The 66,667-nt window shown below is 33.6% G+C and overlaps 4 protein-coding genes and 1 long non-coding RNA gene across 7 annotated transcripts; 2 read left to right on the top strand and 3 right to left on the bottom strand.

Annotated features, from left to right (window-relative positions):
• The first annotated feature begins 26,072 nt into the window (after positions 1–26,072).
• On the top strand, positions 26,073–29,452 carry LOC122295516 (protein PHLOEM PROTEIN 2-LIKE A8-like). The gene is made up of 4 exons (XM_043104554.1): positions 26,073–27,358; positions 27,755–27,854; positions 28,652–28,797; positions 28,885–29,452. The coding sequence occupies exons 1-4, from the start codon at positions 26,823–26,825 to the stop codon at positions 29,336–29,338; spliced, it is 1,236 nt and encodes a 411-aa protein (XP_042960488.1). The 5' UTR covers positions 26,073–26,822; the 3' UTR covers positions 29,339–29,452.
• Positions 29,453–31,122: 1,670 nt separating this feature from the next.
• LOC122296482 (methyl-CpG-binding domain-containing protein 2-like) lies at positions 31,123–36,995 on the bottom strand. 3 transcript variants are annotated; one of them, XM_043106239.1, is made up of 5 exons: positions 36,804–36,995; positions 35,559–36,145; positions 33,387–33,440; positions 33,119–33,273; positions 31,123–31,643 (listed from the first exon to the last, which is right to left on the bottom strand). In XM_043106239.1, exons 1-5 carry the CDS (start codon positions 36,978–36,980, stop codon positions 31,489–31,491), a joined length of 1,128 nt encoding a protein of 375 aa, XP_042962173.1. In that variant the 5' UTR covers positions 36,981–36,995; the 3' UTR covers positions 31,123–31,488. The 3 variants fall into 3 exon arrangements, with proteins under 3 accessions (XP_042962173.1, XP_042962175.1, XP_042962174.1); XM_043106241.1 differs by having other exon boundaries at positions 35,559–36,164; positions 36,804–36,944; XM_043106240.1 differs by having other exon boundaries at positions 35,559–36,164; positions 36,674–36,805.
• Positions 31,840–32,921, bottom strand: LOC122296483. The gene is made up of 2 exons (XR_006238568.1): positions 32,479–32,921; positions 31,840–32,418 (listed from the first exon to the last, which is right to left on the bottom strand). It is a non-coding gene; the product is annotated as an uncharacterized LOC122296483 (long non-coding RNA).
• Positions 36,996–44,674: 7,679 nt separating the features above from the next.
• LOC122297802 (mitochondrial import receptor subunit TOM7-1) lies at positions 44,675–45,114 on the bottom strand. The gene has a single exon (XM_043107993.1). The coding sequence runs from the start codon at positions 45,027–45,029 to the stop codon at positions 44,805–44,807; it is 225 nt and encodes a 74-aa protein (XP_042963927.1). The 5' UTR covers positions 45,030–45,114; the 3' UTR covers positions 44,675–44,804.
• A 14,678-nt stretch (positions 45,115–59,792) lies between these two features.
• Positions 59,793–61,841, top strand: LOC122296926 (replication protein A 70 kDa DNA-binding subunit B-like). Its single transcript, XM_043106722.1, has 9 exons — positions 59,793–59,939; positions 60,090–60,360; positions 60,445–60,541; positions 60,640–60,752; positions 60,845–60,923; positions 61,123–61,267; positions 61,367–61,524; positions 61,628–61,748; positions 61,821–61,841. The coding sequence occupies exons 1-9, from the start codon at positions 59,793–59,795 to the stop codon at positions 61,839–61,841; spliced, it is 1,152 nt and encodes a 383-aa protein (XP_042962656.1).
• Positions 61,842–66,667: the final 4,826 nt, after the last annotated feature.

The raw sequence follows: 66,667 nt of genomic DNA, 5'->3' as shown, positions 1-66,667 counted from the left end.
GGTGTTCCAATTTCCTTAGCATTTTTCATCCCAAACTTCTTCAGTAATTCCTTAATATATTTTTATTGATTGATGAATGTCCCACTTTTTGGTTGCTTAATTTGCAATCCGAGAAAGAATGTAAGTTCTCCCATCATGCTCATCTCAAATTCCTCCTGCATAGGCTTAGCAAAAACTTTACACATATTTTTATTAGTAGCACCGAATATTATATCATCAACATAAATCTGAATCAAAAGAATATCATCATTTTCATATTTAATGAAAAGAGTTGTGTCGATTTTTCCTCTTGAAAAACCTTTTTCAATCAAGAAACCACTGAGTCTCTCGTACCAAGCTCTAGGAGCTTGTTTAAGTCCATATAGTGCTTTTGTGAGTTTGAAAACATGATTTGGGGAAATATGATTTTCGAAACCTGGAGGTTGCTCAACATATACCTCTTCATTTATAAAACCATTTAAGAAAGCACTTTTAACATCCATTTGAAAAAGTTTGAAATCTTTATAACAAGCATATGCAAGTAACATTCGAATAGCTTCTAATCTTGCGACAGGTGTATATGTCTCATCATAATTGATTCATTCTTCTTGATTAAAACCTTGGGCTACAAGTCGAGCCTTATTTCTAGTAATGACTCCGGACTCATCTTTCTTGTTTCTAAAAACCCATTTTGTTCTAATAATAGTATGATTTTTGGGTCTAGGAGCAAGTGTCCAAATATCATTTCTTTCAAATTGATTCAACTCTTCTTGCATAACTAGAATCCAAGATTCATCAAGAAGTGCGTCATCAATATTTTTGAGTTCAATTTGAGATAGAAAAGCAGTATGATTGCAAATATTTCTAAGAGATGATCGAGTACTTACACCTTGTGAAGGTTCTCCCAAAATTTGTTCCACTGGATGATCTTTCACAAATTGCCACTGTTTGGTTGCATCTTGTATTAAATTTTGATGATCTTTCCTGATGGCTCCATGTTGAACTTCCTCTGTTGTTTTCTCTTTGTTGAGATTGAGACTTTCCGTGTTATTTATACCTCCTGTTTCTTCATGAATAGATTTCTTGGAGAGTGAAAAATTAGATTAATCAAATACTACATGCATAGATTCTTGTACAGTCAAAGTCTTTTTATTGAATCCTCTATAAGCTTTACTATTAGTAGAATACCCGAAAAAGATACCTTTATCAGATTTTGCATCAAACTTGCCTAAATTATCCCTATCATTCAAAATAAAACATTTGCATCCAAATACATGAAAATAACCAATGTTGGACTTTTTCTCATTCCAAAGCTCATAGAGGGTTTTATCTAACTTAGACCTTAGCATAACTCTATTTATAACATAACATGCAGTACTTACCGCTTCGGCCCAAAAATAGCTACGCAAGTTGTTCTCATTGAGCATTGTTCTTGCCATCTCTTGAAGAGATCTATTTTTCCTCTCTACTACCCCATTTTGTTGAGGAGTTCGAGGAGCAGAAAAATTATGCACAAAACCGTTTTTATCATAAAATATTTCAATATTTTTATTAACAAACTCTTTTCCCCTATCACTTCGGATACTTGAAATAGTATAGCAATTTTCATTTTGAATTCTCTTGCATAACTTGGTAAAAGCATTATGTGCCTTATCTTTATGAGAAAGAAAGATGACCCAAGTATATCTAGAGAATTCATCAACAATAACAAATGCATAATATTTTCCTCCTAAACTTGCAACCCTATTTGGTCCAAAAAGATCCATGTGTATCAGTTGCAATGGTCTAGTAGTGGAAATATGTTTCTTAGTTTTAAAAGAAATTTTTGTTTGTTTACCAAATTGACATGCATCACAAATTTTGTCTTTAAGAAAATTTGTTTTTGGTAAACCTCTCACAAGATTATTTTTTGAAAATTTGGAAATAAGTTCCATATTGGCATGACCTAATCTTCTATGTCATAGCCAACTAGTTTCATTTTGAACTGAAAAGCAAATAGCATCTTGTGAGGTAATTTCTTCAAAATCGATTGTATAAACATTATTGTTTCTAAAAGCAATAAAACAAATATTACAATCATGATCATTCAAAATAATGCATTTATCCATTTTGAAAATAACTGTAAATCCTTTATCACATAATTGACTTATGCTCAAAATATTATGTTTTAAACTTTCAACAAGTAGAACATCTTCAATTATGAGAGAAGATTCATTACCAATTTTACCTATTCCCACGATCTTCCCTTTCGAGTTGTCTCCAAATGTCACGTGTTCTTCTTTTTTAGATCTAAGATCAAAGAACTTAGTCTTGTCTCCCGTCATGTGTATCTTAGACTTGTCTCCCGTCATGTGTCTTGAACATCCACTATCTAAAAACCACTTATTTTTGCTTGTAGATGATTTCATGCATACCTCAATGTCATCTTTAGCTATAAGACAAAGATTTACTGATTCTTCATTACTTGCTTCACTATCTGAGCTATTTGAATCATCATCCCATGTAGCTTTCATTGCTTTCTTGCCCTTGTTTTGATCTTTATTTAGCAGAGGACAATCTGGCTTGATCAGGTTTATTGCATTTATAACAAATTAAAGTGTCATTTTTACCTGAATTTTTCTTGGAAAAATTTTTGAAGGATTTCCTCGGAGGAGTTCTATTTTTCTTCAATAACCTCTGAATTCTTCTTGTTATCATCGCAACTTCTTCATCTTTATCGTCATTTTCCTCATCTTCATCACTTTCATTTTCATGAGGAACAGTTTTAAGTGCTAAGTTCTTCTTTCGCTTTCATTCTTCTTCTCTTCTTTTCAATGTGTACTCATGGGTGATAAGTGACCCGATGAGTTCATTGATTTCGACCTTCTTGAGGTCTCTAATTTCAAAAATCGCTGTAACTTTTGATTCCCAACGTTTTGGTAAAGAGTTGAGAATTTTTCTTACTATCTCCACTTTGGAATAAACTTTACCAAGAGCTGTCAAGCTGTTTATGATGTTAGTAAAACGAGTGTGTATACTAGAAATAGATTCATCATCATTCATCTTAAACATTTCATATTCATGAGTAAGAATATAAATTTTTGATTCCTTGACTTGCGAAGTTCCTTCATAAGTTACTTCCAAGTTATCCCAAATTTCCTTTGCCGTAGCGCAATTCATTATTCTATTAAACTCATTTCCATTAAGAGCATTATATAATAAATTCACAGCAGTTAAATTTAAAGTATAAAGTCTATCGTTTTCACGATCAAACTCTTCTTCTTCCTTTTCGACCTTTACTCCATTAACCACTTTTGTTGGAATATAAGGTCCATTTACAATACATTTCTAGATTTCTCTACCTTGAGCTTGAAGAAATATTCTCATTCTAACTTTTCAGAATGAGTAATTATCTCCACAAAAGAGTGGAGGCCGACTGCTAGATTGACCTTCACCAAATGAAGCTGCAATGTTAGCCATAAGATCTTAACTCAAAAGATAGTTAATCTTATAATAGAGCTCTTATCTCTGATACCAATTGTTGCCCAGATGACTAACACAAGAGGGGGGGTGAATTGAGTTGTATTAAAAAAATAACAATTATAAATCAAATATATAATATAAAATATAAACAAAATATGAAATAACAATAAATATAAAGAGTAAGGGTAAGAGAGAAACAAACTCAGTATGTTAACGAGGTTCGGCCCCACTGCCTACGTCCTCACCTCAAGCTACCCCTTGAGGATTCCCAAATTCACTATTCAACCTCCTTCAGGTGGAGATAGAAACCTATTACACCTTTGAACAACACCGCTACAAAAGATCCGTGTAGAGCACCCTTTACACTTGCAATCACCTTACATGTGGTGATTCAACTATTTCCCGTGTAGAATACTTTCTACACGCACAAGGGTTATACACACCCTTTTTTTTTATACAAAAGCTGATAGTGGATAGGTTATCAGAAAACACTCCTCAATGAGTGAAATAAGAACAATATAGCGCAAACTATATCTCTCAAAATGAACAAGGATTAAGGTTCAATGCTTAAAGAAGAGAGAATGAAAGCTTTGAATGAATGTTGTATGCTCTTGGTGTTGTGAATGTGAAGCTCTCAAATGATCTATTTATAGGCATATGAGACTTCATATTCAAATTTAAAAAGATTTACATGTCAAAGACAACATCATTCACTTTTTCAAAAAATTCAAATAAAAGGTTCTTCTTTTTCAATTGTCAAAGACAACATCATTCACTTTTTCAAAAAAATCAAACCTAATCTTTTACTTTTGGCATATGACAAAATGAGCACACTTTCCTTTTCAAAAAATTCAAACCTAATCTTTTACTTTTTGTATATGACAAAATGAGCACACTTTACTTTTCAAAATTTTCAAACAAAATCATCTACTTTTTGTATAAGTCTAAAAAAGTATCAATCACTTTTGAAAAAATTCAAATAAAACGTGCACATGTGAAAGATGACAATCAATCATCTTTAATATTTTCAAAGTTCAACCATTTAATCAAGGCATGCATATGCAAAAGATGACAATCAATCATCTTTCAAAAATTTTAAATTTAATTTTCAAAAAAATTCATGCACATGTGGAAAATGTATTTTAATACTTTATGATAAAATATTAATTTGAGCATTAATCCTAATTTCGAATTTTAAGAGATTTACAACATTACTCTATGACTTTAATGTGAACTTGTTTCCTTCTTGCTCATGCTTGGTTCTTTGATGTGCTTGATTTCATTGTATGAACAACTTGAACTTGAAACTCCTTTATTATTTGAATTCATTTGTTATCATCAAAATCCATGTGTAGATTTATAATCACATAAAACTTGAAACCTTGGGTTCAACAGGCTCTATTAACTCACGTGCTCGGGTCATCACCATTGAACTTCGAAAGTCCATCTTTGGTTAGAAGACTTTCCCCCTATGTGCTCCTCTCCTCTCATCACAATTCCATTCTTTTCCTTCACTTTTCCCTATTGATTCCTCATTAGGGCTTGAGAAATCTTGAGTAGATGAATCGGAATCATCCACCATCTTTCGGCTGGCTTCTTCTAAATCCAACGGAACCCTCGAGACTATAGGCTCTTCTCCTATGGTGTATTCTCTCTCCATTCCTACTTTGATCTACCAATTGGTGGAGCACCTCCTCAATCCTTTCAAACCTTTCATTGGTGGCTGTTTGTTGTGCCTTTGAAGTGGCTTCAATGTTCTCGATCCGCTCACTATGAGTTGGTTGTCGGTTGTCCATGGCTTCCTCTTCTTGGGTTGGATCTCTAAATGAAAGCACCAATTGATGGAAGCGTCACTCTCACTCACTTGTAATTAGCGTGTTGTGTGATTAGATCTAGGGTTTGTTGCTGTAACGCCCGTCCTTGTGGCGGGTCATTTTCAAAATGATTTTGATAAAAATCGAAGGGAATTACGATTTCTTTTAAATTTCTTTTCCTTTCATGTCAGGATATAAAAGACTCTATGTTATAAATAAAATTTATTTTCTTAATTAAAAGATTACGGCGAAAAATATTAAATTTTTATAATTAAAGTTTCTCGTACAAAATATCCTGCCTAGGCCTTCGTACTCTTTCCCTTGGCCTGTGTCCGTCCTATCCTGTCATGCTCATTTTGTTCTTAGGAGGGCACACATAAAAATTAAAATGAGTCAATGACTCGTAAGGATCACTTCATACAGTTAAAATGTAATAACATAGGTTTTCAGTCATGCAGTTATCATTCCATACATATCATACACAGCATGCATAGACATTCTTTTTGTTTTAAAACATTGCGAGGTGGGGTTTTTCTTTAAAAACGTTTTCTTCTTTGAAACAGTTTCCCACGCATCGCTACCTTTGTTTCTTAAAGAATCTGTTCATGCATACTTCTTTTCTTACATATGTTCATGCAAACATACATTCATACATACATACATGCATTCTTTCTTTCTTATCACTTTCATTAGCCGTGTAACACACTGTTACATCCCGTGTGTTGGGGTTAGCGGTCTTTTAGACCTGATTCCGCTCTTAACCACGGGTTGGGAATCCATTCCGGCAGGGTGCAGTATTGGGTGCACTACTAGTACTACTTACCCAGCATTGCAATATGCTTAGTCCAGTCCATTCAATTGGTACCATTTCCATTCCATTCATGTGGCCGTTATGTATCTTCATACATTATCCATTCAGTCCATTCATTCCTTTTCAGTCATTTCTTTTCCTTTACAGTCAATTCAGTCCTTTATAATTCTTACAGTCCTTTCTTACAGTTCTTACTGTTCTTTAGTTCATCAGTTCATAAAGTCATTTTAAAAGAAAATGGTTTTCTTTCTTTTATTTTAAGTCATTTTAAAATAAGTCTCTTTAAAATAAAATAATTTTCTTTCCTTTCATAAAAGTTGTTTTAGAAAGAGTCATTTTTTATAAAAGTTTTTGTTGCCCAGATGACTAACACAAGAGGGGGGTGAATTGAGTTATATTTGAAAAAATAACAATTATAAATCAAATATAAAATATAAACAAAATACGAAACAGTAATAAATATAAAGAGTAAGGGTAAGAGAGAAGCAAACTCAATATGTTAAAGAGGTTCGGCCCCACTGCCTACGTCCTCGCCTTAAGCTACCCCTTGAGGATCCCCAAACTCACTATTCAACCTCCTTCAGGTGGAGATAGAAACCTATTACACCTTTGAACAATACCGCTACAAAGGATTCGTGTAGAACACCCTCTACACTTGCAATTACCTTACGCGTGGTGATTCAACTATTCCCAGTGTAGAACACTTTCTACACGCACAATGGTTATACACACCCTTTTTCTGATACAAGAGCTGATAGTAGGTAAGTTATCAGAAAACACTCCTCAATGAGTGAAATAAGAATAATACAGCGCAAACTATATCTCTCAAAATAAATAAGGACTAAGGCTCAATGCTTAGAGAAGAGAGAATGAAAACTTTGAATGAATGTTGTATGCTTTGGATGTTGTGTATGTAAAGCTCTCAAATGATCTATTTATAGGCATATGAGACTTCATATTCAAATTAAAAAAGATTCACATGTCAAAGACAATATCATTCATTTTTCAAAAACTTCAAACCTAATCTTTTACTTTTTACACATGACAAAAGGAGCACACTTCACTTTTCAAAAAATTCAAACCTAATCTTTTACTTTTTGCATATGAAAAAAGGAGCACACTTTACTTTTCAAATATTTCAAACAAAATCATCTACCTTTTGTATAAGTTTAAAAATGCATCAATCACTTTTGAAAATATTCAAATAAAACATGCACATGTGAAAGATGACAATCGATCATCTTTAATATTTTCAAACTTCAACCCTTTAATCAAGGCATGCACATATAAAAGATGACAATCAATCATCTTTCAAAATTTTCAAATTTAATTTTCAAAAATATTCATGCACATGTGGAAAATGTATTTTAATACTTTATGATAAAATATTAATTTTGAGCATTAATGCTAATTTCAAATTTTGAAGAGATTTACAACATTACTCTATAATTTTAATGTGAACTTGTTCCCTTCTTGCTCATGCTTATTTCCTTGATGTGCTTGACTTCATTGTGTAGACAACTTGAGTTTGAGACTTCTTTATTCTTTGAATTCATTTATTATCATTAAAATTCATGTGTAGATATATAATTACACAAAACTTGAAACCTTGGGTTTAACAATTTTTCTTTTCATTTTAAAAGCGTCTGTTCTTGCATCTTTTAAAGTTTCAGTTCATTTTCTTTTCGTGAACATAAATATAATACATACTACGTATAACATCTATTTACATGCATACACGTACATACTTTGGGTGCGTGAAAAGGGGCTGCCAAGAAGGGCCGATACATACTTATACTTGAAAACTTAAACTCCGTTTTCTTTTTCGTAAAGTGTGTCTATTTTTGTAGAGAAAATTTTCATTTTCCTTTTAGAAAAAAAAGCTTTTGTTTTTTTCTTCGTTTATATAAGAAAAACTCTAGAAGAGTATGAACACAATATTTACTTGGACTTCATGCCATACTCAATCCATGCAGTCCATTCGTGTGCGTGTCAGTTGGCAACCAACTTGCATACACATAACCTTACGTCATCATTTATCTAATGCATAAGGAACTATTCTAAAAATAGAACTACACCTCACTTGGAACACTTTCTGTCCATCCTTGGGCTCTTACGTACCATTTACTATGCTAAAACCTTTAGAGTCTTATTCCTTAAAGTGAAGCTCTGTGATTCACCTTAGGGTTAAGACACTAAGACCTCCGTCTCATTTTTCTATTTCCATATTCTGACGCATGATTCCGATCGACAGAGTCATGCATCCCAACCTTAGACTACTTACCCATTACTACTTTCACGTATCCTAACCCATACTAAATCCTTATTTCTAACTAGTCAGGCTACATAAATTCAAGTCAACTCTGGGGCTAAAACATTATGTATCCATGCTTAAGACAGATTACCCATTACATATGGTAAACCTGCCTGGTGTCTCGCCATAGGCACCTATATCTTATCCTCTTTTATCACCTAAGAACAACTTATAATTTCAATGAACTCCCGCTTGTATAAACAAGCTCCATACTTAAATAACAACTTGCTCAGACCAAGTTGACAGGACTCTTCCTACTTCCCAGTTCTGTACAAGTTTATCCCAACACTTGATAGGAGAGGACTGCATCCATAAATGCACATTTGTTTCGTCACGTAACTCAAGACTAATCCTGAGTCACGACGTCCATCATGCTTCTGCTGCGCTCTCTAATACTCTTCTACTACTTCCATATACTCTCAGCCATAAGTCAACCACAAGGTGACACCCGTCACCTCGGACTACAAGCCACATTATCACTATTTCGAGACACTGTACACAGTTTCCAACACTTAACAAGATGACTGCATCCACAAATGCACCTTTGTCACGTCACGTAGCTTGAGACAATTTTTCAAGTTATGGCACGATCCCCATCATGCTTCTGTTGCACTCTTTGATACTCTTCCACCACTTTCATATACTCTCAGCCACAAGTCAACCACAAGGTGACATTCGTCACCTCGGACTACAGGCCATATCACCATTGCTTCGGGACACTGTTACACAGTTCCCGACGCTATACCATACACTCCACACTTCTCCGCTACGCCATCCAACCCTCGTGACAAGCCATCTGGTGTATTATGACATAGCACAGAGTACACTCACGAGAACTCTCTTCCATCCACACTACGACACACATCACTTTGATACAGGCCTCACAGTGCATCGCTACACAACATGGAGTACGCACCACTCGTACTCCTTTCGCTTCATCACTTATTATCACGACGCATAGCGCACGGTGTGTCTCTACACGACATAGAGCACACGCCACGTGTACTCTCTTCTTTCTATGCCACACAACACTACAACACACGTCACACGGTGTGTTGTTGCACTACACAGAGTGCCCCCTTCACACTTCACGCTGCATCACATTTAGGGCATCCATATCACGCCCATACTCATAGCATAGTCCACAATACTAGACAATCAAGCCCAACACTTCACAACTATACTTCATTTCATAACTACGCAGCGAACTCCACAAATACTAACTACATAGTCTATAGTCCAACCCATCAACTACTATAAACGTAAATAACTAGAGATAAAGGGTTATACCATCGACAAGATAACCAGTGCGTCGCTCGCTGCTCGTCATGATCAAGGCATCGAAAGATTTGTACATGGTGGTAAGACCGCGTACGGTGGCTGTCCACCACGTAAAGTGGCAGTTTGGGCTTGAGAATAGCTAAGCGTGGTCTTGGAAAGACTCAAGGTGGCCTCGTGGTGGTCAAAGGTGGCAGAACACAGCGGCATCACACTATGAATAGTGCATCTAAAAATGAGGGAGGTTGCTTGAGGTGGAGGAAGACTATGAAACTTCATGAGAAGCTAGGGAGAGGTAGAGGAAGATGTGGTGGCGAGATGGTGGTCGGGTGGTGGCTCATGGCGACGGATCATCCAATAATAGTGCAACCCATGTCTTGGAGAGTGAGGGAGAGTGAGAGTTGTACAAAGCTCCGTTGGGCATGGAATTTATTGGGAAAGGTCGTGGTGATGATAGAAACAAGATGGTGGTGGTGATATGCCATGGGTAGCCGTGTACAGCGGTGCAACCGAACCTATGGTTGTGGAGACCTATCGAAGAAAAATAGAGAGGTAGAGAAAAAGGAGGACATGGGGAGGAAGCCCATGATGTGGTGAAGCCATTGGTGGTGATCGATGCTAGGAGGAGGAATAGACTCTAAGGCCCATTCGGTTGGAGAGAGAAAGAGAGAAGGAGAGTTGCCGGTGTAGCTCACCACAAATGCGGTAGAGTTAGCTGGTGGGAGAGGAACAGGCCGATGGTGGAGGTGAGGCACGGCAGCTGGAGGTCGCGCCGGTTGGAGGAGATGAAGCTCACGTGTGGTGGAGAAGAGAGAGCACGTCAGCTTCTCATGCACACTCGGGAGAAGAGAGGAGAGCGAAAGAAAATAGAAGAAAAAGAGAAAAAGTGAGGAAGAAATGAGAGGGCTTGGGCATTTAATCCAAGTCTTTCGTTTTGGAATCCTCAAAACAATCTAACGATGGGTTTAAATATTGATTTGAAAATATGTAAGTATTTCATTTAACTAAAGTTTAAAATAAAACACTGAGAGGAATTAAGATAGAATATTATTTTTAAACTAAAGTTTATAAACTAAAATTTATAAAATAATATTTCTTCATCATTATTTAAAATGATGAAGTATCGTTAATTATTCAAAGAGAATAAAGTTATTTAAATTAATTTTAGAGTTTTCAACGTAAAGTTAAATCTCTTAATATTTTAAAATAACTAAAATATTTAATTTGAGTAATTATCCACAATTATAATATTTTTAGAGTTCATTAAAATATTATAATTATGTTACTTTAAAAACAGTCCTATTTAATAATATTGAAAATATTTCATATAAATATTTCAGAATATTTAAAATATCTGTAAACTTTAAAATATCTATCTTACTTTAAAATCCGCTGGATAACTTTGAGAACATACCATCGAGATACAGGACGTAGGATAAGGCTTAGCATGTAGACTGAAGCTCGACATGTAGAATGAGGCTCAGCACGTAGATCAAAGCTCGGCACGTAAAACGAGGCTCATAAATAAAGAAGAATAAGGCTCATAAATAAAGAAGAAGAAAGAAAGAGCGGATATCACAGTTGTATGTTGGTTGGCTAGATCTAAGGTTACCTCAATACAACACAAAGATCAAAATTGATTTGTTGGTAAAGATCAAGACTAGATTAGGCTAGCACTAAACTCTTAAAGGTTTTGAAAAGAAAATTCTCATTTATTGAAAAAAAAAAACATAACAATAATAATTAAATAACAATGCAACCAAAAATATAAATAGGGAACCTAGGGTTGGCTCCTCCTTGCCCTCATTTGCTTCCCTTAACCTAAACCTAAATCTAGATTTAGATCTCAATCATAGATCCAACTTCTAAGTTAAAAAAATCTAATGCCTAAAATAAAAGAAATAAATTAGGAAATAAACATAAACACATTAGAACTAGATAAATCTCCTAATTAAACGTAAATAAACTAAGTGAAAAATAAATAAACTTCTTAAAATAAAGGAGATAGCCGTCCACCCCTATAGATGGCACCCACACCTCTAGATTTAAGGGATTTGTCACCCAACCCCTAAAATCAAGGAATTGGCCGCCACCACTTGAACCTCCTCTAGTTGCACCTGTCTTGGACGCCCATCACCTCACCACCCGAGCCATGCATGCAACCCAATGCAACCCTCCTAGCCTCGACACGCCTAGTCTTATTGCGAATGGCTCATCTTGTATCTTCATCACAATACCAATCTCATCTTGTTCTATCGCTTCAAAACTTAAGTTGTAAGTTGTGTTTAGTTGTTTTATTTAACTCATCTTAACTTTTAATTCATTTTAAATTAATTATTGATACGATATACTATTTTTTTAATTTTTTATAAAAAATCTAAAATTATCTCAATTTATTTCATATATATCAATTAAAAAATTTAAATTTATCTTAACTTAAAAATTTTAAACTCATTACAATAGAACTTATGAAATATTATTATTTATAATTTATTTAATTTATCTCCATTGTTGCCCAGATGACTAACATAAGATGGGGGATGAATTGAGTTATATTAAAAAATAACAATTATAAATCAAATATATAATATAAAATATAAACAAAATATGAAATAACAATAAATATAAAGAGTAAGGGTAAGAGAGAAGCAAACTCAGTATGTTAACGAGGTTTGGTCCCACTGCCTACGTCCTCGCCTCAACCTACCCCTTGAGGATTCCCAAATTCACTATTCAACCTCCTTCAGGTGGAGATAGAAATCTATTACACCTTTGAACAACACCATTACAAAGGATCCGTGTAGAACACCCTCTACACTTGCAATCACCTTACACGTGGTGATTCAACTATTCCCCGTGTAGAATACTTTCTACACGCACAAGGGTTAAGGGTTATACACACCATTTTTCTAATACAAAAGCTGATAGTGGGTAGGTTATCAGAAAACACTCCTCAATGAGTGAAATAAGAACAATACAGCGCAACCTATATCTCTCAAAATGAACAAGGATTAAGGCTCAATGTTTAGAGAAGAGAGAATGAAAGTTTTGAATGAATGTTGTATGCTCTGAATGTTGTGAATGTGAAGCTTTCAAATGATCTATTTATAAGGATATGAGACTTCATATTCAAATTTAAAAAGATTCACATGTTAAAGACAACATCATTCACTTTTTAAAAAAAAATCAAATCAAATCTTTTACTTTTTGCATATGACAAAAGGAGCACACTTTCCTTTTCAAAAAAATCAAATCTAATCTTTTACTTTTTGCATATGACAAAAGGAGCACACTTTTTTTTTTCAAAAAATTCAAACCTAATCTTTTACTTTTTGTATATGACAAAAGGAGCACACTTTACTTTTCAAAAAATTCAAACAAAATCATCTACCTTTTGTATAAGTCCTAAAAAGCATCATTACTTTTGAAAAAATTCAAATAAAACATGCACATGTGAAAGATGACAATTAATCATCTTTAATATTTTCAAAGTTCAACCCTTTAATCAAGGCATGTACATGTAAAAGATGACAATCAATTATCTTTAATATTTTCAAAATTCAACCCTTTAATCAAGGCATGCACATGTAAAAGATGATAATCAATCATCTTTCAAAATTTTCAAATTTAATTTTCAAAAAAATTCATGCACATGTGGAAAATGTATTTTAATGCTTTATGATAAAATATTAATTTTGAGCATTAATCCTAATTTCAAATTTTAAGAGATTTACAATATTACTCTATGACTTTAATGTGAACTTATTTCCTTCTTGCTCATGCTTGGTTCTTTGATGTGCTTGACTCCACTGTATGGACAACTTGAGATTGAAATTCCTTTATTCTTTTAATTCATTTATTATCATTAAAATCTATGTATAGATTTATAATCACATAAAATTTAAAATTTTGGATTCAACATCTATATTCAAATATAAACAGCAACGGTATTGTGGATACTTTATATGGAAGGAGATTTGAGTGCGAGTTGATAAGCTTTACCTTTTGGACGTGCCTATAATAAAATCCACCGAAGGTGGGTGGCACGGAGTAGGTTAGAGTTTTTATTTTAATTTTTTTTTCATATATTATTTTATATTTTTAAATATATTTTAAAAAACCTTATATTATTTAAAAATATTATTTTAATTATTAAATAAAAAATATCGATGAGCTTGATGACTTTCTGTCTGTGGATAATTATTATCTGACCTTTTTAGCTTGATGGATGTGGGTGTGTTTGACAATTGGTATGACTTTTGACTGTGATGGAACTTAAGATTTTGAAAAGTCATTGAAACCATTAAGAGGATTGAAATTGGTTTCTCTCTATTTATCTTTAAAATTATATTTTTTTACATATAAAGAAATTTTTTTATATTAAATTATGTATGTTTAAATTAAATAATAAAATATTATTATTTTTATTTTTATCTTAAAATTATTATTTTTAGATATTTTATAATTAGTACAATATGTTAAAAAATATTAATTCCTTATATCTAAATATTACCAATTTTATATATTAAAATAATCACTTTTATCAATAAATGTTAATATATACTAAAAAAACATAGTATCATCAACTTAATATAAATTTAATATATCAAAATCATTTTAATACAAATTTCATAAAATTGATTTTATTGGATATGAGAGAAAAAAATAGAAAAATAATGTTTGAAGAGTGAATTGTGTTTCTTCAAATTTGAAGAAATACTATTTATGGTCATGCAAAATTTTGAAAATGCATAATCTAATGTAGATCAATTTAGAAAGATGTTATGTAAATATGAAGATAAATATAAATATGTATAAACCATTGTCAATGCTCTAAGAAGACATCACCGAAAGATAAATGAAAAACAATGTGCTATCCAGTAGTAGTTATAGTTGAGTGTTCCCTAAGTTAAATTTTATTTTTTAATTTTAATATATTTACCTATTTTTAAAATATAAAAAATATCAATATATTAACAATTACTTCTTTAGTTAACAAATAAAAAATAAAAAAACATTTAATATGTAAGCGATCAATATAAAGAAACAAAATAGAGAAAAAAAATAACATTATTCAGTGAAAATACTATCTTATGGATAATGGCTAAAGTCTCCAATATTGATCTGCCAATTTTGTTTTTTTTTTTTTATTTTTAGTTAACGATTAAAGAAGTATTTTAAAATGATGTTATAATTTTTTTTTAAATATTGAAAGGTATAAAAAAGATGTAAAATAAATAAATAAAAGAGAGAGAGAGTAAAAGACCCTTCCCTTATTCTCACTGTCTTAGCTTTCTATGTACCCCTACAGTACTACGTATGAAAAATACTAATCGATAATCTCGTGAATCTCTTCACTTTATCATTACTTTCGAGTATGAAAAATAATATTTATAGTTTTAAGAAATGTAAGTTTTCTATTTTTATTTATATTTTTTAGAAATACATCTCTTATAGATGAGAGATCCCGAGGGAAATTTCGACAATTTTTTTATTTTTTTAATTTAATGATTTAAATTTTTTTAATGAAGTTATGAATTTTTTTATAAAAAAAAAATTATTTAAAAATTGTATAAAAAGAAAAAATCACCGGCGGGATCCCATCGGCATCCCCATGTGTGGCCTACGCCACTCTTTTATATATATATATATATAGGGAATGAGATAGAGGGAATTATTCCAAAAGGTTCATGCACGTAATAGGAGTACGCAGCTTTCCACTTTATTACTTTATTTCCACTTTATTGCTTTTGACCAGCTCTTTAGCTTTCTTTATATTCTTTTGCAAGTAGGTCAAGTGGGGCCAATATGTTAGTAGATTTTAGTAGGGGTGTACAGAAAACCGATAAATCACCCCAGACCGACTGGAACCGACCTCAAGACACTAGAACCTGCCAAGAACCGATCGGCGGTCGAGGAAATTTATCATAAATCGACATCGGTCGGTTCGGCGTGCGGTTCAGGACTAAATAAACCATTAAACCGACCGACCGTTCAGTTATTTTTTTTTCCTTTTTATACATATAAAACGACGCCGTTTCACTTAAATAATTGAAACAGCGTCGTTTTCTAACGTCTTAACTTATTAAGTTTAAATATAAACGGCGTTTGGCGCCGTTTGGTATTAGGGTAAAATACCCCCCCTTCGACTTTCCATTTTCGTCTGGCCTTCCGAGTTTCTGAAAACAGAAACCCCCCATCCTCCATACTGCCGCCGATCGCTTCTCGGCTTCTCTCGTTCTCCCTGCGTCTGGCCCTCTCCCACTCACTGCTCAGCTCCCTGCGTCTGGCCCTCTCTCGGTTTCCCAGCCTCTGCTCGACGGCGCGACGCCCCTTCCTCTATCGGTGTAAGTAATGGCTGTAATGCTATTTAGTATTTACCAAGTTTTTTTTTTTTTTTTTTATAGGATCTTGCTATTTACATTTTACTAAGTTGGATTTGGGTTATATATGAGTTAGCTCTAATTTAATTTAGATTAATGTTTATTTTTAGTGTTATATAGTCCTGAATATGATATCTATTTAAGTGTTATATAGTCTTGAATATTAATGCTTTTTAGTGTTATTTTTAGTGTTATGATATCTGTTTATATAGCTCCCATGTGCAAATGATCAGGTTCGTGAAGATCCTACGTTACTTGCATTAACAATATGGACCTCCTTAAAAGCCAACAAGAACTCATCATGTTTTGATTGCTGCTTAATTTGGGTTATATATGAGTTATCGTCCAGTTTAAATTTTAATGATAGTGTTATATAGTTTATTAAAGTAAAAGCACAAGAAGCCACAGATTTATAGAATCCAACAGGTTTAAACTACACCTTGGAATTTAGAAAAGTAATCCCCAATGATAAGTTTTTCCCACATGCTCTTCCCTTTTAGAGTTGCCTGATTGTAAGATCGGTCCTACCTCTGTACTATCCCTAGGCCATGAAAAATACCTATAGGGAGAACTGGCCATCGTTAATTTATGTATTCTTTTTCCATCATGAATCAAGAGTGAAGCTAGACACACACTAGAGCTCCATTTAATTCTAATTCAATAATAAAGCAAACCACAAGGCCATGATCTTCTGGTTTTCTCTGATTATTTAGTGGGTCCACCATGAATAAGTTACCCAAAAAATGGAGGGACCCAGCATGAATAACGTGTACTTTTCATGTTATTATTAGTTATTGTTATTTTTATCACCGTATATGTTACTTTATCAACTATGTTTCTTAATGAATTTTGAAATTAATGTTTCATATGTTAAATAGATTCCTCATCAACTCTAATTGATCTTGATAATGATGAACAAATCGTTAATTTGGAAAAGACCTAAACACCAAAACCTTCAAGTGCTTCTAGTAGTACTTGTCCACTTCCTAAGAAACGGAAGGGGAATGACCCGTCAATTGTTTGGGATCATTTTACGAAAGTTGAGGGTTGTTCCATAGATAATATGAAAGCTAAGTGTAACTATTGTGACAAGATTTATGCTTGCCACTCAAAGAGAAATGAGACTTCAACTATGCAAAACTACTTATCTGCATATCCAAGAAATCCTCATAAACGCGGGCCTCTAGATAGATATCAACAAACATTGACGGGTGAGGAAGTTGGAGAGATTGATAGTAGCGTGGTAAGAAATCTTGTAACCCACAAATATAGTGAAGATGCAGTAAGGTTGGCCATTGCGGAAATGATAATTATTGATGAATTGCCATTTAGAATTGTTGAAGGACAATGATTTAAGAAGTTGGTTTGGTTACTTGAACCAAAATTTAAAGTGTCATGCCGTGTTACAGTTGCAAGAGACTGTATGAAATTGTTTACATCTGAAAAGGCCAAGCTTAGAAAGTTGTTTAAAGATGGGGAGATGAGAATTTCATTGACTACTGATACATAGACATCGATATAAAATTTGAATTATATGTGCCTAACTGCCCATTTCATTGATAATGATTGGAAGTTGAAGAAAAAAATCATAAATTTTTGTTTAATCCCTAATCATCGAGGGGATACAATTGAAAAATATATTGAATCATGCCTCCTTGATTGGGGTATTGATAAGATATTTACTGTCACTGTTGATAATGCTAGCTCAAATGATACTACAATTTCTTGAAGCATTTTTTGATGGGGAATGTGTTGGATGGGAAGTATATGCACTTGAGATGTTGTGCTCATATTTTAAATCTTGTTGTGAATGAGGGTTTGAATGAGTGTAATGACTCTATCACAATGGTTAGAAATGCAGTTAGATATGTGCGCTCTTCCCCTGCTAGATTAGACAAGTTTAATAAGTGTGCAGAAAAAGAAAAAATTGATTGCAAAAAATTGTTGTGTCTTGATGTGCAAACCCGATGGAATTCAACTTATATGATGTTGGATGCGGCTGAGAAATTTGAAAAGGCTTTTAGGCAGATGGAGAGTCAGGATTACAATTTTCTATCTTACTTTAATGAGGGACACATAGGGCCTCCTAGAGCTGATGAGTGGGAGACAGTGTGGGTTTTTGTGAATTTTTTGAATATATTCTATGATGCCACTTGTCGCTTTTCTGGATCTCTTCATGTCACTGCAAATACAAGTTTTGTGGAGATTTGCATGCTCCAAAAAGAATTGGTTAGGCTGAGTTAGAGTTCTAATAGTTGTTTGATGAACATGGCCATAAGCATGAGAATGAAATATGATAAGTATTGGGGTTCATTGGGTAAGCTGAACTTGTTGTTGTTGTTGGTTGCCGTTGTGCTTGATCCTCGAAATAAGTTAGGCCTTCTCACCCACAACTTGAGAAAAATTTATGATGAAACTCGAGGATTACATTTGGTGTCTAGTATGAGACAGTTACTATTCAACTTATACGATGAGTATAATGCTATATTTGGTTCTACTTCGAGTAGCCAAGAACATGTGCCCGTTTCGACATCTATACCCTCAATAGAAAGTGAAGAAGAGTCACAATTGTATATGGATTGGTATGAGCCAGATAACAAGATTGAATCAGTTGCTGCTAAAATAGAGGTGGACCGATATTTATCAGATGGTTCTGAGGCACTTAGTTTATCTTTTGATTTGTTGATTTGGTGGAGACAGAATGAGATTAATTATCCTCTACTTGCAAGGATTGCACGAGATTTGTTAGTCATGCATGTTTCCACTGTTGCTTCAAAGTCAGCATTTAGTATAAGAGGGCGTGTACTTGATCAGTTTCGGAGTTCATTGGCTCTGAAAACAGTTGAGACACTTATTTGTACTCAGAATTGGTTACGACATCCATTGGTGCCAATTGATCTTTGAGAGGCCATGGATAATGTGGAGAGCTTTGTAGAAGAATCTGGTAATGTATTCATTCAATATTAATTTATTTTTATAAGTTAATTTCATTTATTTATTGATTATCCAAATTTATTAATATTTGATGTTTAATCTTAATATTTTTTTCATATTTATATAGAAATGAGAGCATAATCAGGCATCACAACTATTGAAGATTGAAGACTTTTCGAATATGGAATGAAAAATTAAAGATCCAAGATTTTAATGTTTAATTTCTGTTAGTTGCTTGTTTATTGCTTAAAACAATTTGTGTTGGTTTGTATTTGTATTAAACATCTACTCATTTAGTGGATACTTTTATTGATTACTTAGTAGTTAGTTATTAACTAACTTATTAGATTTTAAAGTATTATTTAGTAATTACTACTTACTAGTTACTATTATTAGGTTCTAAAACAATATTAGTTTTATTGTTTTAAACTAGTAATGAATTTTAAAAATACAAGAAGAAAAATTTAAAATATTGTGAATATTGACTAATAAATTCACTAGATTGAGTAGAAAAAGTCCAAAAACTTTGAAGTGAGAAAAAAAAAAACCTTCTGAAAAGGGGCCCAAAACATTGGCCCAAACCGCTGAACCGACCGTGAACCGACCGGAATCGGTTCCGGCCCCTTGAACAGTCGGTTCTCAGTCGGCAAAATTAGGAAAAAATGCTGGTCGGTCGGCGGTCGGTTCGGCGCAGTATCGAACCGAGAATGTCGGTTTTCAGGCCTAGATTTTAGATGTGTCTATTGTATTTAGGCAAGATAGTTTGTCAGTTATTTTATTCAGTTGTATTTAAGTACCACCAAGTTTACATTAATGAAGTATCGACAAACCTTTAGTTCATTATTTTTGTTGGACGACTTGGCCCTCGAAGTGCCGATATTTTATTCTTTATTGTGAGACTTGACAGCCCAGAACGTAAGTCTAATTTAGAAAAAATGACAGCACATAGTTTATCTAAGAGTTCATCAATTAGGAGAATAAGGTATTTATCTTTGACAGTAATCTGATTGAGTGCTCAATAATCCACGCCCATTTGCTAACTACCATCTGCCTTTCGAACTAGGAGGACTGGTAAGGAATAAGGACTTTAACTGGGGTGGATAATCCCACTACTTAGCATTTCAGTTATGAGCTTCGCAATTTCACCCTTTTGGTAATGAGGGTAATGGTAAGGCTGAGTACTTATTGGTGCAGCACCTTCGATTAGAGGGATCTTGTGGTTTTGGCTACGGTGTGGGAGTAACCCTTTTGGATACTGGAAGACCATAAAAAATTTACTGAGGTGCCGAAGGGCCTCTTGAGAGTTTTGGAAGTAGATGCCTCCATTAGATGTACCACCAATTATTTAGTGGGAGGATTCTGGCTTGCATAGAAGTTCTCAATCTCCTCCAGAGTGAGTGTGGACTAAGCCCAATTAAGTTGATCGGTTGACCATTCCAATTGAATTGCATAGTTAGCTTAGAAGTGTCTAAATGGTATAGGGGTTTGGTAACAGTGGGAAGTAATTTCCCAAGTTTGGGCTTGGTCTTGTTTTATGGGTTTGGAAGGTTCGGGAAGGGTAGCCACGTCTCCATACTTCTTCCTTATAGATTCGAGCTAGGCCAAAAGCTGTGGGTAGATCAATTGGCCAAAACATGGTAATCATGGTTTGGATTTCATCTCGGAGACTACTTAGAAATGTGCTGACTTGAAAATCTTAAGGTTGGGGATACGGTTGGATAGCATTTCAAATTGGGTTTGATATTCTTCCATAGTGGATGACTGTCGAAGTTTGGTGAATTAGGCTACTGAGTCATCAAAAGGGGTGGGAGCAAACCTGACTTGGAGAGCATGAACGAAATCAGCCCAAGAGTGAATTGGGTGAGCTTCGATCAGCCATTGGTACCAAGTTAGTGCTTTTCCTTCCATATGGAAGGAGGCCAACTGTATTTTCTGTGGGTCTGGGGCATTATAAAAAGCAAAAAATTGCTGGGTACGAAAAATCCAACCAGTGGGATCGGATCCATCAAATTTTGAAAAATCCAAACGCATGTTCGTGTGTCCAGGGAGTCCTTGTTGGGGACCTCGGTCTAGTCTTCAAACATTAGCGGTCCAAGGGTCTCGCATTGCCTCAAGATGGCTGAATGTTCTTCGTCGTCTTGCTTGATATCGGTTAGGATATGGCAATGAAGGGTTCCTCGGTTAATGAAGGTATGGTGTTTGGTAATGGATTTGATTATAATAATGAGTTCGAGTGATCTAAGTGATGATTTGGTGTGTTTGATGCAATGTGGAAAGGCTTGATGGCGCCACTTGGATGATGCTTAGGGTTGGTATGATGAAGTGTAGCTAGGGTTTTGGGTGGTAGCTAAAGGGGATTACGAAATTAGGAAGTGATGTATTGGGGTTGGAATCTAAGATGTGTTGCTTAGGTTTGGAAGGTGTTTGGAAGAGTCTAGGATTGCTCATTGACTTTAGGGATTGGCTAAGGTAAGATGAAGAATGTATGATTTGAATATGGTAAGAAGATGAAATTGGATGGTGTTTGAATGAGTCTAGTGTTGTTCCTAGAAGTTAGGGATTTGGAGATTGAAGATAGGGTTTGTATGATGGGTAAGGTGGCTAGGATTTGATCCTAAATGATAAGGTCGATGAGAATTGTTTAGAACTTGGAGTTTGACTAAGACAATGGATGTATTTCGAATTTGAATGGATTGAAAGATGGAAGATGAGTTCCTAAAAGGTAGAAAATGATTTAGGGATTAGGGTAGTTCAACTAAGGCAAGAATGGAGTGAGGGATTTAAAGTTTGAGTGATTCTAGAGATTGAGTGAGTTTAGGGATTGGATTTCTTAAAATGTTAGGATTGAAATTTGAGTTTGAATTTGAGAAAGTGGTTGGCCAAAGATGGAGATGAGGGATAGGATGAGATTTGGAAGACGAGATGAGTATTCCTAAAATGTAGGAATTACCTTGTAGGAATCTAGGTGGTGTCGGCTAGGGTTTGTGAGAGTGGAAGGAGGGCGTTTTGGGAAATGTTGGCCGAATATGGACTATGGGAAATAAGGTGGTAGGCGTGTGGTGTTTGGAAAATGGATTAAAGCTAGAGAAATGATAAACACGATGGAAGGATAGGAAGAACATGCATGAACAATATTAACACAAAGGATAACAACTCAACAAGGGACGATGAAAACTTTCTTTTTAGCATTTGTAAATATTTTGAGAAATCAAGAATAAGAATAGTAAGGCTTAGGATATATTTGATATGCGAGAAAATGCAAGAAAGAATATGAATAACTAGAAAATATAAGAACATAAAAGTATTTTTGGATTTTTGAATAGAGAATGAAAATGTGCAAAAGATTGATAAATGGATGATGTGAAGATTGAATGGAAAATAAACAAGAACAAAGATAAGTAATTAAATGAACAAAGGAAAATACTCATAAGATTGATAAATAATTCACTACTAATTCACGAATTGCACAGTGATGAAAAAGATAATTGAATCACCACCTATTCACGAATTGTAAGGTGATGATCCTCTCATTAGGATTCACGAATTACACCCAAAAGAGCCCAAATACAAAAGCACAAAAAGTATTCGCAAGAACACACCAAACCGTTCCATAAAAGAAAATATGTCAGAATGATTAAAGCTGCAAATGAAATGCCTAAGGGTCCTGTTTATAGAGCATACAACTTGAAAACCCCCAAAAGGCCTTTAGTAAAGTAAATTAATTAAATAAATAAAGAAATAAACTAAGAGCAATAACATAGTGATGGACTGGCCATGGTGGCCCGTGGCATGCCATGACCCATGGATGGGCCATGGTGGCTCATGGTGTGCACGACATGGTGCTATGTATGGCTTGATGGTTGGCACGGCCTTGCTGCTGTGTATGGCATGGTGCCACACATAGGTCTGCTGGATGACATGGCCGCATGGCATGGCATGATGCCATGCGTTGGTCTGGTGGTGGGCATGGCATGGCACTGTGCGTGGCCTGCTAATGGTGGCATGGCATGTGCCAAGCCTAAGCCTGATGGTGGGCACAGGATGGTGCCGTGCTATTGTTGTGGGGCCCAGTCAAGTGGCTTGGGCTGTGGTCCTGCATGACCCGGGCTGGTGGCCTGGGTAGTGGGCATGCATGGCCCAAGCTGATGGTCTAGGCGCTGGGGCTGTAAGGCACGGGATGGAGCCTTGCGCTGGATGACATGCTTGGTGGGCATGCCACTAGCCTTGCCTGCAAGGCATGGGCTGGAGTTGTGCGTTGAATGGTGTGAGCGTGCCATGGCAAATGCTAGCAATGATGTCAAATGCGTGCCATGGCAGGGGCCTTGGGTTGTCTGTTGGTCTATAATGCATGTGCCATGACGGGGGCCATGGCATGCCTGTGGAGCTAGGTGTGCTGATGGGCTGTTGGACATGCTGATGGTGCTGGACATGCTGATAGTGTTGAACATACTAATGGCCCATGGGGCTGTTAGGGCATGTCAGCAATAGTGTCAAGGCAAGGCGATAGGGCTATCAGGGCATGCCAATAGGAGTGTCAATGGGCTATCAGGGCTGAGCCATGACTTAGTCAAATGGAAAGATGTGAGCCATTTTCCAATTGAGCTGTGTCATTCCCGTAATCTCCCTAAGGTCTGCACTAGACCTCTAGAGAAGTCCTCCAAAGTTAGGCTCGATCCCATATGTGGCCCAATCTTGGATGTCCATGCATGTCTAGGACCTTATCCTAGGGTGATTTTTATTGGGGTCTCGATAGTCATCCCATTGTGTCAAAAAGGGGATTTTGATGGAAAAGGTCAGGGTCTGTACGGTGTTGGGAATTACTGCCTTGGGGGTTAGTGTTATAGGTGCGGGGTGAGGAGTGGGTCAAGGTGTGGGACAAAGTATTGTAGCTTGAGGCTAAAGTTTCAACCTGTTGAATCAAGTCTTTCAATAGATTTTGTTGTTTGGTTTGGGTGCCAGTCAACTGTGATTGTGTCTCTCTCAAGTGTGCATTCTCAACTTTTAATTGAACAATAGCTTCTGAAAGTTAGGTGAGTCGAGTTCCTTCTGCCATGAACTCGACCTGGCTCTGACACCATTGTCAAGTGTCTCACAATAAAGAATAAAATGTAGGCACTTCGAGGAGCCAAGTCCTCCAGCAAAAGTAATGAATTAATGAAAATACTAGTCTTACCACTAGTTTTTACCGCTAGATTCTACTGCTATGATTTTTTTCTTTTTTTTTTATTATTTTTTATTTAATGATTAAGTAAGTATTTTTTAATAATATTATGAATTTTTTTATTTTTTTAAAATATTAAAATGTATTAAAAAATATAAAAAAATTTCAAACTATTAGCAGGAGTCCCATTAGTGTGTGTAGCACCGTCCAATGAACTAAAGGTTTGTCGGTATTTCATTAATGTGAATTTGGTGGTGCTTAAATACAACTAAATAAAGAGAAATGATTTGTGCAGTCGGCAAATACAGTTGGCATGCAGTCGCCTTGAAAAAAATGAATTAATATGGGACCTATATGAAAAAAAAAAATTATTTTTATAACTTTTTTTTATTCATTCTGTACAACCATGAAAAAAAAAATATTTTTATATATTTTTTTTATTTATTCCGTACAGCCGACTGTATTTACCGATTGCGTCTAGCAAAGCCCCTAAATAAAATAACTGACAATCGTGCCTAAATACAATACACGTCTAAAACCCATTAACATACTGGTCCCACTTAGCCTACTAAGAGCACTAATAGTGGACTCAACAAAGTTAAAATATAGCTAAAGAATAGTCAAAATATGGAAAAAAGTCCTACAATAGACGCAACAAAGCTATAGTAAATTTGGCCTTCAACCAAATGACTAGCCAAATTTGTTGAGCCAACTTCACTAGCTAAATATTATTTTTAGAGTAAAATAATGGTAGATTCTTCTTTCACTTTAATTCTTTTGGATTTATTTGCTTTTTTGATGTGATTTCTGCAGATTGGATTCTTAAGTTTTGATTGATTTTTTTCCTATATTTTTTATGCGATTTCTGTATCTTGGATTCTCAAGCTTCCTTCACATTTTTGATGCGATCGTTACTGCATTTAAACCATCAAGAGGGCATAGAGTACATCAAATTAATAAATAAACACATAAAAAAAGTTATAACATTTGCAATTTATTAAATATTTTCTGTTGTCTAAAAAATTAATATTTTAATAAAATAGTGAAAGATTTATTGAGCTTATTATTTAATATTATAAAAAGTGACTAGTTAAAATTTATAAAAGTAAATTATTTAGCTAAATTTTAGTTAAAGATTATTGAACCTACTGCTAATACTCTAAAGTACAAATATATAAAAAAAGTTAAAGAAACGATCAAAAGCAATAAAGTAGAGATAAAGTAACAAAGGGGAAATAAAGTGGAAATTACTGCTGCAGAGTGTAGACTCATATTACGTGAATGAACCTTCTAGAATAATTTCTATTGGGATGAGATACGGAAGGAGGTATGAGCACTCATTCTTCATCTTATTTTTAAAAATATATTATTAAAATATATATTTTTTACTTTATATATTAATTTTTATAATATATCATATATTTATTTATTTATTTTTTTATATTATTTAAATATTATACTTTTTAATATATTTTATTTATTTAAAATAAAGTAAAAAGTAGAAAATAAATAAAATAAATAAAAAGTAAAAAATAAAAAGAGAAATGAATTAAAAATTTATAAAATGTGAATAATATTTTATAAATGTGAAAGAATTATTGTTGCAAAATATATATTAAAAATAAAGTACATAATCCAATAAAGCCTCTTGTGAGTACATTCTTTTATATTTTAAAAAAGAGAAATACCTTTTACAGTTAGAAAATATAGTTAGCGTAAAGTAAATTAATACGATACCTACATGAAAAAAAAATTATTTTTATAACTTTTTTTTATTCATGTAGATTTTCTTGAATATAAAATAATTTTTTTATAATTTTTTTTATTCATTTCGTATAGCTGACTGCATGTTAACTATATTTCCCCAACTGCATCTAGCAAAGTCCTTTAAAGAAATATCTATTTTAGAATAGCCAGTGCTCTAACGTGACAATCGGCCGGAACGTTTCTCTCTCTTTTATTCTTCCGTCGTCCGCTTGTACTTTATTTTTGTACAGCCCTGAAAGCAATACTAAATTCTTCAAACGAATCCAGCCATGAGAGATGACATATACGTATCTCCCTGCTCGCCATGCTCTGTGATATCCAAATTCCACAAGACTCAACCTTGATAACAGGCATTTGACCTCCGAATTTAACATTAAAACATCACCCATTTGGAGGATGATTCTGAACTTTTCATGGGTATTGTTGGCGTTGAATTCCTTGAAGCTCTCGACGCAATCACCGCACTGGAGAGGGAAAGCTGGAGCGCTTTCTTGTGAGAATCAAGGAGCTGCTGCTTGTGAGTGCCATTATTAGTTTGCTTCTTTCTCTTAGTCTCTTTTTCTTCTTCTTCATGGGACTGGGCGACGAGGAACTGCCTCTAAATCTCTGTCTGGTGGGCTCTGGGAAGGGAAAGGAAGAAGAGGGTCTGCGGCGGAAGAGAGAGAAAAAAACTGACTTGATACGGTCCCACTTTAATTTATGGGATACCTTTGTAACCCCATTTTCTCCAAAGAAAAGTTATCAACGATTTATTTTAAAAAAATTAAGAATGAGAAAGAAGTCCTTCTGGCAACCGTAACCGTCATAGTTTCCCTACTTTCTTTGACCGACTCTCTATAATCAATGTACCTAACCGGTGTAGGAATGGCCGATGCTCCTTTCTTTTTCCAACTTCTCTATAATTGGACATCTCTGGTAAATGGTAATTACACTTACAGAGAGGATGACTTCTTCCATGGCCCTTCCTGAAACTTCTTCCTCTTTCTTAGACTCTTCTTCTTCCATCCGTCCATGGAGTCATGATGTATTTTTAAACTTTAGAGGTGAAGACGTTCGCCAAACGTTTGTTTCTCATCTATACCATGGTTTGGATAAAAGGAAAATCAACACTTACATAGACAACGATCTTGAAAGAGGAGAGGAAATCTCGGCAGCACTTTTCAAAGCTATTGAAGAATCAAGGATTTCTATCGTTGTACTCTCTAAAAATTACGCAGAATCAAGATGGTGTTTGAACGAGCTATTGAAAATCCTCGATTGTAAACAAGCGGTGAAACAAATTGTTCTACCAATTTTTTACGGCGTAGATCCATCAGAAGTACGACATCAAAGAGGAAATTTTGGAAAATCATTTGATAAACTTGGAGATCAGCTCAAGGATAACGTAAAGATGTTGAAGTGGAAGGCAGCTTTAGAAGAAGTAGCCAACTTGTCCGGGTTCGAATTGCGGAACAGGTACTTACTATGAGCTGTGCCTATATATATATGTATATATGTTTATATATGATGTTAAAAGAGAACTTTATGGGCAAAATCTAGACAAATCCAGGATCTGAGAGGGTGCAAATTGGTGAAGATATGGTGCCATACAAAACAATTTGATATTTTATCATTCTTTTTCACACTGAGTTTTATGCAAGCCATAAATAAATTTGAAATCTGTTTTGGATTTGTCATCAATTAATTACCTCATTAATTTCACACAAAGTATATTGGTGAAACAGAAGAACATGGAAAAAAAAAACAAATCTAAATCTTCTCTCTGTTTTCTTTTATTAACTAAATCATATAATTCATGCATGCTTATACTTTGAGAGGTCGTTTAGACTTTTCTTCTCTTTGTATTGATAGGAACGAGGCAGAATTTATCCATGAAATCATTCAATGGGTGGACTCAAGAATAGCATACCATACACCTCTAAGTGCTGCCAAGTATCCAATGGGAAAAGAGGTTCGTGTACAAGACATTTATCGGCATTCAAATATTAGAAAGAATGATAATCTATGCAAAGTTATCTTTACCCTGTCATGTTTACCTAGTTATGTTTACTTGCTATAGGCTAGGAATTAGGGGCTGTTTTTCTATATTGTTTTTGCTCCAAGATATGCCCTTTTCAGAGGAGGTCCTAAAGATGGATTGGTACATGTTGGAAAACTTGTTTCAAGTTCAGATAGATTAATTTCCTAGTGTTTTTTAAAGTGGCTATACTTTCTGGTCTGAAATTTTTGTTATCAGATTTGAACGTCAGAGGTGCTTTAAGCTTGTAACTACAGTCCCAATAATTTTTAAAGGTAATTTTTAATGCTATCTTTGCTCTTGAAGTTCAAAACATATTTTTCACATAGTAATTTGTCATATATTCTGTTAAATAGCAAGCACCTTTGACCTTTTCTTTGGTTGTGATTTACTCCTTTGAAATCATCGCTTGTTCCCAAAAGTTTAAATCAATGGGAAGATATAGATTTAATTATTTATACTTGTTTTAATACTCTCCCTCGCGTGTGAGCCTGATCTCCCTTTGTAAGGGGGCCAACTATGTGGAATATTTAATTATTTGAATAAGTGTATAGCCGGGATTTGAATTCAGAAAATCTGCTCTAATACTACATGAAATTACCAGTTATTCCAAAAGTTTAAACTAATGGAAAGAGGTAGGTCTACTACTATGTGAAATCAGTACTGCTTTTCTTAACATCTCTAGACTTTTCTTTTTGTTTTGTAATCCGTCTGTGTCTATGATTGAACAGATCAGTGTCCAAATAGATGAATTGAGTGGAAAGAAATCTTTGATGCTGCCAGCGAGGGAGTTAACTATTCAATGGGGATCTGGAGAAACTCCAGAATACTGGGAATGGATTCCCTCAACTGAGTCACCGGTTCTACCCAAGTCTAGGTCTCTCTTCATCTCTCTGTTTGCTGGAGTACTGCATGCTTGTTTACCCTATTTGTTATTTATAACAATGGTGTGTAAAATGTGCAGATTCTCTGAAGTAGCTCGTCTTAGAAAGGTTTATTGGCTTGACATAAAAGGCAGAATTGAGAAAAAAATCCTTTCCCCAAAAACAAAGTATGGGGCATACTTTATCTACTCCATGGTGGATGGTTTCTATGGGTTTCACAACCCTGTGAAAGTGTCCATTAGATTGGAAAACGAAGTGGAAGGAGGTGATGCTATCAATGCTTATTTGAATCCAAGGCTGTGGTCGGGTACACACGAACAACGATCTAATGAGGAATTATTACAAATTAAACGACAGGATGGTCGACTTCCAATCAGGAGAGAGGATATGTGGATGGAGATTGAGATGGGAGAATTCTTCACTGGCAGCCACGTTGATAATCGTGGCGAGGTCGAGATGTGCTTGAAGGAGGTTCAAGTCCTTCACGAGAAGTCTGGCCTTGTGGTCCATGGCATTGAGCTTCGGCCAAAATAAGAAATTAGTTAATTAGTAAAGAGATTGGTGCCTAGCTATTTTCCTTCTGAGCAAACGACATTTGGTGTGAGACCTGGATTTGTGTGCATTATATTATGAGCAACGTTTTGATGAGACTTTGGACTATATATAAATAAATATATATATTTATATATATGCATGCATGCTTTGCGAATAAAAACAAGGGTGGAATTAGTACTTCATCTACTGTACGTAGGAGCAAGAAAAGCACGCGCAGCAGTTTTTGAAATTTCGTTTGTTTGGAGTGAACATAGCTAGGCAAGAGGTGGAATTCATGGTACCTACCACGTCAGCTGGCTTGGATCAAATCTAAGAAGATTTGCAAATCCAACTTCCAATATTAAGAGCTGAAATATAAAAAATAGAAAAATATTTTAGCCACAAAGAGATTATACATATATAAACTTGGACCACAAAGTTATGCGTCTTGATGTGGTCCGTTAGATTGTAAAGTTAATTTTATCATAAAGTAAATCTAATGGATCACATGAAGATTTGTGAATTTACTTTTATGTAATTTTTCGAGTCTATAACATTTTAAAAAAGATATCCATAAAATATAGCCGATTGGTGCATCTAATGTATACATGCATGCACATATTGAACTTTGTTATAACTTTTGAGAAGGAAAGGGAGAGGAGAAACAGAAATGGATATCACCAAAACACTGCCAGAAGAATGCATCGCCAACATAATTTCCAGCACATCCCCTCTCGATGCACGTAGGTTGTTGCTGGTCTCTCAAGCCTTCGAAAGCACTGCAACTTGAAAATCTCGTGTGGGAGAGTTTTTACCATCGGATTATGAGCACATCATTTTGTTATCATCATTGTTGTTAATGACGTGTTCCGTACACTGGGTACTAGGTTCAATCACCTGCAACACAAAGAAGATGAGAGGGGTTCAGGATAGAAGGGACACCTCCAATGCATAAATCAGTTTATCGTTCTTTAGAAAGAGTTCTAATAAGCAAGGGCATGGAGGGTAATTACTACCTAGTACTCAGTATTTATACCGCTTGCTAAGGGCCTTCGTTACCCTACGTTAGAGGTGCATGTCTTCTGTGTGGGCCTCCACGCTGTCGTCATTGTTGTGGTGTGGCCTTCCCGAGTCACATCCTTGTGGCAGGTCGGTGAGTGCGGCCACATTCTACACACTAATCCTGTTTGGTCGAGTTTGCTCTTTATAACTCTATTTTTGAAGGTTTACCAATATCCTTTCATATGTCCAAAGAGGACCAACGATGAGTTTTGAATCAGGCTATAGGAAGACCATATGTCAGTTTCCTTTGGCCTTCAATGCATCATTCAATGCATCAATCTACTTGAGAACAATTGTAACACCCCCTTCAACGTGTTTTCATAAAAATAACCAAGTAAGAGAATTGCATAATTTAATTTATTTAATAAAAATATATATATATATATATATATTTTGTAAGATACTATTTTTTCTTTCAGAAAGCCTGCAAATATCTTGACCTGTGTTCTGAATCTCTAATACCAAACTGTAACGAGTGTTACCAGCTAACTCCCAAGAGAATGAAAGTAATTCCACGAACCCTAATCATCTCAGGACGGAAGGCACAGACATCTTCTAACAGAAACAAATGCAAGACCCTTTCTTTTTTTTGGGCTAAGAACATATAGAAGTATATTCAAAACAGAATATAGAAACTCACTAAAATCACCAAGACAGTTCTCTTTTTATGTGCGCCAGCAGACAAGCAAATGCCATACAAATTGGGAAATCATGCACGTATGTAAAGAGGAAAATCAGTTGACCTTGCATTCAATATCATGTAGTAAACTACAAGGATTTTCTTTTGTGTTTCTGATATAGTCCAGACACTAAGCTTACAACAACATAGCATAATCCCCAACCTGACCTTTTCTATTTCATCTTTCTCACAAAAATCCCCCCCTCTTTGGAAACCAAGAATCCACCAATACAAGGCAACATGAGACAAGATACAAAGTGACCAATCCCCTGAAAAAGTAAAAAAAGAAAAAGAAAAAGAAATAAACAACAAAAGCTATCTGGATCAACCCTTGGGATTGCAAGTACTATTTCAAGATTGACCAAGCCCATTCAACCTTTGACCACTGTGCTGATTATATTTTGGCTTCCTACTGTACATCTCCTTTTCGGGGAGCTCTAGCTTGCTTCTTTGCAGGTCGACCAACAGGATCTAAAAGAGGGGCCTCAAAGTAAGGAGGCAGCCCTGGTCGAGTAAGTTGCAAGTCTGGACAGTCATCTGGACCTGTCAAAGCCAGGGGACTCGCTGCAGCAGAAACAAAAAACAAAAAACGGTTATAGTTCTTAGTTTGGAATGTGTTTTCTTTTTCTATGCAACAAGATGTCATCACTAAGGTAGGAGCAAAGATGAAAGGTTCCATTCAAAGAAATCTCTTATGGCTAATTATTCCTCTGATGGATTTCCCTTCAGATTCAGCCGTCAGTACTCTAGACTAAATCCATGGGAAAAAAGATGATTTAACGGGCAGCAAAACCATGTTCATTTGGGATTTACAAGTTAGTTCGAGCATCAGACTTGCAGCCATCACTTGATGAGTCTGAAGTAACCAACAAGTCAGCAACTGATATATAATAGGAGGCACCCAGAGCATAGATATGGTTTTCCATAGTGGATAAAGGAATCGATGGACAAAAACAGAAATGTAATGAAAACCTAAATGGACAGATGATAAAACGAAACAGTCATATGTTGAAAGCAAACTCAAAAATACCCCATGTGAAAGAACATAAAAATGTAAAATATGCCAAAAATAAAAAACCCAAGAACATGTCTTGGAAAAATTAGAGAACTCCCTTGCAAAAATTCTATTAAAGTCTCTCCTCCCATCAAAGCAAACAAGCTATAACTCAAATGACATCTCCTTTCTTGTAAAAACAAGGTAGAGGATTATGTCAGTTCAAGTCCATCAGACGTGTGTGTAACTTACTAATGAGAAATAAGTGCCCTATCCAAACCTACGGACTTCTTGCTTAACATCCCCCTCATCGAAGAAGTTTCCAACTTTTGCAGCCAGGCACCCCTGAAACGAGTCTATCTAATAGAGGAAAACTAGCCTTTAGGTATTGTACTTTTGACATACCATTATCAGGAGAACCTCATGATAGAGAAGAGAATAACTCCTCAAGGATAAATCAGAGTTTCATTGTAACTTATAGCAAGTGTAATTTTCACAAAGATAGGGCTTTGCTTGGATTACTTAGGTTTCTAAAATTTCTCAAAAACATTTTTGAACTTCAATCCAAACATCTTTCAATCTCAAAAAAATTTCCTATTTCAACTTTTTATCCAATCATTCGCCTAGATTTCAGTGGAAAGTCATAAACATAAGAACCAAAACAAAAACACCCTAAAACATTATATTCAAACAACTTTTCAACTCCACCCATTCACTTTGAAAATCTCAATACAAAACATATTTAAAAAAAAAAAAAAATCAAATTTTCTAGTCTACCTTCACAAAACTCAATGAAAGACACATCTAAAAAATTTAAAAATAAAAACAAAAAAAATCTAAAACATTCTACACACCCTTTGTTTCTAGACTAGCATTCTGAAAAAAGCCCCAAAATATAAATGCAAGACTGCTCCACCAGATTTTATGGCAATAAGCCAGAACTTAAACCAGGTGGGACTTCCTCTTCTTGAGCTAAGAACATAGTTAACTATAAAAGGCGGCTCTTCATTTTGTTTTTGAGATGCAGGCAGCTTCTTCTGCATACCTTCACCAGGTTCAAGAGGTCCAGTGACGTGTGAAGCTGGCAGACGAGGAGGGCGCTTTCTCACATAATCATCCCGCAAAGGCTTTGGAATTTGAAATGAAAATTGTGAGAGAGATACACCATCACTCGTACACTCTGGATGTTCCTGCAAGTACCTGCAAAATCAAAAGCCTCAAGAGGGCTGCAAAGGAAGTATGGAAAAACATTGTAAAGTTAAAATTACACAGTGATGCAACAGGGAAATAGTCGAGTAGTGGCAACAACATACTTTTGGATCTCCACCATTGAGCGTAGTCTCTTACCTGATGGTGCTTGATAATATCTGTAATAATTGGACAGAACGTATTAGAATGAAGTTGATGATTGACAGTCCAAATGGTCTTCTTATAAACTTAGAAACCCCAAAATAAACATTAAAAATAAAAAATTGATACAGCAAAGTAGGAAAAAACTAGGTCTGAGGATAAGCCTGAAATATCAAACGTGAGACAACACTAACAGGTCATCCAATTTTCAGCTAGATGGGAACCAGAAACCCCATGTGAACACTCACAAATGAGAGTGGAAGGATATTATAAAAAAAATGATACACCACAAGCAGTAAGCAATCAGAAGACTTCATGTGGTATACACTAAATGACTAATACCAATTTGTGAAAGCATCAAAAGAATATTGTAAAACCATTCCCAGTGTATTTCAGCTCCAACATTCAAATACCACATTTATCCTCATCTATGGAGCACATAACCACATACCTAGTAGCAGCTACAGACTATATGTATTCAAGGATCAACTAGCAAACAGAAATGTAAGGGAGATTTTCTATACTACAGCTACTTCAAAGGTAATGATTAGTTTATATATGTGTGTGTTTGAATGTGGGAGTTGGGGATGCACGAGGGTTGCACAAGAGAAGAGATCAAGAAAAGGAGACCTCTTTAGCTGACAGAAGGAGCTTATGAAGTTTGGGCTGAAATAAAAAGGGGAGGGATATCAAATTATAAACCCTAGAACCATACAGTGCGATATGAGAAGCACCCTTCAGGGCTAGTTCGCTTACTAAACAGGAAGCGAGAGATGGGTACTATATATTCTCTGGATCAATACAATATTTAGTCTATTGCAGAATATTTATTACTAGCAAACAGTAATATTCATTTCCCGTGGAAGAGTATTTGGAGCTCTTGTGTGCCTTCTAAAGTAGCTTTTTTCGTATGGACCACCTCTCTTGGGAATATTTTGACCATGGACAATTTGAGGAAGCGGGGTCTTGTTGGTAAGAATTGGTGTTATTTATGCAAGAAGAATGGAGAATCAGTGGATCACTTATTACTGCAATGTGAGGTGACGAGTGTTGTGGGATGAGGCCATTAGAAGAATTGGTGTGGCTTGGGTTATGCCTTTGAGGGATTTAATAGCACTTGTTGGAAGGAAATTCAAGGCTGTCCCCAAGTGGCTGCAGTTTGGAGGATGATTCCTTTGTGCATTATGTGGTGAATTTGGATAGAAAGGAATGCTCGGTACTTTGAAGATAGGGAGTGTACAATGGAGGAACTTCGGAACTTTTTTGTAAAAACCTTATTGCTCTGGTTTCAGCCACTGTGCTTAACGGTACTAGTGTTCATGATTTTCTGTTCTTAATTTCTGGTTCCTAGAATGTATTTAGGTGTTCTTTTGTATACTTCCTGCGTACACGGGCTTTGCCTACTTCATTCGTATCAATAAAATTTTCATCTTACTTATAAAAAAAAAAAATAACTCCAGAAACATCCAAACTTCTTCAAGCCTTGATAGAAACCCAATTGGAATACTAAAGAGTTTGAAGGTAATGTCAGCAAGCTCAGAAATAAATAAATAAATAAATAAAGCAAGCACAAAATGAATCCTATTCAAGTAGTTAAAATAGAACAAGGCAGTCTGGAGAGTTGGGCCACTATTACATTAGTTTCTGAAAACTCGGTGCATAATTCAAATTATAGTAAATTAGAGTTTTTTGGATCTTATCCAAATAATAAAATTCCAGACAGAACTGACTAGTAAATAAGAGCTGGAAATAGAGCATAATATTAAATTAATTACCTACATATAAGAGTTTTTTACAATAGAAGTAATCAAATGCAAAGGAAAATGTACACATATCGCTAAGGGTGGTAGCTCAAGTCGAGGGAAGACTAAAGGGAGGGCATTATGAAGACGTTCTCATAGAGGGAGTTTCAGGTGGAGTATTAGTCTTAAGGGAAACAAAGGCTTGGGGTTGGGGAGGTGTGTTCTATTCCAATTCGGGCTTGGTGTATTTTGGGTAGTTTTTCACGGGCTTTTTAGGTCATTATGAGCTCTCTAGTATGGGCTAGGTTTTCTCTTGTATACGTCCAGTATACTTGGTTACTCCTATTGATATATATAATATTTTTACTAAAAAAAAAACAGGGGAACACGTACACATCTGCAAACTTGGTGCTTCCTTCACCTCTGATCCGGAGCAGCCGTTGCCACCCAGGAGGGGGCAGCGCAATATTGGGCTTATCAATCGCCCAGAGTCTACTTCCATCTTGAGAAATGTCTGCTGGATCATCACATGATACATCAGGCCGCCACTCACGAGCTGTTTCACAGTAAAAAGGCTGTTCCAAAATATGTTCTCGTATTGCTTCATACTTTTCCTTTGTTGGGATGAGCCTCCATTTAAAACAGCGGGCACACTGGACAGTGAAAGCCCCTACAGATGGCACAACTCTGGAAGATGAATTTGGAGAAGAGTATCTTAGTAATGATGGAGGCCGGGACTGAATTGGGTCAGGAGCAGGTACAATTCCTGCACTGTAAGCCAATGGGTCGTATAGCACCAACTGCTTTGTGGCATTCCCATTAGACTGGTCATCTCCATCCTCCGAAGAAGAGGATGAAGCAGAAGAGACACCTATGGGTTCCTGACTATTGCTGTCTCGTTTAGCTAGGAAACTTGTACCACTAAAATCATCTTCTTCCTTTCCAACATTAAGGGATAACTTTTCAGGGGTTGAGCACATCTGAAAAGATCCCAAAAACCTGTCATAGAAAGCACCACTGAGCAAAGCAGATGCAAAGAGATCTTCCGTGGAAACGAACCAAGCTAGAGATACATTTCAAATTACGACCCCTAATTTGATTTTGTTTATCCATTTCCAGCCACCAATCAAAAGACGCCATATATTAATTAAGAGAAAAGAAACAAATTCCTAAGAACCATAGGAAAAAAAGAAACCTAAAAAATGAAGAAAAATAAACGGGGAGCAAAATTGAACGAGAAATCGTATTATATACAGCACATGAGAAATAAACATATGCAATGGTTTGATCTCTCCCTCCGCTTTTTCATCAAATGGAATTTCCCTTCACTAACAACCGAATATTCAGACCACAAAACAGAGCCTACCAAAAGGCCGTGGAAGAAACAAAAAATAAGAAAAAAGAGAGAGCTTGCAGATCAAAATGCCCGAAAATATAACTACAAGAATCATTAACGGTCAATTTGGCTGCCGATAAAAACGAGATAAAGAAGAAAAAATTGAACAGACCGAACAAATTCCCGATCTGCCTCTCCACAACACAAGCGCAAATGCATAACAAAAACAAATGCACGAGAAAAACAAACGAAAAGAGAGAGAGAGAGAGAGAGAGAGAGAGAGAGAGAGAGAGAGGTATTACAGAGATCAGGATCAGAGAGTCAGAACGGTAGAAGAGAAGGAAATAGGCAGATCGTACGGTGAGTGTTGCGACTTGCGTAAGAGTCCGGTGATAAAAATTCTCTTGCAGGGCTTTTCCTCTGCCTCGATGAGAGCGAGAGAGAGACGAATGGGAGACCTTGGCAGGTAATGATATCATTATTATTATTATCCAATGTATCCTTTGAGCTCTGGTTTTGGTAATATTGAGTTATTTATTATAAGGTAAAATTTGGATATATTAACTTTTTAAAAAATTATTTATTATTATTTTTATCATCATTTTCTTAACATATTTTAATATTAAATTAAATAATAAATTTACAAGTAAAATATTATAAATAGTCTCTAATCACTTAATACAACATCATAAAATGATGAAAGCATGATTGTAAGTGGAATGATAAGTAACATTACTATTTTATATATTAGCTAAAAAATATTTTAGTCATAAAGAGATCCCTTATAGGAAGTTCTCTCACTTCTCTCAAAGTTTATGAAAATGAAAAGTTAAAAATCAAATAAAAAATATGCACAAAAAAGAAGATAAAATAAAGAAAATGAAAATAAAAATATTTTATTATTATAGAAAGTAAGATAGTTAATCCAATATAGAGTTCAAACTTTAAATGATTACCAAAAGAAAAGGGCCATGTTAGCTAAATCTTGCCTAAAAGTTTACTTAAACCAATTCTAATATTTTTAATATTTGAGTTCTGTTATATACAGTCACTTTTACGTATTTTTTATATATTTTACTGATGTAATTGGTTAAAATAGTTATTTTATATTAAAAAAATGATGTAACCAATCATATTAATAAAGTGCATAAAAATTACATAAAAATAATTATTTTTATATTTATACATGCTAGTTAAAGAACATGTGCATGATATAGGATAAAATAAGACAGGCTAACATCCACTAAAACATAATTATTTTATGATAAAATAGTTCAGACATTTCATTGGATGGAAGCTTTCAAAACAAAGTAGTTAACCTCTTTAAGTAGAAGGAGAAAAAAAGTAACAGAAAAAATGTAATAGAAATGCCACCATCTTTTTTACCTTATGTCTTTCTATAACCTTCATGAATAATATTATGTAGAATATAATTCTCAGCCCATTTATTACGAAGCTGATACTAACTTGTATCATTATCTGCAATTTTATGTAGGATATTACATACTTTGTCAGATTGTTTCAATTAAATTTGTTAAGGGTAAAACTCACAATCATGAACCAAACCTTATTTTTGCTCATGAGAGGCATTTGATTAAACATTTTATCAGGGCCTTCAAGAGAGCAAAAGTGACCATAAACAGTAAAGTGCTCGCCACCCGGACGAGCACTACGGGAGGCAAAGTGCTTGCACCACGAGCAAGCACCCTGGAGAGCAAAATTGCTTGCCACCCAAGTGAGCACCGTGGAGCAAAAGTTATCATCACCTCGGTGAGCATCCTGGATGAAGTACAATGCTTCTCACCTCATTGAGCACCATGAAGTAGAATGAAGCTTGCCAACTTAATTGATGGAGATGTAAACTGCTCACCCACTAGGCGAGTACCATGAGAGCAAAAGGGCTTGCTACTCTATGGGAAGGCAAAGTGTCTATCATCTCGCAAGTACCATGAATGAGCATGAAGCTTGCCATCTTAGCATTGTGGAAAGAGCTAGGCGATTATTGTGGAAAACAGAAGTGCTTGACACCAAGATAAGTGTTGTTGGAGCAAAAATGCTAGTCACCTTGGCAAGTACCCTGGATGAAGCAAAATGCTCATCAATAGAGTATCGTGAATGAGCATAAAGCTTGTTATCTCGACTCATGGAGAGGGAAAGGTGAGCACCGTAGATATTAAAAGTGCTCTCCAACTAGGCGAGCAATGCATGAGCAAAAATGCTTGCCACCTTTGCGAGCATTGAGTAAAAGGAAAATTCTCGCACCCCAGGCGAGCACCATGAATAGTAAAGTGTTTGCCACACAGGTGAGCATTATATGCAAAGTGCTTACACTCTTGGCAAGCACCGTGAAAAGAGCCTGAAGCTCACCATCTAGGCAAGCATCGTGGAAATAAAAAGTGCTCGTCACTTCGATGATCACCATGAAAGGAAAAATGCCCCTTACCTCAGCAAGATGGTCCATCCATTAGTTGATTTGAACCTATGTTGACTCTGTGATCCATCCCTTGGTCGATCTGGGTGCATGATGGTGTCATGGTCCATCTATGAGTAGACTTAGACCCACGACATTGATATCAATAGGCAAACCTGTCATGGTTTTGATTGTTCTAACCCATGGCATGATGATGTCGTCGTCCATCTATAGAAAAATGTCACTCATTCTATCTAAATTCTATCATGTTTATTCTTTCTTTCTTTTTTTTGTAGACTTCATTCATTCATAAAAGCGAAATTATAGATGTGATATGATACAATTACAAGTCAACTACTCACAATTAGGAATCTCCCAATACACAAATTCTTTTGTGACTAGTATGGTGTTAATTTCTATATGGTCTTAATCCCCACCCTCTAGAGGAGGAGAGGGCTTCTAAACCTCACTCTCAAGAGGAGGAGAGGACTTTCATCCTATAGACAAACTGTCTAAGAAATTAGTTCTTTTTTTATTTTTATCTAAACAAAAACAAATAACAAAAATCATTAAGATATAGATTGTGGTGGCACATGAGGGACACGCGCTACCCTAAAAGTGTAATAGTTGGTAGGGTCTGAAGAAACCAAGAGCCCTAGTCCCAGAAATGTCTCGCGTGGTGATAACATGAGCTTCCCCATGTTGCAGTGCATGGAACTCACGTACACTTTGACTCACGTGTGACTCACGTGCCGCTCCGTTTGACAAAACTTTTTATCCGTTTGAAGAATCAGAGCTTGGGAATCTAGAGAACAGCAGATTGGTGTTTTGCTATACTTTAGACGGAAAACATAACAAAAAATTGGAAAAAGAATTACGCATTGTCTTGTCTAAACAGATGGGAGGAGGGAGGGAGGAGCTGACCACCCTTCATTTGCCTGTTTTGGCTGGAGGCAAGACTCTAGAGAAAAAAGGTTGAAAGAGCTTTTGGCTGTGTTAGGGTTTTTTCTTTCCCAAAATATTTTGTTCAAGGCTACAAAATATATTTATTATTTGATATGGTTGAAGTAGTTGCTCTTTAAAATATTTTATATCTGTCGTATTCTATATTTATATCAAGTTGCCAAATATCTCTCATCCTGTTATTTGACAAAAGTTGAGACGAATAATGGTATTATTAAAAGTTATATTTTCAAGCTCGCGTACTATATATATTCTTCATGACATAATTTTATTTATAAGAAAAATTAATTATAAACTTATAATTCAAATTTCAAATCAAATCCAACTCCATCACTCGAGGGTGTGTCTGCTATCTCGAATTGCAGACAAAAACACTCTAAATATGGTATATTTGTTACTTTTTTAATTTTTAAAAAAGAAATTAAAAAGGAGTATTGATAGAAGCACAACTTAAAAACCAGAGAGAGAGAGAGACAACTCTTTTATAATTCTTTTTTAAATAGATGAAATTTATATAAACAAATAATATCTTTATGACTCTATTTTATAAAAATATCCTCAATCTAAAATAGGGTTGTGCAAAAATTATAATTTTTTTTTATCAATTTTCATTAAAAATAGAATTACAATCTCACCATTCTAGTTTGTGTAATATTATATACCATATTTTTATCGTATTTTTATTTTGTTATATAAGATGTGACACATTTATCATTATTGATAATGAAATAAAAATAAAATAATAATATTAAAAAAATATATTATAATAATATTTTATCCAACTTTCAATTTTTATTTCAACTCATCTTATCTGCGAAAACAAATTAAGCCTTAAAGGCTAGTTTGGACACCAAGGTCTTCTTAGTTATTTTTATATATATTTTTTTCTCAAATATAACTTAAACATAAAATATTTTTTTAATTTTAAATTTTTCATCTAATTAATTACTTAATTACTTAATTATTATAATTTTTCCAAACTTTAAAATAAAATATAAAAAATAATATAACTTTTTTCAAATTTTAAAATAAAAAATAATATTAAAAAATAATATTTAAATAATTTTTTAACTTTATAATATTTTTATTTAAAATTTTCTCTCTTCTTTTTTAAAATCAAATCAAATATTTAATTTTAAATTATTTTACTATTATTTATATATATTTTGAAATATTTTTTAGTTCTAAACGATCGCGAGAGCTAGTGGTATGACAAGTAAAAAGCTGAAATGAACATAAATGAAGTGGGCAGCAGCTACAAAGTTAGGTGGTGCCATAAAATAAAATAAAGGCTTAAATTCAAAGGGAAGAAACGAGATAGATGAAAGGGAAGAAACTTTACATAGGGTGGTCTCTCTTGCCTTTCAACTTCTACACAAACACCTTTTTCAACTTTTATTTTTTACGAGTTTTGCTACTTATATAAATAAATTCGTATATCAATATTGATGTCTTAATATTTAAAATTTAAATTAATATTATTTTTAATAAAATTTATTTTCTAATTAATTACATTAGATTAATACATGTATTAATATGCAGAATTACTTATAAATAGATGTCTAAATGATCTCAATAGCTAGTGGTATGACAAGTAAAAAGCTGAAATGAACATAAATGAAGTGGGCAGCAGCTACAAAGTTAGGCGGTGCCATAAAATAAAGAGCAATGCTATATACAGTCGTGAAATTGCAAACGACGTGTAATCGCTTTGAAAAAAAGTGGAGTCCACGATTAAAAAGTTAATTTTTTTTCATGTGGGTCCCATATTAATTCATTTTTTTCAAAACGACTGCACGCCGCTTGCACAACCACGACTACAAATATCATTTCTCTAAAATAAAATAAAGGCTCAAGTTCAAAGGGAAGAGACAAGATAGATAAAAGGGAAGAAACTTTACATAGGGTGACTGTCTCTCCTGCCTTTCAACTTCTACACAACCAAACGACACCTTTTTCAACTTTTATTTTTCACTGAATTTTATTACGTATAAACAAATTTACGTATCAATATTGATGTCTTAATATTTAAAATTCAAATTAGTACTATTTTTAATGAGATTTACTTTCTAATTAATCACATTAAATAAATACACGTATTGATATGCAAAATCACTTACAATTAAAGTTTTTTCATTTTTCACTATTACATCGAGAGTAAAGTGAAGCCATAATAAACTATAAAATTATAAATATAGTGAATTTCATCTCTAAAAGGTTTGTGGAGGTAGCATTTTAGTGCAAATTATATAAATCTCAGTATTTCTTTTTATTTACATGTTTTGCGCTTTAATACTGTTTGAACCATGGGTGAATACTCAAGTATCGTATCTCCATCTAAATACCACCGCTGGGCATTTGACCGTATTGTTGATATCCAGCCTTGACGAAAAAATACACACCAACAGGATGTGTTATTTATAAATAGAAAATGATTTAAAATGTTATATTTTACACGAATGAATTTAATTCACAATGTATAATAGTTTTACTATCTAAATCGTTGTGGAAAGTTGCCAACGAACAAAGTTCAACTATAAACAACTTAAAATTGAGGATCTTTGTCATTATGAAAATCTAAAAGACAGAGGTACAGCTGTAATGGGTATGCTTCCAATAACATTATTGGATGCTTCCCAATACACAATTCCATGCACACATCGACTGAGGGATCGATACATTTTGACAGCTTCCCAGAAATCAAAGTTATTCAACATACGTTAAGAGTTATTACAGTTCAAGTAATTGCTTTGCTAGTTAATGATGTAGATTTACCTTGCTGTACCCCAAAAATTACATTTTCAATTGTACTTCAAACAAGCATTAGATTTTATTTCAAGTTTCCAAACCAGTGGTTCGATGTGATTTTTCTTAAAGTGCCACATTAATGTACAATGCAATGCGACATTTTTATTTTTTATTTTTTATAAATAAGCTATGTCACTCTATCAATAAATCTTTTTATTCAAAGTAGGATTTTGATTCTTGAGTTATGTATCCAAAGGCTTGGTGGAAGATTTAACATGTTAATCCCATAGCAAATGTCAAATGAATTGACTCACTACTAAGTGGATAGCAATAGCAAAAATTCTTCATGGGATTCATTCTACATGCAAGGCTACATCTTTGCAAGAACTAGAATAAAAACACTTCTCAAATGCTACATTGTCATTCTATTATCAAGTCGGTGCATTGAACAACACAGCTCACGAGTCACAAACCCAAAACTTCTTCAAGCTTTTTGTTTATCTGTTTATCCATTCTCCAACCCATCAAATGCAGGGCGAGGTGAGTTGGTAACCATCGTCACAATCATTAGTTCTAAGTGAAGAGACCAAAAGGGGTTTAAAAATACGCTAAAAAGCATACATCAGATGGAAAGTATACGTGTTTTTCCAGTTATAGTTCTGACTTAAAAAACATGTATCCGTAACTTTTAAAAGAGTCATGCTACACTCTCAACCATACCTTACTCACATCACACTGTGTTGACGTGACACTGGCCATCAATTATTAGATCAATTTTTGTTCTCCAAAATAATAATTTCAAGACTTGATAGGAAATGTCACTTTTAGTATAGCGTAATAGAAGTGAGCTAAAGATGTATATAGCATAACCTCTTTTAAAATAGGCAACCAGATAGAGTCTCAAGGTATATTCAAGACTCAAATGTTTCAGAGAAAAAAAAAATCATCAAGAAAAAGTGACAATATTACTGTCAATGAACTCCATCTAAGGTCTGAAAGTAAATACAAACCCCCAAAAAAATGTAGATTTCTTCAAATATAGACCATCATCAAGATAGGGCTTTTTGAATCAATTGCTGGATGGGAAATCCAGGACTCACGACCCTACCAACCAAAATCATGTACTAGGTAATGAGTAATCCAAGGAAACTCTTAACATGGAATCAAACCCCATATGTCCTTAGGTTGTGTTTGGGTAGTGAGGTAATTTCAGATACTCTGTGAATAGTAGTGAGGTATTCTCACTAACCACTTGACTTGAAAATTTTTTAATATGGTTCATTGTTAATTGTATATATGAATGAAATTAACCTTCAAAATAAACCAAAGATAGTACTGTTCCATTCTCGTTAACTTCAGAAATCAAACATATCATTATGGTAGTCTAGATTTTCCAGGAAGCCAAAAAAGTTCAGAGATATATTGGTCTTCTCAAACTTAAAAAAACAATGGAAAAAGTTTCAAACTTCAATGTTCTTTCCGCATTTTCTCATGAACCAAGCAGGGGCAAGAGAAAATATACAACAGGTCTATATAATGGAAACGGCTTGGGAGTTGGGTCTGTCGCTAACTTTTCCAGGCTTAATTCAATACCAAACAGAGGTTAACAGTGATTCATTGTAATTCCATAAAAGATAACTAATTTTCCCATATGGTTATTATTCAAATTGATGAGAGTCAACAAGTCATATAGGAGGGAATAAAATATCAAATAAATCCAAAACCAAACAAACTTCAATCATCTTGGAAATCATCAATAACATCAAGTCCTTTAATCCGGCCATGGAAGTAATCAGATTATACAGAAAAACATTCACGCAGCAACCAAACAGAAGAACGAGGAAAAGTAAATTATCAAAGAAAAATCTTGACCATAGGAAGTTACTTTATCTAGTAAATTATAAACATAATCGAAAATTATAATTTAGCGGCAGATATTAACCGTTTAAACCACATCAGGAAATATCCAAAAGTCAGTATAATAGATTCAAAATTCAACACTAATTTTTATTTTCTATTCCCTAGACTTTTCCCGCTATCCAAACGCAAGTAAACAAACATAAACTGAAAACATAACATAAAAACCGAACTCAGGCAAAGTAGATTCAACAAATAGGCACCGACCCACGAAAGACGAGCCCGAATCTGGATCTGGGTATTGCATAAGACGGAGGATTTAAGATCAGACGGGGCTAAGGAGCTGAGAAAGTTGAGGTTTTGGCTCCGAGTTCATGCCGATGATGATGATCAGAGGAATGAAGCCGTAGTGGGTGATGACCTTGGCCTTCTTCACGGCCCACGTGCTCCACTCCTTCAGACTCTGCGCTGTGGACTTTTCCTCCGCCGAAGCCTTGGACCCCTTGCCGCTAGCCTTGCCCTTGCTCTTAAGTGAAACCCTAGACGCCATTGATTTTTTTTTTTTTTTTTACCCTCAACTCTTCTCTCGGAGTCTCTCTTCTGGTGGCCTTTTGTTTTGGTGAGATCTAAAACCCTAATTATAGAGATTTTTTTTTTTTTTTAATCAACCTCACAAATGTCCCAGTTGAGTCTGGACTCTGATCAGTGCACTCACAGCCGTCGATCAAAATCAGAAAGAGATTTCGGAACCTATGGGGTCCACTTGTTTAAAAACTGAAATAATCTGCTCCTTTCATTTTAAATGGATTACGTTTGAGAATAAGGCCTTGTTTGTTTAGCCAAAACCAAAAATCTCATCTCATCTCATCTCAACTCATCATTACACCTTTTTCAAATCTCAATATAAAATATAATAAACAATCTAACTTTTTCAAATCCCAATACAAAATTAATATTAAAAAATTATATTATAACAATATTTTATTTATTACTATTTAAAACATCTCATCTCATCTTATCTCATCTGTATAACCAAACGGGGCCTAAGGAAATGCTATGTCCACAGAAATTTTTTACCGAAAACTCTCCACCGACTGAGCTGGCTGCTGATAGGTGGATATAAAAATATAAAATCAAATAACAACTGAAAAGTGCTGGTCTCTCTCATCTTCGTCATCTATGAAATCTGAAATTCTTTTTTTTCAATCTCCCTCATTTCCATCCTAGAATCCAGAAAATCTTCATCTTCAAGTTTGAAATTTTTTTCTCTAATCTCTCTCATCTTCAAGCCTAAAAATTTTTTCTCCAATCTCCCTCTTCTTATCTCTTTTACTCTAGAAAAAAAAAAAGCAAAAACATATATATAAAAACAATTCAATAATAAATTGTAAACAAATTAGGTAAACAATTGTATATGGGTTAATGCCGGCGAGTGACCAAAAATATCAGTGACCAATAACGAGTGAAATGTTCAATATATATATATATATATATATTTTCTAAAGATGATGAACAACATGCTGTGAAATAAGATAAAGAAGCCAAACAGACCATTATCAACAATGAAAAAATTATCCTTTTTTCTTATTTATTTTTTGGTAAGTTTGTGTTTATAAACAGATTTTATGTCTATGAGTACTTGATTTTTCTTAATATTTATAGATTAAAACCCTAACATTTGAGTAAAAATACAGAAAAATATAGAAGAAAAATTACGGCTTAGAAGAGGGGAAAAGCAAGATCGGCGGGAAATGGTTTACCAGAGCACGGTGCCGAAAATAGAGATATGCCGGTGAGTACTGGAGGTGGCGTGATAGACACTGTAACTTTATTAGAAATGAGGGGGCCTGGAAAAGGATGGGTTATTTGCTTTATCTTTGTCTTGTTTTGTGTGTTTATTATTTTTTAATATTTTTTTTCTTAACTCAAGTGGCATGCCACGTTAAGGACATGTCAGTCGGAAAAAATCTTTTGTAAGAAGCTTTTGTGAGTGTAGCATCTTCCTTGAGAATAAATATGGTTAAGAGGAAAGTAACTTTTATATTAGATTTATTTGTTTTTTTATTAAAAAAAATATATCTATACTAATATATAAAGTGTGAATCGCTTAAGAATAGTATTTTCGTCTAACATTTTTATTTCCAATTTTATCCTTAGTTTTATTTGTCAATTACGGTTATTTGCATTCTACTTTTATTCTACCGATTGTTCTTTTGGTTTTTCTCCATTCCCACCAACTTATTTAGCTTTTCCTGTTTTATTTCCAGTTTTGCCCCTTAATTTTATTGTCCAGTTTGTTGTCTTTGGTGTCGTTTTGATTCGCCGACTTTATTTTAATGTCTTTTTACAGTTAAAGCTTATCACTTTGTCTGATAAAATACAATCGGATTGAAATTTAAATGTCAATATTTCTTTCATTCCGTATCTTCAACTATCTATTCTCCGTATTCTAACCTTTTAAAAAAAATATCCTGGACGAAGTTAATCGTGAATCTCAGCAATTCTAGGTATGTTCTTGTTGTTTCTCTCAGTATTGCAATGATGAATTCTATTGTATGAATGTTGTTACAGTGTGTAATTAGATGATTTGCATATGCATATGTCGTGATTTCTTCTGATTTCTTCGTATGTTCTGAGAACACAAAAAAAAAAACACAGTTAAGAGTAAAAAAAGAAAGCCCAGTTGTTCCTCACCTTCAGAGCCAATAAACAATAGATCCAACAGAAAAATAACCATAAGAAAAAAAAGTTCCTCCACCAAACAACAGATCCAACCGAGAAACCCAATAATATGCCATCAGAAAAAAAAAACACCCAAACAGAGTTCCTTAATACACACGAGATGGTGAAATAAACCTACCCAAACAACAAATGCAACCGAGAAAGTCAAAAAAAAAAAAAAACTCCCTTTCAACAAAAAAAAAAAACTCCTTCGAAAATAAAATTTCAAAAATAATCCTACGCCCATCTGGTCTTATCTGGTCTCTTCCACCACCAAGTGCTTCCTCCTCCCCAAGCCCGAGGCCTGTAGTCCCTTTCTTTTCCCTGGCACAGATGGTCTCTCTTTTTACATCTCTTTCCTCTCATTTGTCCCTCAGATCTGCCACCGACGGCAGCTCGCAGTCATGCACGGGCACACCCACTACGTTACTATTTTAGATAAAATATTATATAATATATATAATATTATATAATTCATCTCACCCACTCCGTTACTATTTTAGATAAAATATTATATAATATATATTATCATCTCACCTCCAGCGACTCTCACCCACCAACTCCCACTCCTGTCGGGAAAAAATCTAAAATTAATTGCCGTGCACACCCACTCCGTTACTATTTTAGATAAAATATTATATAATATATATTATCATCTCACCCACTCCACCGACTCTCACCCACCAACTCCAACTCCTGTCGGGAAAGAATCTAAAATTAATTGTCGTGCACACCCATTCCGTTACTATTTTAGATAAAATATTATATAATATATAATATATTATATATATACGGTTATTATATATATAAATAGATACTGAATCCACCAACTCCAGCGACTCTCACCCACCAACTCCCAGTCCTGTCGGGAAAGCATCCAAAACTGATTGCCGTGCTGTCTAACCACGATGCACCCAACCATACGGTGATGCCGTGTGACCTTGACATGGTGGCGGCAAGGGGGCCACTGGGTGACAACCCAACAAAAGAAATAGAACCTAAAGGCAAACAACAGAGAAAACAAACACATACCCAACAAACAACAGAAACCCCAACTGCGATGCATCCCAACTAGACGCTTACATTGTTTAGTGTCGGCGTCCTCGCTGCATGTGGGGGTCAATAGCCCTAGGTGGTCCAATCACGATGCAACCCAAGCACATGGCAACACCGTTTGGCCTTGACGTGCTTGCAGCATAGCAGATCGTAACGATCAGTTGCTGCAACAACTACAAAAAAAAAAAAAAAATAGAAATCCACTTTAATCCCATTGAGAGAAAGAGGGAGGGGGACGATTGTCCGCTAGAACCCACAGTGTGGCCGTGGGTTGGGGGAGAACCCATGGTGAGTAAACCGATGATGATTCTGTTGTGGGTGTGGCCATGGTGAGAAAGAACCCACGGTGACTAAAAGAGAAGAGGGGAAAAAGAAAAATGGAGAAGGGTTGTGGCAGGTGCTATGGGGCGACAATAGGAAGAGAGGGATGAGAAACTGAGTTGAGAAAGCCAAGAAAGTTTGCTTTGCTTTGTTTTGCTTACCGTGCTAAAACAATCATCCAACTTTTCATATTGATTGAAAGAAATATGATAGGTGACAAAAAAGAGTTATTATACAAGGGAAAACGTGAGGTGGGTGGAGGACCGGTGGTAGTGATTGACAGCTTATAAAAAACATGGATTGACATAAAATACACAATAAACGATGAAATGTTAGGTGGCAGGAGCGAGGAATTACTGAACCCATCCTCACTCACATCATCAGCTCACCCTCCTTCCGCTGTTACACTCAATAGGGATTAGTTTAGCCATTTCCTTCACAATGCGTCTGTATGTGTGCCATATAATATATACACATATCAAAATAGTTTGAATTTCAAACTCCCAACAAATAATATTAAATTATTCACGAAACTAACATTTATTGATTGTCTTGTAACAACTCTCAGAAACGGATCACACTAAAACAAAAAAAAAATAGTAAATAATTACAGTTTTTTGAAATCTTTATAAAGTGTAATAATAAATTTTCATATAATTGTTTAAAAAAATTTTGCTTTGCTTTGTTTTGCTTACCATGCTAAAACAATCATCCAACTTTTCATATTGATTGAAAGGAATATGGTAGGTGACAAAGAGGAGTTATTATACAAGGGAAAAAGTGAGGTGGGTGGAGGACCGGTGGTAGTGATTGACAGCTTATAAAAAACATGGATTGACATAAAATACACAATAAACGATGAAATGTTAGGTGGCAGGAGCGAGGAATTACTGAACCCATCCTCACTCACATCATCAGCTCACCCTCCTTCCGCTGTTACACTCAACAGGGATTAGTTTAGCCATTTCCTTCACAATGCGTCTGTATGTGTGCCATATAATATATACACATATCAAAATAGTTTGAATATTAAACTCCCAACAAATAATATTAAATTATTCACAAAACTAACATTTATTGACTGTCTTGTAACAACTCCCAGAAAAAGGGTCACACTAAAACAAAAGAAATAAAATTTTAAAACATTTTAATTTTTTTTTACATTTTAGATTCTCAACAAAATTTTATTTATAACTCATATATTAAGCAAAAACATTTAAATGAACTATGTACTAATATCTAGATAACAAAAATCTTTTATAAACATTATTATTAAATTTTAAGTCATTATTAATGTATAAATTAAAAAAAAAAAATTACAACATTTTAAATTTTATTTATTTATATTTTTAATTCTTAATATAATTTTATACAAAATTCATATATGAATTGAAACAATTTAAATGAAGTATATGCTAATAGTTAAATAATGAAATTTTTTTATAAACATTATCATTAAATTTACAGAAAGGACGTGCATTGATGAACTTAAGCCGATCACCCTCAATCCACTTCTAAATGTTTATCCACACCTCCATGTAAGAATTATCATTTTAGAATTCTCTAGATAATAATGACGACCGGAACTGATGAAAGGTGTAGGTGAAAATTTTGTTTTATATTTCTTAGTCAAAGCAAAAAGTACTTTGTTTTTATTAATTGATTGAGAAAAATTGTGGGGCAGTAAATTACTAGCTATATTGCTCATATTCATCATGATTTTACTTCACAAATATCTCATCCTTCAAGTCTTCAGAAAAGTTGATCCAATAATCTTGAGTAGGTGAAAAGAGAGTTATAGGTTTGGTGGCAGGTCTATTTTTGTATCTTTAATATCATCATTTTGTTTTATTTGATTCAATAAAAAACTTATTACTTTTTAATGCACCTTAAACGCCATCTAATAATCACGTGGATCTATACTGCTTCAACAACACTAATAATGAATTGTTCTCTTTTTAAAATTAGATTATTAATTTACTAAAGAGAATGTACATTTAGTTGTCTTTTATATGAGTTGGCCAGCTGTAGCCTGTAACATTTTGCAGTCAAACAATGGGTCTCACACTGCCCATCTCTACTCTTTTTACAGTCCAACGTTTTGTAGTACCCAAAAAGAAGACAATTCTCATTTCGCACCATAAGCAGCCATGACCGAGTAATACCATTTTGAAGAATGCACGATGCAGAAAATTCACCGTTTCAGAATTAGTGCGCGCACAATCTTGCGAAATGGATTATTCCTAATCTATAAAGAGTTTTGCTATATATAAACAAAGTTATGTATTAATTTACGTATTAATACTATTTTTTTATATTTAAAATTTAATTTCATTTAACGTATATTCTTACAAGTTTTTGTTTCTTTCATCTATTTGTGCTGGGATTTATTTAGTTGTTGGTTTGTGGTGTGGTTTTTATTTCTTTCTTGTTTTGTTTGTTGTTGCGATTGAGGTTTATTTTTTTGTTTCGTTTGTTGTCACAGGTCTAAACACATCTTTAGTTGATTTTCTTGCGTTTATTTACAGATCTAAAAATATCTTAAGACATCTGTTAGTTCCTCTCGCCCCTTCGGTATTTTTCTTGTACAATCTTTTTTTTTTTTTTTTTTTTAAGTTGTACTTGTTGTTACACCCATGTAGAAATTTTTTGTTCTTGCATTTCATGTATATTCGATTAATGTTCTATTTTCCTTGCATTTTAGATTTGTAGCATTTTTTTATTTTTGTAATCTGTTTTTTTAGGGTTTCAGTTTGAAGAGAGCTGTTTTTGGTTTATTTTTTTGCATTTATTCACAGATGTTCAGATATCTGTTTGTTCTTTCGTCTTTTCCAATTTTTGTTTCTTGCACATTTTTTGTTTAAATGTTGCGTTTGTTGTTACACATGTAGAAAAAAATTTTCTTGCGTTTCATGTATATTCGATTCACGTTTTTTTTAACTTGCATTTCAGAATTGTAGAATTTTTTTTTTTTTTTGCGATTTGTGTTGCTACGGTTTTTTAGTTTCCGGTCCATCTGGAATAATATTTGAATATTAAAAGCTATTGATTCCAAGGCTCTAAAATTCAAACCACCTAAATCGTCCAAAGTGAACCACCTAAACCATTATATTAATAATGCATTTTCAAATCGTTACGATTAAATATTAATATAATCTTCAGGTCCCATCCCTTTTTGTTTTCCCACACCCTTTTTCTCTCATGAAAAGCAATTTCACAAAGTAGCCATGATCAAACCCACCTAAGTTGTATTGGAAGCGAATCATTTCCATGTACCAATTGTCAAAAACTTATCCATCCATGACTACTTTTCCAAACGAAACTAAGAAATTAAGAAATGCTATTTTTTTTTTTAAGTTCTTTTCATTCTTTATTAGTTCTTAATTATAAATAGTGAAATTATTTATATCATCTTTTTTGTTTATCATTAGAATAATTTTCATCAAGCAACATATTATATATGTAGGTTTTTTTGACACATCTTTGTCAATTGTCGATCACCACAGGCCAGTACTGCCAAAGGTTGTTGGCCTGACCTCCTTCTGGAATAATATTTGAATATTAAAAGTCATTGATTCTAAGGCTCTAAAATTCAATCCACCTAAATCGCCCTTACGTCAAAGTGAACCACCTAAACCATTATACTAATAATGCATTTTCAAATCGTTACGATTAAATATTAATATAGTCTCCAGGCCCCATCCCTTTTTGTTTTTCCACACCCTTTTTCTTCCCTGCAATAGATAGTGGTGGTAGTTTGTAACAATGCTCTTTTAATATTTTAAATTATTATTATAATTTCATGTGCAATTCATATACGTAAATAAATTATGTGATAAAACATGATAATGTAAGTCTATAAACACATGATAATGTATTTTTTTCTCATAGACCCCACAGTATTAACGTCACAACACCAATGAAAACCAATTCCACAAGGTAGTCATGATCAAAGCCACCTAACTTGTATTGGAAGCGAGTCATGTCCATGTACGAATTGTCAAAAAGTTATCCATCCATGACTACTTTTCCAAACGAAACTAAGAAATTAATAAATGCTGTTTTTTTTTTAAAAATTTTTCATCTCGAATCATATCAACTAATAATTGATCATGTATTGTATTTTAAAGGATATATAAATATTATAAGTTAATTACTTAACGATTGACATGCTTCTAAAAATATATACAGCATGTATATAAATCGGTATGTTTGGAGATGACATATATATATATATATATAATGGAAGGTGGAACTTAATAAATAATTGGGCTTATATATATGTTTAATTATATGCCATTAATTATATTAGATTACCAAATTAGTTCTTTTCATTCTTTATTAGTTCTTAATTATAATTCATGATTGGGAACGATCTATGGTAGGCATTTTGAGAAGGAACTATATATGATTTATATCCTGATTTATTGCTAGTTGATATTCTTGCTGCACTACATGTTGTTAAATACAATAAGGATTTGGGTTTAAAGTAGGTCATTTTGGAAGATCAATTATGTTGCAAAAAATATGGCAATATGCCTTGGGGTTTGATATTTTATTTAATTATTGGTACCAAATTAATATGATGGTGCCGTGGTTCACAGACACAGAATTTTCGATCCATACACTAAGATCGATTGAGTATTATATATTAAAAAAAGTTAGTGTTACAATATAGTTATAAAATATATAAGTATTAGTCGTTTTAAAAAGAAAATCAGATTTATTATTAAAGAAATTAATTTTTTATATAAAGCTTGTATTTTTTTTTTTTTGAGAAGTAGCAAAGTATTTATACATTCACGACTATAAATATTATTTTTTTGAATAAATAAAATAGAAACTTTTTATAAATTATCTGTAAACGAAAAATTATAAACATTTTTTTAAATCAAGTAACAAAGTAATGATCTAGGCGAATTAACAAGAGATTTATATGAACTAACAATAATGATAAGAAAGTTGATGAATTCTTATAATTAACTGTTTGTTAGGAATTAATAGTAAAACATCATTTTGCTTACTGATCGCTTCAAAGTTATGGTTATTGAGTTTTTATACATAAATATAGTATTTAGTCTTGTTATTTTCAAGATTTGTTTGAAATCTTTTAAAAATTTGATAAACATTAACTTATTAACACAAACATTATAATAAAAAAATAAAACAAAATAGCATTTCCATTTATTTGTGGTTTTTTTATAGCCTTTTATTTGTTTTTATTTTTTTTGTTTTATATATTTTATTAAAAATATGTTTGATAATAAATTCCATTCAATACATTAATTCTTTGTTTGTAAGTTTTTTTTTTTTTTTTTTCAGTAAATAGTTAAATTATTTATATCATCATTTTTATTTATCATCAGAATAATTTTTTTTTATGTATGTTTTTTTTTGTCAGATTTGTTGCTTTTGCTTTTGTTTAGCTCTTCATCAATCTGGTTGGTATCAATTTGCTGTGTCCACTTTATTCCTCTGTTTGTGCTCCACTTCCTGGTACGTTCTTTTCTATCTCATTTGAAAAAATATTATTCAATTCTTTTATGTTTATATAAGTGCGCTTATAATTAGGATAAATTGATGATATTATATTATTGTTATGTTAATATTTACTTTTTTCATTTTTTTATGTTCAATTTTTTTTTAGATTACGCACCAAAATCGACACAGAATTTATAATTTTTCATAACTTTATGCCGATTGGTAAGACAATATTATTAAATGCAAAAATATACTTAAACATTATTAACACCGTTTTTTTTTTTATCTAACTTCTTTTATGAATAAATCCAGAAGAGAGTGAAAACAATCCGTAAAAAAAAAATTGGTATAGTATCCAATCAAACCAAAAAGAAGAAGAAATCCGTCAAAAAAGAAGAGAGAGATATGCTGAGTTGAAAAATCTTCGACATAATGAAATGCGAAGGCAAAGGCAGTCTCAGAATGTCCTATCTCTTTCTTCAAACAACAATGAAGGGATTTGTATAAGAGAAATTGGATCGTCTTCGAATATCAACTTTTCTAGAATTAACATCGATAACAATACGTCAACTTCAGTATTGACCAATCAGGTTTATTCATAACAATTTCTTACTAAAAGAAATATTTCCTTCAATTCCTTTCTCATTCTATTCAATAAATATTAAAAAATGCTTTTATAGGTTAATTATCTAAATGAAGATGAATTGAATTTTCAAAGAACATCAAATTCTAATTTAGGTAATGTACAAGCTAACACATTTTTTCATTAATTTTTACATTAATATTTAATATCTTATCTTTAATAATATTATTTTTTATTTTTTTAATATAGGAAAATGACAAAGAATATCTCCTTGTTTTAGACAAATATTACACACTATAATTCTTGAACCAAGTTATTTACCATTAGTACCGTCATGTAAATATTGTGGAGCAAAAAATTTTTATCATGAATCAAACAGTTTTTGTTTTGCAGATGGAACAATATCGTTAGCGTTTAGTCAAATTCCTAATGAACTATATCAATTATTTACTTCTAATTCAAACAAATCTGAAAATTTTCGTACATACGTGCGTACATATAATAATAAATTTGCCTTCACATCATTTGGAGTTAAGTTTGATACAAATTTATGTAGAAGAAACAGAGGAATTTACACATTTAGAGTTCAAGGACAAATCTATCATTACATTAATGATTTAATTCCCGAAGATGGATATCCTTCGTACTTGCAACTATATTTCTATGATACTGAACATGAATTAGAAAATCGTGTTAATGATGCAGAAAGATTAGATCCTTCAATTATTAGTCAATTGATGGATATACTCAGAATTAATTCATATAGTCATTTCTTTCGAAGCTTGAGTAACATTCCAAATCTTGAAAATCATGTAATTCACATAAGATCAGACATTGGATTAGATCAACGTGTTTATAATACCCCATCAGTATCGCAAGTTGCAGCTATTTGGACTGAATCTGATAATTATGCAGAAGAAACAAATTGAAATATTATCGTTTTTAGTCATACAGGTCAAAATCATATTGTTCAATATTATTTTGGTTGTTACAATCCACTTCAATATCCATTATTATTTCCTCTTGGTGATTCTGGTTGGCATGAAGGAATCGAAAAAATAAAAAAATGAACAATATTGCTAAACAATCAAACATCAACATTAAATGATTTACACAAATCAAGTAATGCAGAGGAATTATTTTGAACTGAAGAAGAAGGTAATAATAATTTTAAGGGTTAGATTTTATCCCCTCCAACTATTACTTAATTTACAATGTACCCCTAAAATTATTGATTGCATCAAAATATCCCCTCTTATTTTTAAAACGTCCCAATCGCCTTCTTCCATCTACAACAAGCATTAAATCGAACGAAAATGTCATTTGTGTGCTTTTCACGTGTATTTCCTTTAATGCAAAGACAAAATTACCCTTCAGTTCATCAACAACATTGTCGTTTGCATTTCCCTCGAAAACAAAAGGGGTTGGTTGATATGCTTTCCTATTCTTTTTATCCCCATGAAAATTTCTCTTTTCACATTGTTTTCAAATTTTTTCTATACATCTCGCAAGTCCAATGAAAGCAGGTCCAGTGTACATGATTGTGAATTAAATGATAGTCCGAGGGGGCAAACTATATTTAACTCTAATTTTAATTCTTCTAATTTTGTTATCTTAAACTTTTATATGTTTATATTTCTAAATTTTCTTCCATAATTTTTGTAGTTTTGAAGAAGAAGAAGAAACAACCAACAATTTCATGCCGTGAATATTATTGTTTCAAATTACAAATAAGACAACATAACAAATCAATTTTATTATTATCTGGTCGTTTATTACAACAATTTGTTGTTGACATGTATATTAAAATTGAAACATCAAGATTAAATTATTTTCGTTCGAAACAACAAGAAATTAGATCAGATATATATCAAGGTATTGTTGATAGTATTTCAATTGGAGAAACTAATGCCCTCCAAAATTGGAAGACGAATTATCTTACCTTCATCTTTTATTGGAGGTCCAAGAGATATGCGCAAGAGATATATGTAAGCAATGTCATTAGTTCAACGTTTTGGCAAACCTGATATTTTCTTAACTATGACATGTAATCCAAGTTGGAAAGAAATTTTAGATGAATTAAAACCATATGAAGAAGTTCAAAATCATCCTGATTTAATTGCACGAATATTTAAAGCAAAATTAGAAGATTTAAAAAATGAATTATTTAAACGAGAAATTTTTGGTAAAGTTGCAGTATATGTTTACACAATTGAACATAAAAAAAGAGGCTTACCACATGTTTATTTTTTAATAATACTACAAAAAGATTGGCGAATTTATGCACCTGAATCTTTCGATGAAATTGTTTCAGCAGAAATACCTGATAAAACAAAAAATGTACACTTATATAAAAGTGTTGTTAAACATATGATGCATGATCCTTGCGGAATATTGAATCCAACTAATATATGTATGAAAAAAAATGGAATTTGCAAAAATCAATATCCCAAAAAATTTACATCTAAAACAACTGTTGGAATTGATTGTTTTCCATTATACAAACGTTCTAATGACGGAACAATTGTGAAAGTTAGAGGACAAAATTTAGATAATCGTTGGGTTGTACCATATAATCCATATCTTCTTTCAAAATTTAATTGTCATATAAATGTTGAAATTTGTTCTACAATTAAAGCTGTCAAATATTTGTATAAATATATTTACAAAGGACATGATCGTATCGCTTTCAATTTAATCAACGACGAAAATAATCAACAAATTGATGAAATTGAACAATTTAAATCAGGTAGATGGATTACACCACCCGAAACTACATGGAGAATATATGGTTTTGCACTTAACGAAATGTATCCATCAGTTTATAGTTTACATCTGCACCTTGAAAATCAACATTTAGTAGCTTTTCGTGCACATGAAAATTTAAACAGCATTTTAAATTTAGATTTGTCAACAAAATCAATGTTAACTGAATTCTTTTTAACAAATCAAATTGATCAAAATGCACACAATTTATTGTACAAAGAATTTCCTGAAAAATTCGTTTGGAATCAACAATATAAAATTTGGACTCCAAGAAAGAAAGGAAATGTTATAGGGCGAATTGTTAGTGCAAATCCAATTGAAGGTGAAAGATATTACTTGCGAATATTACTGAACCACATTAGAGGGCCAAAATCATTTGAAGATTTAAAAACAATTAATGGTATTGTTGTGCCCACATTTCGTGAAGCAGCTAATTTACATGGTCTATTGAACAAAGATAGTAGTTTAGAAGAATGTTTAGAAGAAGCTTGTTTATACCGAATGCCAAATAGTTTAAGACGTCTTTTTGCAATAATTTTAGTATATTGTAATCCTACAAATCCAAAAGAACTTTGGGAACGATTTGAAAAAGAAATGTCTGAAGATTTTTATTCAACAAATACAACAGCAAAAAATATTAAAAAAATGGTACTACAAAACATCTCTTTTACGCTTGAATCAATGGGAAAGAATATAAATATGTATCATCTTGCTCCAATTGATATATTCTCTGACGATGAAGAATTTAGACATCAAGAAATTGATGATGAATTAATTGTTACAATTCCACAAGAAGATCTGCTTGCATCAAATCATTTAAATTCTGAACAAAAACACGCATATGAATTAATTCTCGAAATTTTACTTCTCAACAAATCTGCTGCATTTTTCATTGATGGTCCTGCTGGTACTGGAAAAACATTTCTATACAAAACACTTCTTGCTGAAATTAGATCAAAACATATGATAGCACTTACAACTGCATCATCTGGTGTTGCTGCATCAATTTTACCTGGAGGCCGACAACACATTCACGCTTTAAATTCCATTAAATATAGAAAAAAATAGTACATGCAATGTTAGCAAATAAGGAAATCTTGCTAAATTATTGCGTCTTGCAAAATTAATTATATGAGACGAAGCACCTGTGTGTGGAAAATATTCTATAGAGGTAGTGGATAAGATGTTACAAGATATAAATGATACAAACCTTCCTTTCGGTGAAAAAGTTATTGTTTTTGGCGGAGATTTTCGTCAAGTATTACCTGTAATTCAAAAAAGTACAAAAGAACAACAAATTGATGCAAGCTTAGCCCGCTCTCATTTATGGTCTTCTTTAACCAAAATTAAATTAATAGAAAATATGAGATCTAGATTGGATCCTGATTTTTGTCGTTATTTAATTGAAGTTGGTAATAGTAATGAACCAATTACTGTTAAAGATATGATCAAAATTCCAACAGAAATGCTTATTCAATATAACAATGATGCTGACTCTTTAAATTGTTTATTAGAAGCTATTTTTAAAGACATATCAAATTATTCAAACAATTTAATTGAAATGACAAATCGAGCTATATTAACACCAAAAAATCACTCAGTTGATGAAATAAATGCTATAATCGTTGAAAAATTTCCAGGTGATATGGTGCGATATTATAGTTTCGATGAAACAATTGATACATCTGAACAAGGTGTAATCGAAAATTTTTTAAACACTTTAACACCAAGTGGATTGCCACCACATGAATTATTGCTTAAAAGGAATTGTCCCATCATGTTGCTTAGAAATATAAATCCTTCAGAAGGTTTATGCAATAGCACACGATTGATTTGTTGTAATTTTAATCGTAATGTTATTGATGCAAAAATTTCAGTTGGTCATCACAAAGGGAAAAGAGTTTTTATACCCAGAATTCCATTCTTACCAGATATAAATGAAAATAATGGTTTTCCATTTAAACGCACACAATTTTCCATCAAATTAAGTTTTGCAATGACAATAAATAAATCACAAGGACAAACATTAAATTCTGTCGGAATATATTTACCTGAACCAGTATTTTCTCATAGACAATTATATGTAGCATTATCAAGAGCCAAAACTGCCAATTCAGTAAAAATTCTTATAAGACCAACTACAATTGATAACTATGAAAAAAATTGTACAAAAAATATTGTGTATAAAGATTTTTTGAAAATAACAAACTCATTATAATGCTATATAAATAATCATATTTAATATATTCTTTAGTCTGCTTAGTTAATGTTTTTCAAATATTATTATCATTTATACATTCTATTGTTTTTTTTAATTATATTATACAATTTATAATATATATATAGTAATACTTCTCTATCTTCTAATTTGTAAAAACAGCAAATATGCGAACCGTTTATGCATCAATCAGAGACATTATTCCAGTTACCAAAAACTGGAAAGTAAAAATGCTCGTTGCAGAAAAATCTCCAAAAAGGATTGCACGAAACTCAATAACAAAATATCAGAATCTCACATTGATAGATCCTCAGGTATGAATCATTTTGTATTTATTATATTTTATACATTTCAATCTATAAACATATTTTCTTATTGTATTTATTATATTGTATTTACTATTGATATATAAATATTTATTTCTTTAAATCCAATTGATTAATTCTTCAATTTTTTTTTTATAGGGAAATCGTTTACAAGCAGTCATATTTGGTAAAGATATCGATCTGCGCGATGATACATTGCAGGTTTTTCAATCTTATTATATAGGCAATGCATATGTCAAAGCAATAGATCCAAGACACAAAATCGAATCGCATGAATATCAATGGATCATCAATTCGAGGACAATTATTGAAAATATTGAAGATGACGAACCAGTGCTAAAGGCTCCAGAGTACAATATCATCCCTTTTAATGAGCTTGATGCTTATAAGGATACAGATTCTGAAATAGGTAATAACTATATAAATAATTATTAGATATATTTATATGCTTTTGTTTCATTATGAACTAACAAAAAATATTTTGGTGAAATAGAGATTCTAGCTATTGCAATCCAAATGATGCCACCCAGAGAAGTCAACACTGTTAATGGAAAGGCAACAGTTCAAGATATACAACTTATTGATGAGAGGTTTAAATACATCTCTAATTACATTTATAGCATTTTTTATTTAACGCATTATAATATTTTTATTATTACAAACTTAATTCTATTTCTAATTTGTACAGCCTGAAGCCTTTAACTTTAACAATGTGGGCTCGATTTGTTCATGATGAATGTCAACAAATTTCAAACATCATTGCAACAAAACCAATAATTCTTGGAATGCGAATTAAAGTTGGTTCTTATGAAGATACTTTTCATTCAAAATAATACTTTTGTTAATTATTTATCATGTATTTATATATTTGCTAACACATATTTATAATACAGGTCTATCTTTATCATCACAAGTGACAAGCGTGTTTACCATCGATCCTCTTTTACCAGCTGCGGTTTCGTTACGTACATGGTAAATTGTCTTTTTTAAAAAATTATTTCAATAATTAATTTTATAAAATCTAAATTATTTATTGTTTCATTCATTATAAAATAATATCGTATAATTTTAACATATATTATTGTTTTTTTTATTACAACCATCGTTTTAATTATTAATGTAACTTTTTTTTACTACATACATTGCTTTAATTATTAATATAATTTTTTAGGGCAACCCAAAATGATGCATTACTAGAAGAAATCATTGCCAAGGGTTTCAATACATCAACAGGATCGAGTTCAAGCAATGCCATGCAGACAATAACAAAAATTTCTGAAATTGCTGAAATTTTAGATTCTACACAGGCAATGACGGTATAACTTTCTTTTTTAAGACTAAATTATTTCTTTCTATTTAAATTCACTTTATTGCTACATTCATATTAGAAATTTATTTTTTCATTTTTAATGCAGAAATCAACATTCACAGTTAAAGCAAAATTTTTATTACTCGATTTGCATCAGCCGTTCTACTATATGTCCTGTGTCAACTGCAATAAAGCGACTGGATATGATTATAATGAAAAGTTCTCGTGTTACAATTGCAAAAATATGAGCATCGGACAGCCACGGTAAAAAATTTATTTCAATACTTTAAATTATCATTTTTTACATAATAAATATAAAATAATAATTATAAAAATTATGCAATAATGATATTATCATTAATTATAGTTCTCGAGTATATTTGGAAATAGAAGATGACACAGGATGCATAGCAGTTGTTGCCTTTGGATTGGTGGCAGAAGAAATTCTGAATTTTACAGCAGTTCATCTATTAGAGCACACAGGCGAGGTAATAAATCTCTTTATAAATTTATTCAAAAAAACATATTACATTATGTTCTATATTTTTTCATTATTACAGGAACACCTACCATATTTGTGATGACCCGCTTTTGAGTGTATTTTCGCTGAAATAATTGTTTTTATTTTAATTAATATATCAGTTATTTATTTTAATTTATTTGCGTTTTAAAATTGGTTTTTAATTTAATTTAATTTATTTGATGTTGTGTTTTATTTCTTTTAGTTGTTTTTGTGGTTTTTAATCTTTTTCGGCGGTTTGTTTCGTTTTCCCGGAGTGAGAATTGGACCTCATTTCTTTTCACATCTTTTTCCTTTTTCTCTTTTTCTTTTTTTTTCTTTTTCCCTTCTTTTCTTTTTCCTTTCTTTTTCTTTTTTCTTCTTTTTTTTCTTTTTCTCTCTTCTCTCTCCCCGATCGGTCCCCCCCGGCCTCTCTCTCTCTCCTCCCTCTCCCTCACGCCGAACCCCTTCTCTCTACCGGCCCACCGCCGTCCGGCCACCACTCGACCCACCACCGGTCCCAAAAGTTTTCCCTCCCTCCGGCGCACCACCCCACCCAAGCTCACCCCCAACCGGCCGACCATTTGGCCGGAAAAAGCCCAACAAAGCCGCAACTACCACCGGAACAGCTCCTTTCCGCCGCCGTCGCTCCACCTCCGGCCACCACTTCTTCACCACTTCATCACCGACTCCTTTCCGTCCTAACCCACCCATTTCCGGCCTCCAACGACCACCGGAACAGCTCCTACGAGCTAGCTTTCCGTTTTGGGTAATCCGGCCATTTTCCGGCGATTCCGCCGCCACCCACGGCCGTTCATCACTTCCAATAGCTTCACAACCATCCCTAGACCATTCCCTATCAATCTCGTGTCCTAGTTTGTCCCCGTTCAAAAGTGAGTTTTTCAAACCCACGGCCACAGTGAATTTTCACTGTGACGTTGCTGTCTTTCCGCCGTTTGCAACGCCGCTTGTTTTCTAAAATTGCCATATAGCGCTGTAAGTATTTTCCAAACCCTATTTTCAGATTTTAATATATATTGCTCATTCAATTATTTACTGTTGTTGGTTGTTGATTCAGGACTGAGTCCGAGGAGTTTCGGGGGTCGGATGGATGGAGGACGGAGTTGCCTGTTTATTTGATTTATGATTGTTGGATTATTTTATTATGCATTGTTATGGCATTACATGGTGCATGCACGTGTGTTTGTGGATTTATGTGAAAAACCTGTGTATTGGCGTAAGTGTATTGCGGGTGCGTGTGTATCACGAGCCCAAGCCGGGATGGGTTATTATCTCGGTGGAGCTCCTCTGGTCACTCGGGAGCGGAATAAACTGAGTGATGTCCCCTGAGTTGTCGAGAGCGATGACGGGAGCGGGGCTAGGGGATGCTTGGCTACGAACGCGCCGGGCGCGGAACTGGGCATCGCCCTACTCACCGACTCCGTGGCCCTTCGCTGGTGAGGGCTAGAGGATGCTTGGCTACGCACGCGCGGGGCGCGGAACTGAGCATCGCTTGTTAGGTGTCGCACGCGCGGTGGTACTCTGCAGTGTGACACTGGAGCCAGGGTGTGCGGATGACCCCTAGGGGAGGTCATGGTGCATACGGTTAAAACTGTATAATGGTTTGAGAGGCCAAATGGGACTTTTGGCGTGGTATTGGGCCAGATGGACTTCTGGCGAGATATTGGGCCGGATGGACTTCTGGCGAGATATTGGGCCAAATGGACTTTTGGCGGCCAAATGTGACTTTTGGCGTGTTTTTCGGAAAGGATGTGTTTTTGGGCCAAATGGATTTTTGGCGTGTGTGGAAAACTGGTGTTTTATGGGCTTTGTGCATTGGGCATGGTTCATGCATCTTGTCTGAGTTTTATGTGTTTTTATCTGGTAGTGTTTGGGTTTTACTTACCTGCGGTACCATTCTTGGTTCCGTAGCTTTTGGTGCAGAGTTAGAGGACGAAGAGGAGGAGGCTGAGCCCGAGGATGCGGCTCCGCCGGGCTGCTGATGCTGTGTTTTATATTTGTTTAAAACTGTAATTGTGTTTTGTAATATTTTATCTATGTACGTTTTAAACAGCTTGTATTACGTTAAGGAAAATTCTGGTACTTAGTTATGACTTTCGTTATCCGCTGCGTGTTCTTTCATGCACATTTGTTGCCTTTGCACACACTTGGCACCCGTCGATAGGGTGGTGACCCGGGTTGTCACCATCCGGACGTCTCGATTTTCCCGTGTTCGGGCGTGGGGATTTGGGGGCGTCACAATATTTAGCAAACATTGCAAGTGCAATTTTAGAAAAAGAATGGATTATACATTTGCGTGCAGAGATGAATCAATATGGACAATTACGACAGAACAAGCTCAATGTTCTCTCTGTCGAATCTATAAATTAAGCTACGCTATAGATACTCTAAATATCTTTTTGTTAAACTTATCACTTTTATTATTATACCTATAAATAGAACAGTGACATGTATGTATAGTTCATATATGTATAATTATATACTTAAATGGGATACTATCTTGTATATAAACTTTAAGTTTGCTTCTTTACTTTTAAACTCTGTTATAATTATATACATAAATAGGATACTAACTTGTATGTAAAGGAATTTGTGGAATTGGATGTGTAATGACCCATGAATTTGTTGGATTTTATTGTTGGGTTATTAATTTCAATATGGTAGTTACGTTTGGTTTTGGTATTATATTGTTCTGGATATTTAGAAGTTTAGAATTGTTTACTCACAATGTGCTTTGTGTGGTTATTTTCTAACCTATATTTAACTTTTCCAATGGTCTAACCAAGAGTTTGGATATGCATGATTAAATGCATATTTATATGAGTCATTAGATTATGTCATATATATGAAAATCCCTGAAAGAAAAAAAAATAGAGCACATAAAACATCTACCAGAAGATAAAAACACAAATATGAATATTTGTTAAATATTATCTTTTTATCTCGAAGCAAAATTACAGAAATTTAAGGCTTTTTGCCTCAATCTTTAAACGCTCTTGCTCTTCAAAAATCTGCATGCCTTTTCTATCTAAAGGAGTAGCCACTCGAAAAGAAGATTTAAGCAAAGATTTTAAATCTCTATTATCTCTCTTTAGTGCTTCTATCTTCATGTTGGACTCCAGAAGAAGCCGCTGAAGGATAAAAATATTCTCGTGGAGTTTGTCAACCCCCCCAGTCCTGGATTGTAGTCACTCAGAATATGCGACAATGGTTGATGAGTATCGAGTGCCGAGATTCACAAGCTCGTAGATAATTTCATTATCTGACTTATTAGTCAGATCATTATTGGATTGCATTATAGCACCTACGGAAGAAGCAGAAACAACTGGTGAACGAGGTGCAGAATACCTCATATATTGGTAATGAGAAGATTGCTGAGCCATTGCAAAATGAGAAAACAGAAAGAGATTGCAGAATAAGAATGCAGACTAATTTCAGAAAAGTGGAGAAGATGAGATGTAAAAGAAGATGAACTGAATAATTCTTTTATAGAGAAAATTATGACGAATCATCTCTCGTGAAGCATTTCTCTACAAGAGACAAGAGCGATGTAGTATCATAGCTGCGGCGTCTGACACCTACAGAAGAGCAATGTAGTGTCATAGCTATGCGGCGCCTGACAGCTACAGAAGACCTGTAAAAATCCTACGAATCAAAGTTATTTGGTCTAAAATAGAGGGCCACCGCTTTTGTTAAGAGAGAGAGAGAGAGAGAGAGAGAGAGAGAGAGAGAGAGAGAGGGGGGTTAACGGCTTAATTTTGATGAATTCTCTACTAACTATGGTATTACAATAACACTTAAAGAATACTGCCTATGTTTTTCTAAGAAAGAGTTTTGGAAGATTATTTACTTGAAATTTAGGTTTGGAGAGTATGTCGATACAACTTGGCCAACCTTGTGGAAAGAAGTATAATATAATTGTTGGTTAAAGTAAGAGAGTTAAAAAAATGACATAATCTCAAAGGTAGATATATACAGAATAGACAACAGGTTGGTAAGCAACACCTATTCCTTAATTTGTTATTTCTTACTTATTTCGATTTCGAGGACGAAATCTTTTTTTTAGGAGGGGAGATTGTAACAGCCCGCTAGAAATTCAATTGTGAAATTTCTATTACCTTTAAGAACCTCGTGAAAACTCCATAAGTTTTCACGAATCCATTAATCGTATAGGTTTTAGTCTAACTACATAGTTAGTGTTATTATTTACTATTGTATCAGAAGTGTATTTTTGATTATTAGAGATAGTTAGAAGTGTCAAAATGTATTATGGTTTGTGCCATTATATATATTTCCAGTGTTGAGTTTTTAAAAAAATTTTTTACGTGTTTAAAAAAGAAACTCAAATGAATATCTATAAAAATTTATATACCAATATTGTAGTAGTACTTGTCATACTCTACAAAACGATATAACAGGTTGTCTAACCATAATACTTTAAATTTTTATTGCATATCTCCACAGCATTTAACACTTATGATTTTTTGGTCCAACAAAATTTCTTAGATTTCTTTTTATTAATATTTATTTTATTAACATAATGTCAAACGTTATATAATTTTTTATTTTCATCATTTTCTTTGATTAACAGCTAAATTTATAATCCCCACTAGGCAAACGTTTAAAGGACGTTGTGTTTCCTAGTATATATATATATATATATATATATATATATATATATATATATATATATAATTTGCACACTTTAATACTATAAATATCATTTTCTTTTTCATTATAAATTTGGTCATAATTTTTTTAAAAGGCATTTAATTAAACCATTACTACAAGGAAAGTTAGTGTTGGATTTTATTAAAAGAGAAATAATAAAATAATTTTTGGATATTTTAAATAATAATGTAATATTTTATTTTCCTCATATGTTTA

This window comes from Carya illinoinensis, chromosome 15, assembly GCF_018687715.1.
Source record: "Carya illinoinensis cultivar Pawnee chromosome 15, C.illinoinensisPawnee_v1, whole genome shotgun sequence".
NCBI lineage: Eukaryota > Viridiplantae > Streptophyta > Magnoliopsida > Fagales > Juglandaceae > Carya > Carya illinoinensis.
Note: the sequence above shows the minus strand (reverse complement) of the source record. Positions and strands in the feature narration are given on the sequence as shown.

Coding starts and splice junctions, on each gene's coding strand:
- LOC122296482 (XM_043106239.1), bottom strand. CDS start 36,980: ATGATATCATTACCTGCCAAGGTCTCCCATTCGTCTCTCTCTCGCTCT. Junction 33,441..35,558: donor AGCACCAAGTTTGCAGATGT/GTACGTGTTCCC, acceptor CAATTATTACAG/ATATTATCAAGCACCATCAG. Junction 31,644..33,118: donor ACCTCTTGAACCTGGTGAAG/GTATGCAGAAGA, acceptor TTTCTGCTGCAG/CGAGTCCCCTGGCTTTGACA.
- LOC122296926 (XM_043106722.1), top strand. CDS start 59,793: ATGCGAACCGTTTATGCATCAATCAGAGACATTATTCCAGTTACCAAA. Junction 60,753..60,844: donor TGGAATGCGAATTAAAGTTG/GTTCTTATGAAG, acceptor TTTATAATACAG/GTCTATCTTTATCATCACAA. Junction 61,749..61,820: donor TATTAGAGCACACAGGCGAG/GTAATAAATCTC, acceptor TCATTATTACAG/GAACACCTACCATATTTGTG.
- LOC122295516 (XM_043104554.1), top strand. CDS start 26,823: ATGGTAATTACACTTACAGAGAGGATGACTTCTTCCATGGCCCTTCCT. Junction 27,359..27,754: donor GGGTTCGAATTGCGGAACAG/GTACTTACTATG, acceptor TTGTATTGATAG/GAACGAGGCAGAATTTATCC. Junction 27,855..28,651: donor AGTATCCAATGGGAAAAGAG/GTTCGTGTACAA, acceptor ATGATTGAACAG/ATCAGTGTCCAAATAGATGA.
- LOC122297802 (XM_043107993.1), bottom strand. CDS start 45,029: ATGGCGTCTAGGGTTTCACTTAAGAGCAAGGGCAAGGCTAGCGGCAAG.